The sequence below is a fragment of the Phacochoerus africanus genome, chromosome 1 (assembly GCF_016906955.1).
Source record: "Phacochoerus africanus isolate WHEZ1 chromosome 1, ROS_Pafr_v1, whole genome shotgun sequence".
Classification (NCBI taxonomy): domain Eukaryota; kingdom Metazoa; phylum Chordata; class Mammalia; order Artiodactyla; family Suidae; genus Phacochoerus; species Phacochoerus africanus.
The window spans coordinates 226,810,486-226,871,025 of NC_062544.1; the positions used below are offsets into that span (position 1 = coordinate 226,810,486).

Sequence of the window (60,540 nt, forward strand, 5' to 3'; positions counted from 1 at the left end):
TTTTTTTTTTTAATTTAAAATTTTTTTGGTCTTTTTAGGGCCGCACCTGTGGCATATGGAGGTTCCCAGGCTAGGGGTCGAATCAGCTGTAGCAGCCAGCCTATGCCACAGCCACAACAATGCGGGATCCAAGCCGCAGCTGTGATTTACACCACCGCTCACCAGCAATGCCACATCCTTAACCCACTGAACAAGGCCAGGGATCGAACTCACATCCTCATGGATACTAGTCAGATTTGTTTCTTCCGAGCCACAACAGGAACTCCACATTGCACATTTTAAATATGTTCAGTTTATTGAAGGTCATTTATACTTCAAGAAAGCAATTTTGGTCTTTTTTTCCCCTATGATACAGACTTGGTGAAAATATTTGCATAACATATATCTTAGAACTTTTATCCAAAAGATATAAAAAGCTTTTACAACTCAATATAAGACAAGCAACCTACTTTTAAAATGGGCTAGGAGTTCCCATTGTGGCTCAGCGGAAACTAATCTGACTAGTACCCATGAGGACACACGTTCGATCCCTGGCCTCTCTTGGTGGGTTAAGAATTCGGCGTTGCTGTGAGCTGTGATGTAGATCACAGATGCAGCTCAGATCTGGTTTGCTGTGGCTGTGGTGTAGGCCGGCAGCTAAAGCTCCTATTCAATCCCTAGCCTAGGAACTTCCATATGCCACTTGTGCGGCACCAAAAAGCAAAAAAAAAAAAATCGCAAGAGACCACTTCACATCCGCTATAAAGGCTAGAATTTAAAAGACTGACAATATTAAGGGTTGGCGATTATACAGAACACCTGGAATTCACATATTTATTGATATAAAATGCAAAATACTACAAACATTTGCCCATTCACTTATACCGCCATTCATTTCTGAAATCTGAAAAGAAAATGCAAGCATGGAGCCTCTCTCATCCCGCTCACATTTGGGAGTTAGGGCACTGCCTGAGCCCACCCACTGCCCCAATGGGCCTGGCTGGGCTTCCTGTTGAGAAGAGGGGTGCTTATACCTCCTGCCCTTGTACCCCATCAGACTCCAGATGCAGAGGTCCCCAGGAAGGAGGCACACTGCAGCCCTTGCCTGGGAGAGCAGGGAGGGGGGCACATTGCCTACACCCCAGAGGTGCCCCTGCAGCCCTGGGCCAGGCCCTCCACTCTTGGCCACTCCCATTCTGGCTGTCAGCGGCCCCCTCCTCTAGTCATTCATCCCCAGGAATAGGAAAAAAGAGCTGTCAGGAAATGGAACTGGGAATACAAGCAAAGGTTTGTAAGTCATGCAAACAGCCTTTTGGAACCACTGAAGGATCTTAAGTATATGGGTGAAAATTAGATTTACTTGAGCCTTGTGAAAAATGGACTTGGCCTAGAGGCAGGGAGACAAGTTTCACTTGGCCACCATATTTTATCATTAGTCAGCTAGTCCAAAATGGGCCTGGTGCGATTATTTGATAACATTCTCTAATATCTAGAGCAGTAAACCAATGTCGAATAGGCAAAGTCAATGAAAAGATCTATGTATGGTTGGAATTTGGGTTTCAGTAAGGAATGAAGATGAATTTTAAAAGCTAACATCCAGACCTTTCTGTTGTTGTTTTCTTTTTTCTTATTTTTTAACATTCCCCCTCCCCCCCCCCCACGCCACCACCACATATGGAGCTCCGGGGCCAGGGATCAGATCCCTGCAGTCTCAATCTTTGCTGCAGCTGGAGCAACGGTGGATCCTTAAACTCACCGTGCCAGGCTAGTGATCAAACCTGTATCCCACCACTACGGATGCCACAGATCCGTTTGGGCCACAGCAGGAACTCCATTGTTTTATTTTTTAATTTTAATTTTTATTGAAGTATAGTTAATTTATGTTTCAGATGTCAGCAAAATGATTCTCATATGTATATATAATTTCAGAATCTTTTCCATTATTATTATTACCAGATATTGAGTGCTATTTAGTAGACTCTTGTTGTTTATTTTATATATAGTAGTGTGTATCCGTTAATCCCCCGAATCTCTATTTATCCCTCCCCCTCATACTTTTTATCAAATAGAAATTTCTTTTATTTAATACCTCTAAATTGTGTGTGAAAGGTATTAACATACGTTTTCAATAGTGTTCCAAAGAAACTCAAAGTCTGTTTTCTGAACCATCAAAACTATATGTGTTATTTTACTTTAGCTCAAGGCATTGTAGTTGTTTAGAAAAATCATACATCCCCTAGATATGATATTTACTAACCAGAATAACTTTTAAGCCAGAATACCATATATATATATATATATATTTTTTTTTTTTTCTTTTCTGGGGCCTCACCCACGGCATATGGAGTTTCCCAGGCTAGGGGTCTAATCGGAGCTGTGGCTGCCCTCCTATGCCAGAGCCACAGCAACGCGGGATCCGAGCAGCGTCTGGGACTTACACCACAGCTCAGGGCAACGCTGGATCCTTAACCCACTGAGCAAGGCCAGGGATCCAGCCCATCATGGATACTAGACGGGTTCGTTAACCACTGAGCCATGACGGGAACTTCAGAATACCTTATACTCTGATCAAGGTGGAAATTATTTCCTACAGCTAGACATGCTAATACTATTCAATTTCTTGGAGATGCTATATTAGCATTACTATCAGGTTCCAAACCCTAGGGTCTTTCTCACTCTGCAGCTTTGAGTGTGCTAAATGCATTCAGAGGTTAATTAGAAGGTCATATGCTGAGATGCAAGATGTAAAGAAAATTTCCAGACTGTTTATAGTGCCATCACTTATAAGTAACACTAACGACCTTCTGTTTCATCATAGCTTTTCAAATGCTGTACAGACGTAATATGCAGTTACTATTTAACTTCACAGTTTCCCCCAGTACAAGGTCAGCTTCCTCTGTACACAGGCTCACTATGCCATATGCTCTGTATGCACCTTCTAGAAATTACCTGGTCTAGCCCCTGGACTAGTAAGGATCTGGGACATTTCCAAATCTGGTGGTGGTAACGCGTGGAAATCTTTCGCCACCACTAGGTGGAGGACACCTGTTTCGGGACAGAAGGGGTTATGAAGTATCAAATGACACCAGGAAAAGGGACTTGCGATCACGGTTCCGGGATCCCAAACCCATGAGGACCCTCAGGTCTCCATTCTAACACCTGCGGCTCTACCTCCGAGATCTAGGTCTCTAGGAACACAAGCTTGAACTTCCAAACCCCATCTCTTAACGCCACATACTCTTCCCCCAGCTAGAAGGCCCTCGGGACATTTCTGAACACGGTTCGCAGGAATCTGTCTTTGTGGCAAATGAAAAATGACAGATAACCACAGCCAACAAATCTGAGTAGTGTCAGGTCGACAACAATCTTCCAGTGAAAAGGCTGTCGGAGACGTCTGCATTCTCTTTTTTCTTCCCCACCTCCGGTTACGAGGCAACATTCCGCCTTCCTGTTCTCCAGGCTAAGAGAAGCTCTCTAATCGTCCTTGCAAGCCTTCCTTGCCCTCTTGCTTGTCAGTTTTTCCTCTTCCAAACTCCTACTAAAGATGTGGAAAGCAGACCAGAGAACAGGATATACAAAGAAGTTTCTTAAAACACCCTTTTCTAGGTTCTCAAGGCGTCCCCTTTAAGGAGCCAGGCCCACCTCTTTCCCATTCACCTACTGGCTTTCCGTCCTGCTCATCACTCTACCCTTAAGAATATTTCCTGTCCCTTCAACCCAACTTGTACACCTCCCGCCCCCCGCCCCTCAGCCCGGTCCTCCTCATTGGGCGGCCCGAAGCCCGTTCGCTCTTCAGTTTTCCCTCCACCTCCTCCCGCCCTCTAGCATAGCGCAACGGCGTTTCGGGTTCTGATTGGCTACCACTGCAGCCTCCCCGGGGTCCGGTTGGTGGGCTGAGTGGCAGGGGCGGGCCCGCGATGCATCCAGGGTAGGCTGTTCACATGTCGAGCGGCAGCCGCGGGAGGGGCGGGGAGGGACGGGGAGGGGCGGGGGGAGGGGGGCTGGGAAAGTTGAGGCCGCGCTGCCGCCGGGTCTCCGGCCTTGAGGGCTCGGGCTCGCTGCGGCGGCGGTGGCCGCAGGAAGAGGTGGCGGGGCGGGGGGAGAGGAGGGCTTGGGCCCGCGCTCCCCCAGCCCCAGAGGAGCAGGCGGCGGCCGCGGACGGAGAGATTCGCCCGGGCGGTCGGACACTCCTGCCGAACCCGCTTGGGATCATGACCCAGGCGGAGGTCGCAGCCGCCGCCGCCGCGGCCGAGACCACGCAGCCAGCGGGTGAGTGACTGCGGGAGGGGGCCGCTGACAGCCGGGGCGGGGGGCGGAGGCCGGGGCAGCGGGGGCGGCTCCGGGGGGCGGCTCCGGGCTCTGCTCCACCCACCCCCTCCCTGCTCCCGGAGGCGAGGGCTGCGCAAAGTGTGCCTTCTTCCTGGGGACCCCTGCGTGCAGAGCCTTGTGGGGCGCGAGCGCGGAAGGTGCGCGCGCCCCTCTTCTCCCCGACCTACCGGTTCCCCGTGCCCCCCGGTGCCGGGCCCGTGAGGGGCTTGCGCTGCGGCGCGACCCCCAGATGCGCGCGAGGCGAAGGAGGCTCCACGCTGCCCCGGGTGCATAAAGAGCTGAGCATCCAGGTTCACACCGGATGGCCTTTGCCCGCCTCCTTCACCTTTTCCTGTCTCCTCATTCCCTCTTTCCTTGCCTTCTGAATTTCCTTCGGACCCACTGGTCAGACTCATGTGACTTGCTTTTTAACTCTCACCCCTATGTCGAGAGTTGCGTCTTCTTTCTAGAAGCTTTTCTTTTCCTTTCTGAGTAGGAGCGGTCAAGCGAATGGCCAACTCTTGAGATTTAGTTCTAGATTTATGAGGAAATATTTGTGGACTCTTGTTCTTTTTAACATCGTGATTGTCGGGTTCTCGAATTCTCACTGCCTCCTTCGCCCCCACTATAGTTACCCTGGGATATGGTCCCTCGAATTTATTAACTTTATCTGGAAATAAGAGACTGCTCAAACCTCTATGTGGGATCCCAATAGAAGCTTCCAACTTATGTTCTCATGCCATTTTTACAATTAGGTAGATGTATTGACGTGACACCATACAAAACAAGACAGTTTGGATTAACTTAAGTTTGCATAAAAAAGAGAGTTGTTCACTTATAAACAATGTACAGATTTCTTGAATAAACCCTTCCTTGAGCAACAAGGATTCTGAAGCCGATTTGTACCATTGACTCTTCTTGAAAAACAAGCAAGCAAACGAACCTGCTTTTTGAAGGAAGTGTTACAGGCTGTAACATTCTAATCATCTTGATGACTTTTTCCTCCTACACAGGACAGTATGGTACAGAGTTGCCATGCTGGATACATTTGTTATTTCCCTTTATTTGTGAAGTACTTTAAAAGTATTTGTTACAAAATAAGCAAAATGCTTTGTAATCATGGCACTTCTGAAATCAGGAACAGTATCCTGTCTCAGGAGCAGTGTAAAAAATGAATACTTAATCTTACATTTTGCTCTAGTCTAAGCAATATAACTTTTGTATACATAGGTCTTACATTCCACATTAAAAGAGAAGTTTTATAAAATCCAGACATAGATGCAGCCTAGAACATTCCTTAATATTAAAGCACCACATTGCATGGACTTAAGGGCAGAATAGGATTGAAATAATTACTTGCTAAATGAGTTGTCTGTGGGACATCTTGGAAATAATATTCCAAAATCGTAGACCGTGCAGTCAATGAAACATGAAAGAGAAATTGATGGGCTGCTTTCCTGTTTTCAAAGCTTAGTATTGTCGACAAGGGAAAAGAAACACTAAGAAAACTGAGATTGTTTAACTCAGGTTAGAAGATAAGATTCAACAGGCAATCAACTCAAAATTGTTGCTTATAAACAGGATCTGAAATCCTGCATAGGTCTTAACCCTGTCTATCATGCCTTGCCTTTCTATCCTTTAACCCAAGCATTCTCAGTCTGGACTGTATAGTAGAATCATCTTATGCGCTTTTTACATTTTAATGCTCAGGCTGCTCCCTCCAGAGATTCTCTTACTTTTGATATGGGGTGAATTCAGCCACAGATTTTTTTTTTTTTTCATCCCCATACTTTTTTTTTTTTTTTTAATCTTTTTGCCATTTCTTGGGCTGCTCCTGCGGCATATGGAGGTTCCCAGGCTAGGGGTCAAATCGGAGCTGTAGCCACCAGCCTACGCCAGAGCCACAGCAACACAGGATCCGAGCCACGTCTGCAACCTACACCACAGCTCCTGGCAACGCCGGATCGTTAACCCACTGAGCAAGGGCAGGGATCGAACCTGCAACCTCATGGTTCCTAGTCAGATTCGTTAACCACCGCGCCACGACGGGAACTCCCACAGATATATTTTTAAAACTCCCCAGGTGTTTCTATTCAGCAGTCTGTGTTGAGAACTACTGTGTGTCTAGAAAAAGGTCCAATCTGCTAGTCTTGTGTTCCTGCCACTTCTAAATGGGACTTTCACTCATATATCCAGCTTTCCCCCGACTGCTTCCCAACATGAACTTCCTTGTGGTCCCACAGATACACAGTTCAGATCGCTGCTTTTGTTAACGACATTGGTCTGTCTCAGCATATGGGTGCTCCTATCTGTGCTCCCTCTCCCCAACAATATTTAATGAAGATTTTCCTGGAGAGCCCTAACTCCTAGTGATTGCCTCTCTTTGAACTTTTAATCCCCATATTGTTTAAAAGGCTCCCTTTATGCTTATACCATGTGATGGTTTAACTTCTTTAGCATATGTGTTTCATTAATCTCAAACTCTGTAGCAAGAAGTATTTCATTTTTTTGCTCTTCTACAACAGCTTGCTTTGAGTTTGCTTTGAAACCTTCCGGACTCTGCTTGCAACTATAGTTTCAGGTTTGATTCCATCCCAGACGTTTCTGTCTTGATAGCTTCTTCATTTCTTAACTCACATTGAATATATGTATGGATGTCACATTCTACTGTGTCTTTTCCTGATTTCTTTAGTAGGTTATTATTTTCTCTTCTCTGGTCCCATAACAGCTTGTTCTTATTTCTCTTAACACTTATCACATTGCCATTTAGTATGTGTTTATCCACCTTCTCCAGGAGACTGCTACCCCCAGAGTGCCCATGTTGAGCAACTCCAAAAAGTACAAGTCAACCTGTTTTCTTAAATACCATCACAACATTGTGGAGTTAGAACCCCATCAACACCGGAACTGTGTTCTTTTCATCTTTGTATTTATGGGAACTTACATAGCTTTTGTTACTAGTAGGCACTCAAAAATGTTAGTTGAACAAGTAAATGACTATTGTGTTATATATTATGCAAAGATAGCCATATGCATCTTTAGCATAGGTTGATTTGGCATTAATTGATTTTGTTATGAATTTTTTTTTTGTCTTTTTGCTATTTCTTGGGCCACTCCCACGGCATATGGAGGTTCCCAGGCTAGGGGTCTAATCGGAGCTGTAGCCCCTGGCCTACGCCAGAGCCACAGCAACGCCAGATCCCAGCCGTGTCTGCAACCTACACCACAGATCACGGCAACGCCGGATCGTTAACCCACCGAGCAAGGGCAGGGACCGAACCCGCAACCTCATGGTTCCTAGTCGGATTCATTAACCACTGCGCCACGACGGGAACTCCTGTTATTAAATATTTTTATGTCTTATACTGCTACCATGAATTTAAGAATTAATGGAATGTCAGTAATTATGGTTGTGATAGATACCTTCAATATCCGTGAAGATATATACACCTTGAATCTTTTACTTTGAGCTCTTGAAGTCAACTCTTGTTATCCATAAAACATTTGTGGAACTGTGTGAGAAAAGCTGTTGACTGTCCAATTAGATAATTTTTATTTTTCTCATTTAATTTTCCATATGGGTACGATTGTACTACTTCAGAAGCCCAGATCTTTTAATTAGATCAGTAGGGCATGATAAGTTGCTCCTATTAATGTGCTAATACTATTTTTTAAATTCAGTTCATCCAGTATTTATTGAGGGTTTACCATGTGTGCAATACTCTTAGGTGCTAAAAAGAGTATAGAAGTGGTAAATGGCATGGATTTGGTTCTTAAGTTTTTAGACTTATTGAAAGAATTGGAGAACATTTTATCAGGTAATAAAGGGATTGAGCATAATATTCATTAGGTAACTTAAACATAAGTACTCAAAGTTAATGTGTGGTGACTGATACTGTGGAAAGTTAAGAAAAAGCAGGTATTGTTTCAATGGACATTTATTACTCCCATGCCCAGTACTAATTGTTGAGGGTACCAATATGGAGGATGTGGTTTCTACTCTTTAGATGCTTACAATGTAGTAGGAATAAACATATAGAGTGTATTTCATGTTAAGACATTGTGGAGTATATGTTATGTCAGGATGTTTGTGACTAACTCTAGGGATCAGAGAAATTTTCGAAGAGGACAATTAAGAGTTCCTAGTTGGGAAGTTGATATAAGCATTCCAAACAAAGTAACCACTACAAAGGCATGGAAATGAGAGAATCTTTTTTCTTTCTTTCATTCTTTCTTTCTTTCTTGTCATGCTCATGGCATGTGGAAGTTCCAGAGCTAAGGGTTAAACTCACACCACAGCAGTGATGCAAGCCACAGCAGTGACAATACTGTATCCTAACCCACTGAGCCACTAGGGAACTCTGAAAGGGCCTTTCTCCCTTAAGGAGCTGCAGGTAGATTGTCATCAGTAGAAGGAGGCATGTTAAAGAGCATGGATTTTGGAGTCAGACACATGTGGTTTGCAAACTTCAATTCCTGTGAGGTCTGAGCAGGAGTCTGATAATACTGCCACTAGTATTAGCAAAAAGAGGTGCCTAGGGGTCTCCCAATTCCTACCTATGTAACTTCTCTTTTGTCTGTTGTCTGGCTGCATGAGGAGCCCCAGCCAGCCCTCCCTCCAAATGAATGAAGCCATATTGAGTCCCTTGGCAAAAACATTCTCACTTAGCTATTATAATTTTTTTGAAAAGTTAAAATTTCCTTAATTTTTTATTCCTGGTACCACTACCACAGGTTCAATCCCTGGCCTTGCTCAGTGGATTAAGGATCCAGCGTTGCTGTGAGCTGTGGTGTAGGTTGCAGACACGGCTTGGATCTGGTTTTAATGGCTCTGGTATAGACTGGTAGCGGCAGCTATGATTGGACCCCTAGCCTGAGAACTTCCATATGCTTTGGGTGGGGCCCTAAAAAGACAAAAAGACAAAAAGACAAAAAAGAAAAAAAGAAAAAGAAAAACCTTGTTAAAGGCAAGTAAAGTCTCTAATTAAAGAAAAAAAGAAAAAAGAAAAAGCCACAACAGATAAAATACCTCAGGATGTACATCTAATTGACACTACATTGCATTAATCAATAGCTGCACTTTTTGCAAACTGTGACCACGACAGGCCTGAACAAGAAGGGTTTCTTGTTTAAACTGCAGTAGCTTTTCTGACCATGGATCATCGTTCCTTCTGTGGCAGATTTTTATCCTCTAATGCATTTGGGATATCTGTCTCAAAGTAACCTGCAGCTTTCCTGACAACTCCTCACTCTCTCTCCTGCTAAGAACTGTAGCCCTTTTCTGCTAAGTTTTTAGAATCTTCTGCTACCATATCTACCACTTGTCCCACCAGATCCATAACCACCATCATAGGAACTGCCCAAATTTCTTCCACCAAAACTGCCATCCTTCATGGGTCCATAATTTGGTTGTTATTGTCCACTATAATTTCCAAAATCATTGTAGTTCTCACCACCACCACAGTTACCTCCAAAATTTCCTCCTTCATTGAAACCATCATATCCTCCACCACTGCCACCATATCCACCACCTAGATTTCCATATCCTGGTCCACCACCACCATATCCTGGTCCTACTATAACCAGGACCACCACCATAGTTGCCACCATCATCTCCTCCATAACTACCTCTGCTGCCACCACTTCCACCAACATAACATCCTCTTCCACCAAAGTTTGCACCATGGCCAAAGTTGCCTCCACCACCTCCAGAGTTTCATCCACAACCAATAAAGTTGCTAGATCCACCTCCATGACCTCTCTGTGATGTGGCAGACTGCATTTCTTGTTTAGAAAGGGCCTTTTTCACTTCACAATTGTGCCCATTTATAGTGTGGTATTTCTGAATAACAGTTTTATCAACTGTATCATGATCATCAAAAATTACAAAACAAACCCTCTCTTTTTCCCACTCTGCCTGTCTTCCATAACTTCTATGGTTTCAATCTTGCCATACTTTTCAAAGTAGTCTCTCAAATGGTATTCTTCTGTATCTTCTTTAATATCGCCAACCAAAATTTCCTTCACTCTTAGATGGGCAGCAGGCTTTACAGAGTTCTCTCTAGAAACAGCTCTTTTTGGTTTCACTACACGCCTGTCAATTTTTGTGGTTGAGCACACATTGCTGCATCTTCAACACAGGAGTCAGTCATAAAACCAAAGCCCCTGGAATGTTTTGTTTGGGGGTCTCTCATCACCATACAATCTGTAAGTGATTGCTCCATTTCTCAAAATGTTCTCTTAAACTATCTTCTGTAGTCTCAATGCTCAGACTACCAATAAACAGTTTTCTCAATTGCACTGGTTCCTTTGGATCATGACCCTCCATTTTGAGACCAGACTCACCTCTTCCAACTCAAGTTCAGTTGTTATGATAACATCTTAAACAGCAGAAGCTTTAGTGGAGAGGACAGGGAAAGAGATTTGTAGTGTAACTTCTGCCTCTGCTCCACTTGCAGGATCAATTTCTCATTGCCTATGAGCAACAGAAATTGCCTTTGGCTAACAGAATAGGGGGATTTATGGATAGATCCTGGGTAAGCTCACCAAAGTGAAGGAAGATGGAATAATGAAGCCTTGGGAAGACCAGAGAAAGCACCTTCTAGGATCACATTGATCTGTGGGGCTAACTCAGCCTTAGCCAGTTTACCTCCTTGTGCACAGTGTCTTGTTGGTCAGCCTGAGCCTACCCCAGAAGTGAGTCATTGTTTGATGTCCCTGTCAGACCTTGGGAATGAGGCAGAGAAACTCTCCAAAGGAAAAGTGAGGTGGTGTTGCCAGAAGACCAAGACCAAGATATTTCCTACAGAGTTCATAGGATCTGGCAGTGTGGCGATCTCTTGGTGAGCTTGATGTAAACAGTTTTAGGAATAAAAAGTAACAAGGACTTGAAGAGTGGATGGGAAGTGAGGAAGAAAGGACCATGAGTATAAACTGCTTGTTTAGGGAGCCTGATGGTTGGGAGGGAGAAAAGAATAGGGTTGCCTAAAAGCTGTGGCAAGGTCAGAAATTTTTTTTTTTTCTTAAATCTGGAGCTCCCATTGTGGCCCAGTGGAAACAAATCTGACTAGGAACCATGAGGTTGCGGGTTCAATCCCTGGTCTCACTCAGTGGGTTAAGGATTGAGCATTGCCATGAGCTGTGGTGTAGGTCACAGATGCAGCTTGGATCCTGTGTTGCTGTGGCTGTGACATATGCCGACATCTGTAGCTCCGACTGGACCCATAGCCTGGGAACCGCCACATGCTGCAGGTGCGGCCCTAAAAAGCAAAAACAAACAAACAAAACCCCCAAAAATTATAAAAAAATTTGAAAAATCTTTTAAATGGAAAAATATGAATAATGTTTTGATGTAGCACTAACAGAGAAGGAAAAATTAATAATATGTGAGAGAAAGGATATATTTCTATAACAAGATTGCTAAGATGTGAGAGTGATAGAGTCCAGACAAAGGTACAAGGTTTAGTGGAACTATTAGGGAAGGTTTTATAGAAGAGTATAAGTTTGCACCGGGCTCTAAAGAATTAATAGGATTTGGATAAGCAGAGCAAAGTGGAAAGGTTTTGTCAGTGGAAAAACAGCATAGATATAGGGAAAAACAAACAAACAAACTCTAGCTGATAAGGAGTCTGAGTTGGGGAGGAGGGAGAAGTAGCTGACGTGATTGGCTGTATAACCCTGCTCTTGTGTGGGTTGTACTATGTGCAAGTGGATGCATGAGCCCCACCAGTGAAGAAGGCAATGTGAGGTAGAGTCATGAAAGTTTGGACCCACAAGTTTGGATTTGATGCAGTAGATATTGGGAAATGTTACTGTAGGTTCTGGAGCAGGAGAGGCTCATGATGGAATACAATGGAAAGACTGTTGAAACATTCGAGTATAAAACCATTGAAGAATAGGGAAAAGACTGGGAGCAAAAGGCTATTAAGAACCACATATGTGTAAAATGAGGAATCTTTTAAGGTGGTAGAAACAAGCATGAAGAAGTGAACATTTTGGGGAAAAGTTGATAGGATTCAGTGAGAAGAGCTGAAGATTATTTTTAGATTGAGAGCCGGATTGAAGTTTTGGTGTCATTGATAAAATGAAGAAATTAGAAGTAGATCTCTTAAGAGGCAAAGCAATTTAACATGTTGCCAACAGACCTGTTCATTGTTTTGTTGTTGTTGTTGTTGTTGTTATTTTGCTTTTTAGGGCCACATCTGCAGCATATGGAAGTTGCCAGGCTAAGGGTCAAATCAGCTATAGCTGCTGGCCTACACCACAGCCACCGCAACACCAGATCTGAGCTGAGTCTGTGACCAACACCACAAAACATGGCAACACTGGATTCCCAACCCACTGACTGAGGCCAGGGATTGAACCCTTGTCCTAATGGATACTAGTTGGGTTTGTTACAGTGGAGCCTCGATTGGAACTCCTCTGATTTTGAAATGAGTGGTTCTGAAGAGAGCTTTGCCTATCCTAAGATTTGTAACAATATCAGTGTTGAACAGGTAGCTTTATTATAAAAACATAACAGCTTTTACACAGAAACAATTTGAAACATTGTACGGAAAAAGCAAATAGAAAAAAGTGTCTGCCTGGGAGGTCAAGGTGAGAGAAAGACAACAGTTTGTGTTAGAGAAAAATGATGCATCGCTGGAGAAGAGGAGGGCAACCTGGGAGAGAGAATTTCAAGAAAGGGGGGAGATCAGCCTCAAATCCTGCAGAGAGAGAAGACAGAGAAAAAAACCTTTTATATGGTGAAAGGTAATCCCTGACCTCTAAGAAAGCAGTTTCAGTTGGCAGGAGCAATTGGAAGGCACACTGCCATGGGTTTAGGAGGGATTGGCTAGTGAAGGAAAGGTGAGAAGATTCAGAGGAATAGGAGGAAAATATGGAATGTTAGGAAAGGCAATAGAGTCTTGTTTAATATTAGGAAACTTTGTATGTTGGAAGCAAGAGAGAAATGGGTACAGAGGAAATAAAGTGCTAAAGAGGGAAGAATCAAGTATAGAATCGCTCTCCACCAGTGGCAGGGTTAGCTTTAGGATGTTCTGGTAGGCTGAATGAATAGATGTATAGACAGAGGTCTGTTGTGATACATGTGGGATCCAGTTAAGGAACTTGATCCAATTTCATCTTTCCAGAGAATTAGGGAGGAAATGGAAGAAAGGCAGCTGAAGAGTACCAGCTCTTGCCAGTACCAGACACTTTGCTTGATCTATTAAATATATGATCATGTAAATTCGTAACAATTCTTTGAAGGGTTTGTGATAATCTCCCAGTTTTAAAAGTGAGGATGCTAAGACTTCAAGGAATAGTTATCTTAAAACCAAATAGCTAGTAAATGTCCACTTCAGGATTTGATTCTCAGTCTTATATCAAAGGTTAGTCCCACCCCACTCTAGCACTCGTTCATTCATATGAGGTAAAGAATATGGGGGGCTGGAGAGGAGCTGTGTTACTGATGACAGTGGCTATGCCTCAGAATCACTTTAGGGGCTTTAAAAAATTCCCCACAGTTGGAGTTCCCATTGTGGCTCAGTGGGTTAAGAACCAAACTAGTACCCATAAGGACGTGGGTTCAATCTCTGGCCTTGTTCTGTGGGTTAAGGATCCAGCGTTGCCGAGAGCCAAGTCATAGGTCATTGGTGGCTCAGATCCCGAGTTGCTGTGGCTATGGCATAGGCTGGAAGCTGTAGCTCTTATTCCACCCCTAGCCTGAGAATGTCCATATGCTGCAGGTGTGGCCCTAAGAAAGAAAAGAAAAAAAAAAAATTCTCACACCTTACCCCATCACTCATTCCTTCATCATCAACACGCTCATTGATTACCCACTATATTAGTCAAGACTCTCCGGAGAAACAGAACCAATAGGGTATATATCTCAGTGAGCTGAGAGCATCTTCAAGTACCAAGAAGTAAGGAAGTACTTAACAGTCAGGGTGGGGGAAGGTGAGGAGAATGTAAAAAGGACACTGGAGTGTCCAGTGGCCAAAGCTTGAACAACTTGAGGAGTAAAATAACTATAGCATTAAATTTTGACCCAAAGAATAAATACCCTGGGTCCTTAATGGTATAAATAAGTGATTGAATAAGTGGGCAAGAAGAAACAAGTCTCCTACACAGAAGATTTCTAAAATATGGGTATTTAGATACTCCCTCCTCCAGGAAATGGAGATTAATTCCCCTCTCCTTGAGCATGGGCTAGATTTAGTGCTTACTTCCAAAGAACAGAGTATGGAAAGGGGAAAAAAAAAATAGTAATATAGTCATAATTAACTTGAGTAGTATTAACAAGAAATTTGAGGACAATTGGGGAAGATTACTTCTTTGACAACTTAAATCCATCAGAATGATTTGAGAAGTTTAGTATAAGGATGTTTAATTTGGGAGTTCCCGTCGTGGCGCAGTGGTTAACGAATCTGACTAGGAACCATGAGGTTGCGGGTTCGGTCCCTGCCCTTGCTCGGTGGGTTAACGATCTGGCGTTGCCGTGATCTGTGGTGTAGGTTGCAGACACGGCTGGGATCTGGCGTTGCTGTGGCTCTGGCGTAGGCCAGGGGCTACAGCTCCAATTAGACCCCTAGCCTGGGAACCTCCATATGCCGCAGGAGCGGCCCAAGAAATAGCAAAAAGACAAAAAAAAAAAAAAAGAGGATGTTTAATTTGTGTAATAAAATCTAGTTGAATAACAGAAAGAATAAGAAGATGGGAGGATAAGGACACATCCTTAATTGTGTTGGAAAGCTGGGGAAGGTGTCATTTGAAGATCAAAAACATTGAGAACTTGATGAAAAATGAAAAGCATATGGGAAGATATGTTTTGATGGCAAAACTTTACATGATGAAGAAATCTGCAGCCCAATACAGGCTTAAAGGGGAAACACTAGAAAAGTAAGTTTTCCCAACACAATTCTGGAAAATCCCAAAGTTCAGAGACTTTGAAAAGTCGAAGTTGGTTGTCTTACTCCATTTTGGTTGCTATAGCAAAATGCCATAGACTGGATGGCTTATAAACAACAGAAATTTATTTTCAACACTTCTGGAGGCTGAAAGTCCAGATCCGGGTGCCAGCATGGTTGGATTCTGGTGAAGGCTTTCTTTTGAGTTGCAGACCTCCTGCTTCTTGCTGCATCCTCACACTGTGGAAGGGACAGGCAAGCAGTCAGGGCCTTCGGTTATTAGGGCACTCATCATCTCCCAAACGTCCCACCTCTTAATACCATCACTATAATGATTAGGATTTCAACATTTGAATTCGGAGGGTGGGGAGGCAAACATTCAGTCAAAAAAGTAATTAATTACTGAACTTTAGACTAGCTATACTGGGACTAATCAGAATAGGCCAATTATAGTATTTACTCACAGGCTAAGCTACTAGAACATATTTATATAAATTGATTGCATGTCTCTCCTGGACTTCAGGACCAGAGAGAGAATTAGGGTTATACTTTAGGGAATGTCTAGTTGCCACTGTGAAAGTGGAGCTTCTTTCTTCAAAAGGTGCCCACCCAGCTGCTTACCTCCATCCCTGTGTGATACTCTTGATGGCCAGAACTCTGTAATCAGCTTACACATTCATGGTGGGGAGAAGTGATTTTCTTCTATTCTAAAGCGGTAGTTCCTGGAGTTTCTGTCATGGCTCAGTGGTTAACTAACCCAACTAGTATCCATGAGGATGCAGGTTCAATCCCTGGTCTCGATCAGTGGGGTAAGGATCTGGCATTGCAGTGAGCTGTGGTATAGGCCAGTGGCTACAACTCCAATTCGACCTCTAGCCTTGGAAACTCCATGTGTCTCAGGTGCAACCCTAAGAAGACAAAAGATAAATCAATAAATAAATAAAATAAATAAAGCAGTGGTTCTAAATATTTAAGGAAAATCAAGAGGACGAAAGAGGGACAACAAGCTGAGCAAACAGAAGAATCAATCTTTGAGAAAACAGATTGAATATGCTGTTTGTTGGTTGGTTGGTTTTTGCTTTTTAGGGCCACCACCGCCGCATATGGAGATTCCCAGGCTAGGGGTCCAGTTGGAGCTACAGCTGCCAGCCTATGCCACAGCCACAGCCACAGCCACACAGCGTCTGCAACCTACACCACAGCTCACAGCAACGCCAGATCCTTAACCCACTGAGCAAGGCCAGGGATCAAACCTGAAACCTCATGATTCCTAGTGGGATTTGTTTCCACTGCGCCACGACAGGAACTCCCAAATTGAATATAGTAGAGAAAAGATAATGTTTGTTATTCAAAAATATCCCCAAAGATTTTAGGAAATAAAGTTTCCATCAAAATAGCAATGAGGTGCTATAAAAAATAAGAACAAAAAAGTTTTTGGAAATTGAAAACATTTTCTGAAATTAAAAACTTTAATAGGCTGAATAGTAACATGGTTGTAATAGATGACTAAATGAATGAACTAGAAGATTAGACCGAGGAGTTCTTCCAAAATATGGTACAAAAGAACAAAGAAGAAAATTATGAGCAGTTGGACATGAAACATATCTAGGAGGAGAATTATCACTCTGAGCTAAAATTCTGCACAATTTCAGTAAGTCCTTGGCAGAGGGTTAAGAATTAGATACGTTAAAACTTTTGTAGAGGTAGAAGAGGAGACCACATGTACTGTTTTTAAAAGGAAGAAAATATATTTAAATTTTGTATTAGTATATTTAAGTTATTGATATGTGATTCTTTTTCTCTCAGCTGTATCCTCCCAGCTTTGCTTTTCTTTGGTTGTCAATTTCATCCTCAGACAACTTTCCCTCTTTTGAAGGATGTCTGCAAGTTCAATATTTGGAATTACATACTTTCTCTTTAAACCGGGAAGAGAAAGAGCATAGCTACCCACATCATCAAGGAAAAGTCCTGAACTTTGCTTTAATTGGACCGGTCTGAGACCAACTACTGTGGTCAGAAAAAAATCATTTGCCAAGACCTGCTGGGGCCTACTGCTGAAGCACAAGGACTGGGTTGGGTGTGCAGGGGTTACGTACCTAAGTGAAAACTAAGACATTTCATGATGTGGAGAAATATATAACAAATGTGCATTAAAGTATGTTTCTTAAAATTGTTAAGGATGTTTACGAGTAGAATAGGTATAAGAAGAAAAAAAATATATTGAGGAAAATAAAGAGAAACAAAAAATCAGCCTAGGAAAAGTGAAAACAGTGGAAAGGGAAGAAAGAGAAATCAAAATATAACTAAATCTAGCCGTAGTTACAATAAACGTGACTGTAATATATTCTCTTTTTTTAAGTCACTTAAATTGTGTAGAAACACGTCTCCAGATGTGTGTTATTTTGGACAAATATAAACAAAATAATGCAGAAAGGTTAAAAATAAAATACACAATACCACACTTTAGGCAAATGTTGAATGGAAAAAAAATGTACAGTAATTCATTATCAAAGTTTAATTCCAGCTTACAAACATTTAATTTAAAAATAGTTGATAAAACTTTATACCTAAGGAGCTAAAAACACACACTCTTCTCAAATACTCATATAACACTTAAAAGTATATCATGTAATGGGACTACAAAGAAAATCTCAAATTCTGAAAACTGAAAATTATTACTTGCCAGTCGTAATGCAGGGAGACAGTTCACACACACACACGCACACACACACACACACACACACGCACGCACACACACACACACACATTCACACAGTTAACAAAAAGGGAACTAAAAAAGAAGAAATATAACTACTTGGAAACTTTCTACTTTAACTCAGTTTGAAGAGGATATAAAAGTTGAAATTGCAAGGAGGAAAAGCCAAGATAATAAAAACATGCAAATTATAGAAAAATAAATATAAATGATTCATAACATGTAGAAGGGTGCTCAGCCTCACTAGTCATCAAGGAGATGAAAATTAAGCAATTATTTATATATATATATAATATATAAAAATATAAATATATTTGCTAGGGCTGCCATAACAAAACACACAGATTGGGTGGCTTGCACAAGAAAAATTAATTTTCTTAAAGTTCTTGAAAATGTAAGATCAAGGTATCAGTAGGTTGAGTTTCTACTGAAGCTTATTCTTGGCTTGGAGATGGTTGCTTTCTTGCTGTATCCTCACGTGGTCATCCTTCTGTTTGTGTGGTCTGTGTTCTAATCTCTTTTTCTTATAAGGACAACAATCTTGGATTAGGGCCTACCCCAGTGACCCCATTTTAACTTAATTATCTCTCTAAATGTCCCATCCTTAAATACAGTCACATTCTGAAGTATTGAGGGTTAGGAGTTCAATATGTGAATTCGGGAGAGACAATACAGCCCATAACAAATAAATATATATTTGACTACCAGTACATATAAGTACATTGTATGGGTAGAGCTTTTAGATTGAACCATCTGAAACTGCAGTTTCTAGAAGCAGAGAATATCAAATATGGGCACTTTCAGATAGTTCAGCATAATACTGTGATAAATCTAATCAATCTCCTTTTGATGAGTCTTTCCTTATCTTTTGCTACTTGAATATCCTTCAGTACATGCCTTTGGCACACACATGAATATATTGCAGGTAAATTTCTAGGAGTTTCTGCATTAAAGAAGTATGTGTTTCGTGGACCAGATATGGGTCCACATTATATCAGGAGGGAGCTGGTCTGGACAGTGTGCCATAGGCCTCATGATGGGCAAGGACACCTCAGCAGAAAGAGACTGGAGCTGTAAGGACAGAGGCAGAAGTTGGGAGGTAAGGAGAGAGTGCAAGAGATTGTGTGGGGGAAGGCATTGCCCACATTAAAGAAACTGTGTTGATATATTCCCCATGGATTGTTTTGTGACTAGAAATGACTACAGGATTTTTATTATGGAACTGTGACCAGTAAGTCATGGGATCTGCCCTAAATTTTATCCAAGGAGCGGGATCACCCCACAGAGGAGATTTGAATTGGGATGGGAAGGTATTTTTTACTATTTTCATTTTGTGTGTCCTGCCCTTTCAATATAACAGTTACTAATATGTGCATAAGTAATTGCTTGGACATACATAGGAAAAATATTTGGAGTTGATACTATCACACTGTTAAAAGCAGAGGGACAGTCATACTTCATATACATCTATGCTGTTTAAAACTTCTACAAAGAGCAGGGGTTATTTTTGCAACTGAATTTTAAAAAAAAAGCCTAAAGCATGGAATTTTCTTTGAATTTAATTATGATATAATTTTTGGGCCAGAAGTATTTGTAGTTTGAATGGGCAAGAGCAAGGAAAAGACCTAAAAAATGCCAAACTGCTTACAGTGGCTATTCCTGAAGAGTGTGATTATAGAGATAAGTAACTTTTCCATATAACTTTATATATTTCTGTACTCTTCAAAAATGATTTTTAAAATAATATTGTACTTAAAAATACTGTTGAATATTTGAAGTTGCTAAGAGAGTAGATATTAAAAGTTCTCATCAAAGAAAAAAATCTTGTATCTCTCAGTGGTGATGCATATTAATTAACTAGATGTATTGTGGTGAGCAATTTGCAATATATACAAATATCAAATCATTGTTATATACCTAAAACTAATATAATGTTATATATCAATTATATCTCAATAAAAACTAATTTTTATATAAACAGGTTACTTGTGTAGCTTAAAAATAAAAATTTAAAACTGCATTCAGCAAATTACTATGCCCTTGGTTTATTTTTATTTCTCAAGATATAGTTTGACTCAGCTATAGGCCTGCAGCAGCAGCTCTGATTTGACCCCTAGCCTGGGATCAGCAACTTCAGTATGCTGAGAGTGCAGCCCTAAAAAGCCAAAAGAAAAAAAAAAAAGAAAGAAAGAAAAAAGGTAGGACTTAGCTTTTTTTTTTTCCTTTTTTCTTTTTAGGGCTGCACCTGAGGCATGTAGAAGTCCCAGGCTAGGGGTTGGATAGGAGATGCTGCAATGCCAAATTTAAGCTGCATCTGCGACCTACACCACAGCTCATGGCAATGCCAGATCCTTAACCCACTGAGCAAGGTCAGGAATCGAACCCGCATCCTCATGGATACTAGCTGGTTTGTTACTACTGAGGCACCATAGGAACTCCTGAGGACTTTGCTATTTCATATTCTTATACATGCAAATCATCTCAAGGCTGGCATTTATGAAACCTCTGTAAGTGATTTCACCCAACATGATGGTGATGTTCTCGACAGGAAGGAGCTATCAGACGTTGTTAAAGGATGTAATATTTCCTTAATGGCAAAGGAAATTATAACTTCTGATAGCAGTTACACAAAACAGAAGACAACACAGCACACTCATAAACAGCTCCTCAAGCAGCTACTGAAACCAAATGTTTAGAGGAAGGGTTCTTTTGGGTGTGAAAAGCACAGCACCCCTGTGCTATTCTTGCACAATAAAACAGATATGCCAGATTTCAAGATTTAATTAATTGAACCAGGTGGTCCAGGTAATAGGACATCCCAAGAAGAGGGTTATTTACCTAAAATGTTGGAGAAGATAATGCAAATCTTGCAATCTAGCAAAACACAGTGAGCCAAGATACCTCAAAGCACTAAATAAAATCATAGAGTACATATGTCCAAAATATTAAACACAAGTGCTGAAATCACAATTTTGAATATCTAATGACATGGAGAAATGATCACCTTAAGTGAAAAACAAAACATAACTTTGCTTATGGCCTAACATTTTAATGGCTATGACCCAGGCCAGGAATTTATGCTTAGTTGTATTATGATTTCCATAAATCATATTCTAGTTCAGTAGGGTAAGTCATTTTGACTGGAGAGGACTAAGGATTTACTAGATATCTCATATAAGGGAATAGAACATGGAGTTCCTGTTGTGGCTCAGTGGTTAACAAATCAGACTGGGAGCCATGAGGTTGCAGGTTCGATCCCTGGCCTTGCTCAGTGGGTTAAGGATCTGGCATTGCTGTGAGCTGTGGTGTAGGTTGCAGATGCGGCTTGGATCCCGCATTGCTGTGGCTCTGGTGTAGGCCAGTGGCTACAGCTCTGATTAGACCCCTAGCCTGGGAACCTCCATATGCCGCAGGAGCGCCCCTAGAAGAGGCAAAAAGACAAAAAAAAAAAAAAAAAAGAAAAAAGAAAAAAAGAAAAGAAATAGATCACATTTTAAAACTGTATTTATGTGTAGCCAGGCTGATCCATATCGCCACAAATGTGAGGATTTCCTTTTTTTTTTTTTTTTGTTGCAACATTTTTTTTTAAGGTTGACCTTTATCTATCTACCTACCTACCTCACATACAGTATACAAAATGACACATAGTAGAATATTTTCTTTACCCATTTATTTGTCAATGGACACTTAGGTTGTTGCCATATCTTGGCTACTGTGAATGATACTGCAATGAATGGGAGTTCAGATACATCCTCAAGATAGTGATTTCTTTCTTTTGGGTATATACCCAGAAGTGTGATTGCTGGAACATATGGTAGTTCTGTTTTTAATTTTATAATGGCTGTAGCCAGTTTACATTCCCACCAATGGTGTATAAGGATGCCCTTTTCTCCACATCCTTGCCAACACTTACCTTTTGACTTTTTGATGATAGCCATTCTAACAGGTGTGAAGTCAGATCCCATTGTGGTTTTGATTTGCATTTCCCTGATGATTGATAATGTTGAGCATCTTTTCATGTGCCTGCTGGTCATTTGAATGTTTTCTTTAGAAATATATGTTCTTTTTTGAATATATATTTTTAAAAGAAACTTCAAGGCACTTAGTGGCAGGGACCTCAAGAGAGCCTTTTGAGATACTGGTAATGTTCTATATCTTGATCTGAGTGGTGGTTACACAGGTGTGTTCATGTATAAACATGCACAGAGCTGTGAACTTAAGTTAGTGACTTATGTATATAAGTCAATAAAAAAGGAAAAAATCCTAACTACATTGTCCTTTTTTCCATTTTACTGTTAGACCAGGAGGATTTTATTTTACTTCAGACCAGTTCTAGTTTCTGAGGATTACTACTTGAGAATCACTGGTCTTAAGATAAAATCTGAACACATTCATTAGGCATAGAAAGTTCCTGTACAGTCTGTCCAAGTTCTCTTTCTACTTCTCCCACCCCCTTGCAGTCTTCAGACTGCTCTTGTTTCACCGCTTTTGCAATTGCTCTTTTCTCTGCTTCTTTTTCCTAACTCCACCTGGCAAAATCTTATATATTCTCCAAGACCTAGCTTTCTTTGGGTACCACAAGAAACATGCTTGATGCTTTTTTCTCATATGCCGTTTTATTAATAAATCATTGAGGTCACAGAGCCATACATGCGGCATATGGAAGTTCCCATGTTAGGGGTCGAATCAGAGCTGAAGCTGCTGGCCTACACCACAGCCACAGCAAGATGGGATCCTTAATCCAATGAGTGAGGCCAGGGATCAAACCTGCATCCTCACGGATATTAGTCCGGTTTGATACCACTGAGCCACAACAGGAACTCCCAACACTTACCCATTTTTAAATTGACTTTAAAATTTTTCTTTTATTTTTTGGCCACCCCACAGCATATACAGTTCCCGGGCCAGGGATCAGATCTGAGTTGCAACCTATACCACAGCTGTGGCAATGCTGGATCCTTAACCCGGGCTGGGGATCGAACCTGCATCCCAGCGCTCCCAAGACACCACCGAACCTGTTGTGCCACAGTGGGAACTCCTAAAAAAAAACTTTTTATTTTAAAAATAATTATAGACTTAAAGGAAGATACAAACATAGTACAAAGAGTCCATATGCTCTTCACCCTGCTTCCCCTGAAGGTGACATCTTTTATAACTGTAGGAAATACCAAAACCAGGAAATTGACATTAATTAATTGATGTTTTTACTTATTTTTTCTATTCCCTGTCCAGTATAGTAGCCACTAGCTACAAGTAACTATTTAAATTACTTAAAATTACATAAAATTAAAATTTAATTCCATAGTCTCACTAGCCCCATTTCAAGTACTTCATAGCCACATATAACTGGTGATGACCATATGGACAGTGCAGCTCCTACTGCCTGAAGTTTTTTTTTGAAAGCTCTAATGTAGATTGTATTCATCATTATTTCTGTAATTCCTAGGCAGTGTAGGTGCTCAATCCTACTTAAATGGTTGAGTCTAGACCTACCCTTTTCTTTTATGTATGCAGAAACTTAGGCCCTAGCTTTTGGTAAATAAAGTAAAATCTAGCTATTGAGTAGCAAATCTAGAGGTAGAGCTCAGGTTTCTTAATTCCAAGTTCACTGGTCTTTGAGGTGGGCCCTAATCTGTGAGCTCATCAATTGTGTCAGTTTTAGAGGAAGGAACTGTATATTCCTGGACCTCTTCCTCTCATGATTCTGATTCATTAGGCCTGGAATGGGGTGTCAGAATATATATTGCTTTTTTAGGACCACACCTGTGGCACACAGAAATTCCCAGGCTAGAGGTCAAATTGGAGCTGTAGCTGCCAGCCTACACCACAGCCATAGCAATGTGGGATCTGAGCTGCATCTACACCTATACCACAGCTCACAGCAATGCCAGATCCTTCTGAGCGAGGCCAGGGATGGAACCCACATTCTTGTGGATACTAGTCAGGTTCTTTATCACTGAGCCACAACTGGAACTCTGAAATCTATATTTTAAATGTATGCTTGAGCAAGACTGTATGGTAATAGCATAGGATAGATCATAATATTGAGCAGCAGAATATGGAGCCTAGAAATAGAATTGCACTTACGTGGATATTTGATATTTAACAGAGATGCTATTGAAAGAAGGAAATCTTTTCAACAAATGGTATTGGAACAATTAAATATCCATATGAAAGGAACTCCTACCTCGTGCCATAATAATATGGATCATTGACCTAAATATTATGTAAACTATTATATTTATATTAAATTAATGTTATGTTAATTATATTATATATTGTTATATATAATATGATTATATAGCATTAATATATACTATAATATACATGATAATGAAATATTAAAATATTTTAAATAAATATATACAATAAAATATTAAAATAATGATACAGGGGAGTTCCCGTTGTGGCGCAGTGGTTAATGAATCCGACTAGGAACCATGAGGTTGCGGGTTCGATCCCTCCCCTTGCTTAGTGGGTTGACAATCCGGCGTTGCCGTGAGCTGTGGTGTAGGTTGCAGACGCGGCTCGGATCCTGCGTTGCTGTGGCTCTGGCGTAGGTCTGTGGCTACAGCTCCGATTGGACCCCTAGCCTGGGAACCTCCATATGCCGCGGGAGCGGCCCAAGAAATAGCAAAAAAAAAAAGACAAAAAAAAATGATACATATAACATATAATAATTATATAACACACGACATCTAATATTAATATCATTAATTATTAAATATTAATTTTAATTATTAAGTATGCCAGTTATAGTATAACATATTATATATTAATATATAATAACCTTCTAGAAGTAACCATAGGAGAAGTAACCATAGCTCTGTTCCTGAGCTAGGGCAGAATCACATCCACCATGAAAAAAGAGAGTGGTTCACATTTGATACAACGATGCACATCTGTTCTCTACATGGCCACTGAATGTCTGTGTAGAGCAACAAGTCCCAACCAGACATCGTTTTTCAGCAGTTCAGGAGCCAGATGCAAAGGTCTAGAACCATATCTTCTGGGTAGGTAAAGGTTTTTTGGACAGAACATAAAAAGAAATAATTATAAAAGAAAAAATTGGTAAGAAAAATTAATGCTATATTTCATCAAGAACTTTTGCTCACTGAAGACACAATTAAGAAGATGCATAGGCAAGACCTTTAATGGGAGAAGTATTTGCAAAATGTATTTCAAAGGACATATATCCAGAAGACATCAATAACTCAGGATATATAGACTTCCTATAAATCAATAATAAAAGACAATCCAATTTAATAACTAGTAAAAGATATGAAGAGATAGAAGAAGATCTACAAATGGCTTAATATACACATAAAAAGCATTCAGTTGTGATTAGTCATCACGAAGTGAAAAATAAACTATAGTGAGATACCTGGGTACTGCTATATACGCAACAGCATGGCTAAAATTAGTTGGCTGAAAAAACCCAATGTTGGTGAGGCTATGGAGCGACCAGCACTCTTCTACTTTGTGAGGGGTGCAAAAATGGTAATGTTACTCTGAGGAAAGTATGATAAATGTTCATATATGAGTCTTTTTGTGGATATAGTCTTTCATTTCTCTTGGGTAAGTACCTAGGAGTGGAACTTTAGGGTAGATGATAAGCAATTCTACTTATAGGTATTTACCCAAGATAAATGAAAGATTATATCCACAAAGGGACTTACACAACAGTGTTCTTGGGTAGAAGCTTTATTTGTAGTAGCCCAAACGTGGAAACAGTCCAGGCGTCTATCAACAGAAAATGAAAAAACAAACTGAGTTATAAATTCACATGCACTTATATTTATACTTAGAAGTCAAAAGGGAAAAACTGCAAGCGTTCCCATTGTGGCTCATTGGTAATGAACCGAGTAGTATCCATGAGGATGCAGGTTTGATCCCTGGCCTTGCTCAGTAGGTTAAGGATCCAGTGTTGTTGCAAGCTGTGGCATAGGTTGCAGATGTGGCTCAGATCTGGCGTAGCTGTGGCTGTGGAGTAGGCCAGCAACTGCAGCTCTGATTCGACTCCTAGCATGAGAACTTACGTATCCTTCAGGTGAAGCCCTAAAAAATGTGTGTGTTTGGGGAGTACAAATGAATTTCAAAAACATGTTGAGTGAAAGCTTGATGCAGTAGAATTCTCAATTAGTACATTATAAAGTTCTGTGGTGAAAAAAATAAAAACATTGGTTGCCTCTATGGGAGGAGGGGAAGGGATTTATTAGGAAGGGTCATGAGAGAACTTCCTCTGATGATTAATAATGTTCTGTACTTGGATAGGGGTTGTGTCCCATAGATGTATGCCAAATGAGATTTGTCAAAACTCATTGAATGTTACACTAAAATTTCTGCATTTTACTAATATGTAAGTTTTATATGAAGGGGAAAAAAGTTTTAAAATATGTGGTTTTGATGCAAGTAATCTGAAGGCCACACTTTGAGAACCACTGGGTTTGATTAATTTCAGAAATGATTTTTTCCTACCATGAGAAATAATAATTCATAGATTACTAATGTAACATTTTGACAATTTTCTTTAAAAATTCAGGGCACTTTAAATATTTTAAAGGTTATATTTGTATTTAGTTATAGAAATATTGTATTAAAAATGTCATTTCCTTATTAGTAGGTTAATTAATAAGTGGACAAGGATTTATGATAGTATTATATAGTTCTTTATTCCAGTGTTTGTTCTTTTTAAGCATTAGGAATGAAATTTTAAAATCAGGAGGAATTGGACATGGAAATAATCTTGCATTGAATTATATTAATTGAATTGGTTAAAATGTTCTTTAAGATGGATATTTATAGTGACATTTGGTGAATGGAATGATTCTGATTTGTAGTTGTATTCCTCTTTCAGTAAACTGCTGGCTTTCATCCCAGTGCAATTTATGGAATATGTTTACTTATGTGATAGGCCTCTAGTGTCATTTACTTTAAGATTATAGATGTTTAAAAAATTAAAACTCTTACTTCATATGTCTTAATTATAATGTGAATCTGTACACTTTCAAAAGTGCTATATGGAAACAGTTGGAACTGTGATACCGATGACCAAATGCTGACTCATCTGGGTACAAGGCAAAGCTGACCTTACTGGTTTAGGTAACTTTATCTGGTCAACGCTTGCTACATCCCAAACAGTCTCTGTTACTGTCAAATATTGGTCAGGTGCCTGAAATTTTAGTAGTTAAAGATACCTGCCTGAGGAGTTCCCGTCGTGGCGCAGTAGTTAACAAATCCGACTAGGAACCATGAGGTTGCGGGTTGGGTCCCTGCCCTTGCTCAGTGGGTTAAGGATCCGGCGTTGCCGTGAGCTGTGGTGTAGGTCGAAGACGCGGCTGGGGTGCCGCGTTGCTGTGGCGTAGGCCGGTGGCTGTAGCTCTGATTCGACCCCTGGCCTGGGAACCTCCATATGCCGTGGGAGTGGCCCAAGAAATAGCAAAAAGACCAAAAAAAAAGATACCTGCCTGAGCTTCCAAATTGTCCTGATAAGAACCACCTGGGGGCACTTAATTCAATTTCAGACCCCTTCCTTAGAGACTGACTCAGTGGGGTCTGGCTGGGATGGGCAGAGAATAGGCTTTTTTTTTTTTTGCTTTTTTAGCACTGCCCCCTTGGCATATGGAGGTTACCAAGGCTAGGGACTGAATCAGAGCTGTGGCCACTGGCCTACACCACAGCCACAGCAACGCCACATCTAAGCCACGTCTGTGACCTGCACCACAGCTCACGGCAACACGGGATCCTTAACCCACTGAGCGAGGCCAGGGATTGAACACCGATCCTCATGGATACTAGTTGGATTCGTTTCCACTGCATCACAAAGGGAACTCCAAGAATATGTATTTTTTAAAATAGTACTTTCAGATAGTTCTTATTATCAGGAATGTTTGGAAACATTGCCGTAAAGCAGAGCTCAGTTTCTCAAACCTTTTTTTTTTTGGGGGGGGGGGGACAAAAAAAAGAGGAAGAAGAAAAAGAGAAAAAGAAAAGAATCACCCAGAGACTTTGTTGAAAATACAAATTCCTGGGGCCTACCTAGCACTTCTCATTTGTCTGGAAAGAAACCCCCAAATCTTCACTTTTTTAGGGCACATACAATGCACAGATCTGAAGGCTGTCTTCCTAGTGCCTTAGTGGAGGTCCTAGAGTAAGTTTTAGCCCCTCTCACCAGAGGGAATGGAGAAGTGGGAGATTGAAGGAAAGATAATTTTAGAATCGAGGACAATTAGCTTAAGAGCTAGGCCGAGGACCAGGAAAACCTAAGGGACAGTGAATGTTCATAAGAAAGGAGAGAATAGCCTCCTGGAGACCATCCTGTGGCTGCAACACAACCGTCTTTGTGGGGGTGGAGCAAGCGTAGCCCACTGGGAAGTAACTTTTTTTTTAATTATTATAGTTGATTTACAATGTTTTGTCAACTTCTGCTGAACAGCAAAGTGACCCAATCACACACATTTCCCTGTGCTGTACAGTAGGATCGGAGGTGACTTTTGAAAGCAGCTAGGTTCATTAGCTTTCAAGAAGCGGGGAGAATTCAGGATCATCCTATATGCTTGCCTGCCTTAAGTTGCTAGTCCTTGTTTTACTTGCTGCTAATGGAAACCTATAAACATTCACTGATTTTTTTTCTCTTGTGTAGTAAGAAGAAAACATAACTTATAGACCATCTTCTGATAGAAGATGATAGATTTGGATCAGAAACAGGAGGCACTGGAAGCCAGGAATCAGAAGTGAAGAAATTCTGCAAACCCTTGGGTGAGAAAGGTGACAGAGACGGATGTGTTTACTCACATGGCCCACATTGTCCTAATGTGGTTATCTAATGTGACCTCCTTGCTTTTACGCTGATACAGACTTTCGTACATGTAAGGAAAAAGATGGAATAAGCTGCTGGAAATAGGTCTAGAGCACATATTTCTCCTCGGGCTGCTCTCAGTCAGTACTTGTCTGACAACAGCTAGTTTATATCTGCTATGTCTTTTTCAGGACCTTCCTTCCTTTCTGGAGCCAAAACCTTTACCTGAAATACCTCGTTAATATTTATAACTAATGTCGACTGAATTCCTGTTACTGCTAGGTGCCATGCTATTGTGCTTTCCCTGCATTATTTCGTCATTCCTTTTTCGAAACAACCCAATAATCTAGATACTGTGATTATGGTCCATTTTATAGATGAAACATCTGAGGTTCTAAGAGGTTACATAACTGGCCCAGGACCTCTAGGAAATGGCAGAGCCAGATTTTAATAAACGCAGGCTGACTTAGATTCCCTACTTGCTGCCTTCTTTTTCTCTTAGAGAAAAAATGGGAAACTGCACTTGCAGCTTCCTCCAGTGTATCAGAACAGATATCCCAACTTCACAGACCTCTTTTGAAAGACTGTCGTCAGCCCCTGGGATTTAAAAGCATCAAAGTTGCCATTAGAAAATTTTTGAAAATCAGAAAAGAAATTGCTTATATTTTATAATGCCACACCTGTGGCATATGGGATTTCCCAGGCTAGGGGTTGAATCAGAGCTGCCGCTGCTGGCCTACACCACAGCCACATCAACACCAGATCAGAGCCTCGTCTGTGACCTATACCACAGCTCACAGCAATGCCAGATCCTTAACCCACTGAGCGGGGCCAGGGATTGAACCCACGTCCTCATGGGTACTAGTTAGAGTTGTTACTGATGAGCCACGACAGGAACTCCTGTAATATTCTTGGCTTTATATAACTATGATTAATATTTTAATGTATTTTTTCAGGGTTGTTTTTTTTTTTTTTTGGCATAGGTGTATATTTGCCTATAGTCCCTGTATTCTTTAGTGTCATGATTTTTTTTTGTCTTTTTGCTATTTCCTGGGCCGCTCCCATGGCATATAGGGGTTCCCAGGCTAGGGGTTGAATCTGAGCTGTAGCCGCCGGCCTATACCAGAGCCACAGCAACGCGGAATCTGAGCCACGTCTGCAATCTACACCACAGCTCACGGCAACGCCAGATCCTTAACCCACTGAGCAAGGCCAGGGATCGAACCTGAAACTTCATGGTTCCTAGTGGGATTTGTTGACCACTGAGCCACGACGGGAACTCCATGATATTTTAAATACAAATAGAATTTTCATACTTGAACTCAGATTTTAATTATTCTCAAATCATTAAATAATGTTTAAGACTTCTAGCAGGTTGAAATGAAAGAAGCCTAGCAAAAGAGTGAATGAATGAATGAATAATATGGAATATTATGCTTGTTTGTGTACTTGTCACTTTTGCTTTTTCTTTGTTCAGAGAGGAGGGCTATTGTTTTAAATTTTGTTATCATGAACAAAGACATACTGTCCCAACTCAAGTATGTTTTACCTGTCTTTCCAGGACTTGGTCACCTCTATATCCCCTTTGGGTTTTTCTTGATTTCCAAGTCTATAATGATCTTTCTCCCTTCTAATCTTTTCAGTCACTTTCTGGTTATAATTCACATTTGACATTCACCATGCTCTTCATCTGCTAGTTATAACATTTTTTTGCCCTGTATTTGTACATTTTTTTCTATCCATAACACCCAGTCCAGTACTTTATCATGATGTCACTTTCATTTTTTAATGTCTTGGTATTCAAACAAAGTTGCTATTAATTGGGAGTTCCTGCCATGGCGCAGCAGAAACGAATCTGACTAGTATCCGTGAGGACGTGGGTTTGATCTCTGGCCTCCCTCAGTGGGTTAAGGATCCGGCATTGCTGTGAGCTGTGGTGTAGATCACAGATGCAGCTTGGATCTGGTGTTGTTGTGGCTGTGGTGTAGGCCAGCACCTGTAGCTACGATTTGACCCCTAACCTGGGAACCTCCATATGCCACGGGAGCAGTCCTAAAAAGCAACAACAAAAAAAATTGCCATTAATCAATTTCTTCAAGGTACTGGAATGACTTTGGACCTTCTGATATGTCTTCCTTCTATGCCTTGTAGGTTCCTATCACTGTAACCATGCCAGAAATGACAGAGAATGAGACTCCTACAAAAAAGCAGCACAGGTATGAAGATACAATCCAAAATTAATATACTTTTCGTAGATAAAAAGCAGAATAATTTCCCACTTTGCTAAACAGGTGGTCCTTAGGGCACTTTCATTTGGATGCCTAGAGAGCCATGACTCTTCAAAAATATTGATTGTATTGATAAATATGCATAGATTTACTGAAAAGGGTACATAATTAAATTCACTTGTCCTTTTAATTCTACTAGCAGTGTAACAAGTAAAATGACTATGAGTAATTAAAGTAGTATAATACCTAGTCTATGCTAAATGTTTAGTTTCTCCTAAAATTTGTACTTTCGACCAATATTAGTCTTTGAGGTAGATGCTAAATTCATTTAAGCTGAAGTCAGTTTGAATAGACATTTTGTACAGTTACAAAGCACCAATGCCAATACACACATCCATACAATATTCTGGTTCTTTTGTATAATAACTTCCTTCAGAATTTCTAGCAATTTGGTCAGTGTTTCTGCTTAGAGTTGCATGGACAGTGCTTCCATGATTAAATATTAAAAAATCACTATTCTCTTTCTTCACCAAATAGATATTAGAGAATGCTTATATACTGAGTAATTGTTCATAAAAGGGAAAGTTGGTATTTTTAGTAGATTAGTCTTTATGAAAATGTAAGAATGTGGATCATCATAAATGCAAAAGATGGCCTGGATGCCAGTTGTCAGTGCATGGGTGTTGGTGGCTGCCACACTTTCCTCCCTGGGGGTTACAAGATTCCTCTGTATTGTTGCTTGTCTTCTTTACACACTCACCCTTACCCCTGGCCAGTTGCCAAAGCAAACATTGAAATCACCTACAGTTGACCCTTGAACAACGTGGTAGTTAGGGGTACCTCCCTCTACACAATGGAAAATCGTGTATAATTTATAGCTAGACCTCCTATTCACAGTTCCTCCATAGTCACAGTTCCATATCCATGGATTCAACCAACTGTGGATCCTGTGGTACTGTAGTATTTACTGCTGAAGAAAATCCACGTATAAGTGGACCTGTGTTCAAACCCATGTTGTTTAAGGTTCAGCTGTACTTGGCATATTACTTTGAGAGTTGACTAGCTCCTTAATTACATTTTTCAAATAGGTAAGGTTTCCAATGATTGATTTATTACTTATCAACCAATGACTTCTGGATATGGAAAGTAGAGAATTGTAATTGCTTTCAGAAATTGTGAATTCTAAACTTATATTGAGGAAGTTCCCATTGTGGCTCAGTGGTAAGAATCCGACTTGTATCCATGAGGATGCGGGTTTGATCCCTGGCCTCGCTCAGTGGGTTAAGGATCTGGCATTGCTGTGAGCTGTGGTGTAGTTTGCAGACTCGGTTTGGATCTGGTGTTGCTGTGGCTGTGGCGTAGGCCGGCAGCTGCAGTTCTGATTCTACTCTTAGCTTGGGAATGTCCATATGCCACAGGTGCGGCCCTAAAAAGCAAAAAAAACCCAAAAAACAAAACATCCCAAAACTTATATTGATGTATCTACAGTTAGGTTTTCATACCATAATATACCATTAAGAAAACTTCCCTTCAAATGTTTTCTTATTGATGCAACAAATACAAATTCATAAATTAATTTTTATGGTTCTCAAAATATAATGTAGTAAAATGTTTTCCTATTATTTTCACGTTCCTTTTATCTATATTTTTGTTTCAGAAAGAAGGACCGGGAGACACACAATGCAGGTAAAAACAACAATTTAAATTTTATTTGTTAGCATTTTGGCATTCAAAATGAAATAATACTGCAGTTGATTGTGTTTTTGTGTTCAAACACAGAATTATTATTCCCTATATTTTAGGAAGGTGTTCTTTTATTGCTTGGGGACTTTTTAAAAATGTTTGAAATTAAAGTATAGTTGATATATAATAGTCTATAAATTGCCAGTGTATAGTGACTTCATTTTTAAACGTGTGAACATAATGATTTACAATGTTTAAAGGTTATAATCCATTTATAGTTATTATAAAATATTGGCTGTATTCCCTGTGTTTTACAGTATATCCTTGTAGCTTATTTATTTTATGCATAATAATCTGTACTTTAGTGTCTTTTATTGACAAAATACTCCCTAAGTCTCATGAAGATGGCTTGCTTATTAGCATCTGATTCATAGTCTATTTAGCTAATTTAAGGATCAACATACCCCTGAAACTAGTGTTTTAAGTGTTTCACACAGAGGAATTCCACATAGGCTCTTCCCGAATTGAGTGAAGAGTACTTGTCACTGCAGGACTTCTAGAGAGGGCTTAGCTGCCTCCAGGAGCAGGGAAGAAAGGGGCAGCAGGCGATAGGTTGTAAGGATACTTGAATGTGAACAGTCTTCAATTAAGCTGTGGAATCCTTACTTATAGGAAGAGATGAAGAAATGTAGAAAAAAATTGGATTTTATCTCAAACATCAAGATTATAGGCCAAAGCCAGGTAAACATTTATAGACATAATTGTGCATACATTTACAACTGGGTACTTTTTTTTTTTTTTCTTTTTGCCTTTTCTAGGGCTGCACCCGCAGCATAGGGAGGTTCCCAGGCTAGGGGGTCTAATCTGAGCTGTTGTTGCCGGCCTACGCCAGAGCCACAGCAACGCCAGATCTGAGCCGCATCTGCGACCTACACCACAGCTCACAGCAATGCCGGATCCTTAACCCACTGAACAAGGCCAGGGATTGAACCTGCAACCTCATGGTTCCTAGTTGGATTTGTTAACCACTGAGCCAGGAAGGGAACTCTGGGTACATTTTTTAACATTTTATTTTCCATCAGTGCTATAGTAAGATCTGAAACAATGCACATTTTAGAGTTAATTTCTAGTAGTCTATGAATAGTATCTTTCCCAGTAGGACCCTGGGAAAAAACTATCTGTGGAAAGATGTGGGGAACATTGGTCGGAAATTGCCCTCCCCAAAATGGGAGTTTACGCCTTTTAATTCCCCATTATCACTATGGATAGTCTTTTTTTTTTTTTTTTGCTACACCAGTGGCATATGGAAGTTCCCTGGCAGGGATTAAACCTATGGCTCAGCAGCAACCTCAGCAGCTGCAAAGACAAGGCTGGATCCTTAACCTGCTGCACCACAGCTGGAACTCCACTATGGATAGAGTCTTAATGTTGTTGTTTTTATCTATATGTGTTAAAAAAAAATCTGTTCTTAGATAACAGTAAGTACTACTGTTAGATAATTCAGAAAAAAGGTGAGCTGTACTTTATTGCTTTGTGGCAGTTTTTTTTGGCCATATTAATAAATCTGATTCTTTTTTTTTTTTTTACCAAATGAACTAAATCTTTTTATTCGACTCAAATGTCACATGGGACCATAAATATATTCTGATAGTAACTTATCGAGAGAGAGTAGTCGATGTCATTGAAAAGGATGTCCTTATTGCCGGATTGTGAAGCAAAAAGTATATATTTTGCAAAACACATACTACAATCTGAAAGATCATCTTCTTAGAAGCCCTAAAATCCTTTGGTAAAACTAACAGAAAATAGCTAAGACTAATTTTTCTATTAACAGTGTTTTATAGGGACTATTCAGAGCATCACTTCCATTTTCTTGCTCATTTCTTACAATTTTTAAAGTTGTAGATTAATTAACATTTCTCAGTTAATTTGAGAGGCCGTCATTTGTCCAGCTCCTTAGATGGGAAAAACCTATCTGTGGCCGACATGAATAGCACAGAGCCCATAGGAAAAACTAAACCAGTGCCTTTTCTCACCTATTTTAAGTCCCAACTAATAGCTCTTTCTATTCCAAAAATGCCTTCTAGTCAGCCTAAAAGGTGTTTTAAGGTTCTTGCATCTATCTACAAAGGTCTAATTTGCCCGTTTGCTATTAAGAAGCAGCTTTCTAATGACATAGCTTGTCAATAGTTTCTTGAAATGTAGTTATCATTAAAATCTCTAGTAATTATCTGAAATATAATATAATAATGGCCTAACAGTAATATAATATTGGCAATTTGTGTTTATAATTTGAATTTAATTATTATACATCCCATTATTTAAAATCCTAATAAAAGTTATGACATATCTATTTCCGTAACACTAGTCTTAGAATATCTTAGAAATCTTAGTATAGTTATTTGTATTCAGTAGATACTGTTTGATAAGACTTTCTTAGGGATTTCTTTACCTAAAATTTCTTTACCCAGGGAGAATGAGGCACTTTGGCAGTAGTGCTGCAAGGTCTGATAAATGGATTTTTCCCTCTATCTAGTGGAGAGGCATAGAAAGAAGAAAATCAATGCTGGGATAAACAGAATAGGAGAGCTGATCCCATGCTCCCCTGCGCTGAAACAGGTAAGAAATCCACTCATACTTTCCTTCATTATTTGTTAACAGATAACTCCCTAAAGTGTTTTCTGTGCTCAGAATGATTATTTTTGTTCCCTGCCATTAGTAGCTTTTTTGAAGTTAATAATTACCACATTGTTTTTCCTTTGCTCAATTTTCTATGTACCTATTTTAATTCCTCCCACACCTTCAACAGTATTCTAGTACAGATTTCTATCCACGCAAATAAATGGACCATATAATTTCTAGATCATTAAGATCTCGAAGTCCTGTGATTGCATTTATGTATTTTGCCACTGATTTACCAGGCATTTCTTTTACTTTCTGCCAGTCACGTTTTTTACTAACTTTAAATTCTTACCTAGTCTCTTCTAAGGATCTTTTCCTTATTTTATTCTCCATATCCTGTCAACCTCCATAGTACTTATATCTCAGCTTATTAAAGCTAACAGTTTTCCCTAATGAAATAGCTTTTTGTTTCTTCTGATAATAAAGATAAAGCATGTTCACTAAAAATAAAACAAAACTAAACAAAATTAAATTAATATGGAAGGCATAAAAAAGTTTAAAAAGTAAGCTGACATCCCACTGCCCAGTTATAGCTACTATTAAAATGTCTGTTAACTATTAACCATTAACACTCTTAACATGTCTCCCCAGACATTACTTTAAGAATATATCTGTGTGTATGCATATATATATGTGTGTGTATATATATATATGTATGTGTATATGTGTGTGTGTGTATTTTATAACCTACTTTGTAATCTACTTTGTCATTTTCACTAAATATATCTGTGTGTATGTATATATATACATTTTCACTGTCATTTTCATGAATATATCTGTGTGTATGTATATATATGTGTGTGTGTGTGTGTGTGTACACAGTGCTATTTTATAACCTACTTTGTCATTTTCACTCAGTGGTACATGGTAGACTGCTTGTACATACTTTTCCTCATATGATCTACTTCCTTTTTTAATGCTTATATGGTATTCCATTTAATATAGGACATCATAATTTGTGTTAGCTTTTTTGGTTAATTGTTAATTAAAGTAATATATGCAAAATTAATATATACACATAACAGATATCACTAAAAAGCTAAAAATTACAAACATTAGTCTCCTACCTGCCTGCTTCCCAACTCTAATGTAGCTCCTTAGAGGCAATCATTCTCAACTGTCCCTTCTGGTATTTACCTTTATATTTCAAAATAATGTGCATATATCTTTTTTCCATTTTAGATATTATCTTTTGACTTCTTATTATGCTTTTCCCTTGACTTCCCCTTGTCTAATCCTTCTAATATAATTCTATAGCTTTTGATTGAATCAGCATTATAAACAAGCAGTTACTGTTTATAACTGGGCTAAGGAATATACTATTATTATGTTTCATTTCATATGTGACTTTTGTTTTTTGGAGTTAATAATTGCCTCATTGTTTTTCCTTTGCTCAGTTTTCTTTCTTTCTTTTTTGTTAGGGCCATACCTGTGGCATATGGAAGCTCCCAGGCTAGGGGTTTAATTGGAACTGCAGCTGCCAGTATACACTACAGCAATATCTGCAACCTACACCACAGCTCATGGCAACAACAGATCCTTAACCCACTGAGTGAGGCCAGAGATGGAACCTGTGTCCTCATGGATACTAGTTGTGTTCATTACCACTGAGCCACAGTGGGAACTTCAGCTCAGTTTTCCATATACATATTTTACTTCTTTCCACACTTCCAACAGTCTCTTAGTATCGTTTCTACATGGTCGAATTGCCACTAATTTCTGTTTTCCCTGTTTTTCCTTTGAGACTTTACTTCCGGAATCATTTACCCTTCTTTTTTCCGATCTCAATTAATTGGTCTCTTCCAACTTTTCTGTTTTTAATTCCAGCTCTCATATTTTTAATTGCTAAGACTCTTTTTTTTAAAAAAATTCTCATTGTTCCCTTTAATATCACATCTTGTTTTATGGATATAATATCATCTCACCTTTGATATTATTATATAGAGTTTTGTTTTTTAAATTTTTTTCTTCTATTTTCTATATTGTCTTTATTTCTTCTGATTTCCTTTTCCCCCTTCTGTTTTAATGTTTTGTCTTTCTTTTTGGAGATATTCCTCCAATGTTTATCTGTTTCTTCGTATTTGAGAACAAGGCAAGGCTGATTGAACAGGCTTGTTTTTTGGTGGCTCTAACTATTTAGTGATTAGCTGGTAAGCTGTTGTTGTTGTTGTTGTTGTTGAATAAAAAAATATCAGTATTTATAGGTTTTCTTCTTTGGGGATTAGCTATTAATTTTTATTTTTGGAGAAAGATCCTTCAACCCCTGACCTAGAAGAGGAAATGGTAGGAAGAGGAATATAGGCTCATTGCCATTATTCTGGGAACCAGGATGGGGAAGGGGTGCTGTAGAGTCTCATGCTTTAGGGGGCTGAGCTTTGCTTTAGCCCTCTGTTTTCACTTAGGAGCCTTGTCTTGTCCACTTCTGTGCCAAGTAAGTATCCCTGAGGCTGAAATCCTCTGGTTCAAATTTCATGGAAAATAAACTCCTCTTCTGTGGTTGGGGGGGAAGGGGAAGTCATCCAGCTGCATAGGATGTGTGTGTGTGTGTGTGTGTGTGTGTGTGTGTGTGTGTGTTTGGGTGTGTGTGTGTGTATTGGTTCTTATTACTGCAAAAGAAGAGTTTTTCTACCAGTCCCCTCAGTTTTAACCCCATGCTTCACTCCACCTTCTATGGTAGCCAGTCCCACACCATCCCAGGCTTTTGGAGGGAAGGGCAGATCAAATTTTCACTTCTCAACACTGTCTCCCTCAGCAAGATCTTACACATCAGTTTCTTTCCATCCTCCCCTACACAATGGTACCTAGTCCTGCATAAATGTGTTTTCCAATCTTCTTAAAAATGTACTTTCTGTTTCCTTAAAACAAAAGCAAACTTAAGGGCAGGCACTGTGTCTTCTAATTGTTTTTATTTCTCTATATTTCAGTATATAGTAGCTGCTCAATAAATATTGGTGTTTGTCCAGTAAAATATTCCTCCTCTTAGCTTTTATTCTTATAAGTTCTCTGAAAGGAAATGATTTTTTCTTTCTTGGTGTCCTAGAATGTACAATGGATGTCAGTATTTGGCTCCCAGAAGCTGAGTAGATTTAGATTTTCTTCACTATTGCTATAGGTCCCCACTTTCTTCTGCAGTAGAGAAGCAGTAGGTAGGCCTGATCAGGTTCTGCCTTTGTCTCAACTTTTATTCTTTTATTTTTTGTTTTTGGCCATACCTGCAGCATGAGGAAGTTCTGGGCCAGGGATCAAACCTGTGTCACAGCAGTGACAGTGCTGGATCCTTTAACCATTAGGCCATGAGGAACTCCTGTCTTTGTCTCAACTTCTGGTTTAAAAAAGGATACTATCTTATTTTTAGTTTGATGTGGACCCTTTTGTTTATTTTTGTTATCATTTCCCTTGATTGAAGAGATAGATCAAAAAGAAATATTGGTACAGTTTATGTCAAAGAGTACTATGCCTATGTTTGTTTGCTTTTTGTTTTTTGGCTATAGTATGGAGCAGCTTGATATAGGAGCTCAGTTCCCAAACCAAGGATTAAACCCAGGTCAGAGGGATGAAAGCTGTGAATCTTAACCACCAGACCATCAGGGAACTTCTGCTTATGTTTTCTTCTAGGAGTTCTATGGTTCCCAGTCTTATATTTAGTTCTTTAATCCATTTTGACTTTATTTTTTATATACGGTGTGAGAAAATGTTCTAATTTCTTTCTTTTATGTATAGCTGTCCAGTTTTCCCAGCACCACTTATTGAAGAGATTGTCTTTTCCTCATTGTATGTTCTTGCCTCCTTTGTCATAGATTGACTGTAAATGCATGGGTTTATTTCTGGGCTCTCTGTTTCATTGCTTTAATGCCAGAACCATACTGTTTTGATGACTGTAGCTTTGTAGTAAAGTCTGAAGTTGGGGAGCATGATTCCTCCAGTTTCATTTTTCTTTCTCAAGATTGCTTTGGCTATTTGGGGTCTTTTGTGTTTTCATACAAATATTTGAATAGTTTGTTGTAGTTCTGTGAAAAATGCCATTGGTATTTTGATAGGGATTGCACTGAATCTATAGATTGCCTTGGGTAGCATGTTCATTTTAACAACATTTATTCCTCCACTCCATAACACAAAAATTATAGGCCATTATCACTGATGAACACATGCAGAAATCCTCTACAAAGTGTTAGCAAATCAAATTCAACAGTGGTACACTAAAAAGATTATAAATAGTGATCAAGAGGAATTTATCTTGGTTCAGTATCTACCAAGCAACCAATGTATTACACCATATTAATAATTTGAAGAATAAAAATCATATGATCATTTCAATTGATGCAGAAAAAGCTTTTGACAGAATTCACCATCCATTTATGATTAAAAAAAAAACCTCTCAATAAAGTGGGTATAGAGAAAACATACCTCAAAATAATAAAGGCCTATATTATATATGAGAAGCCTATATTATATATGAGAAGCCTATAGTTAACATCATACTCAATAGCAAAAAACTGAAAGCATCTCTTCTAACAAGACAAGGCCAACTCTCACCACTTTTATGCAACATAGTATTAGAAGTTTTAGCCACAGAAATCAGATAGGAATAACAAATATAAGGAGTCCAAATTGGAAAGGAAGACGTAAAACTGTCACTGTTTGCAGGTGACATGATACTCTTCATAGAAAATCCTAATGATACCACCAGAAAACTACTAGAACTTATTAATGAATTTAGTAAGGTTTCAGGATACAAAATTAATATACAGAAATATGTTACATTTCTATATACTGACAACAAACTACCTGAAAAAGAAATTAAGACAACAACTCCATTTATAGGTGCATTAAAAAGAATAAAATAGGAGTTCCCGTCGTGGCGCAGTGGTTAACGAATCCGACTAGGAACCATGAGGTTGCGGGTTCGGTCCCTGCCCTTGCTCAGTGGGTTAAGGATCCGGCGTTGCCGTGAGCTGTGGTATAGGTTGCAGACGCGGCTCGGATCCCGCGTTGCTGTGGCTCTGGCGTAGGCCGGTGGCTACAGCTCCGATTGGACCCCTAGCCTGGGAACCTCCATATGCTGCGGGAGTGGCCCAAGAAATAGCAACAACAATAACAACAACAACAACAAAAAAAAAGACAAAAAAAGAATAAAATACCTTGAATAAATTTAACTAAGGAGGTAAAAGGTACTCCTTACCTAGAAAACTATAAGACACTGATGAAAGAAGTCAAAGATGTAGCACATCTTCTTGATCCACTCCTCTGTTGATGGACATTTAGGTTGGTTCCATGTCTTGGCTATTGTAAATAGTGCTGCAGTGAACATTGGAGTACATGTGTCTTTGCGAGTCGTGGTTTTCTATGGATAGATGCCCAGGAGTGGGATGGCTGGATCAAATGGTAGTTCTATGTTTAGTTTTCTGAGGAATCTCCATACTGCTTTCCACAGTGGTTGCACCAATTTACAATCCCACCAACAGTGTACTAGTGTTCCTTTTTCTCCACACCTTCTCCAGCACTTATTGTTTGTAGACTTTTTGATGCTGGCCATTCTGGCTGGTGTAAGGTGGTACCTCAGAGTGGTTTTGATTTGCATTTCTCTAATAATGAGTGATGTTGAACATCTTTTCATGTGTTTCTCAGCTATCTGTATGTCTTCTTTGGAGAACTGTCTGTTTAGATCTTCTGCCCATTTTTTGATGGGGTTGTTTGTTTTATTGGTATGGAGCTGTAGAAGTTGTTTGTAAATTTTGGAGATCAACCCCTTGTCAGTTGATTAACTTAAAAAGAACAAAATACCGGCATTCTTAGCAACATGGATGGACCTAGGAACTATCATGCTAAGTGAAGTCAGCCATACAATGAGACACCAACATCAAATGCTTTCACTGACATATAGAATCTGAAAAAAGGACAGACTGAACTTCTTTGCAGAACAGATGCTGACTCATAGACAGTGAAAAACTTATGGTCTCTGGAGGAGACAGTTTGGGGGGGTGAGGGGGTGTGCTTAGGTTATGGGATGGAAATCCTGTGAAATCAGATTATTATGATCCTTATACAACTATAGATGTGATAAATTCATTTGAGTAATAAAAAAATAAAGTAAAAAAAAAAGTCAAAGATGACACAGATGGAAGTATATACCATGATCAAGGTTTTGAAGAATTCATATTATTAAAATGACTATACCATCCAAGGTATATTTTTAAAAATTAAAACAAAATAATGTAACTTACTATTTATAGTATCCTATCTGGATTTTTAAAAAAAGATTTAAAAAAATATATACATATGCATGTATTGGCATAGTGTATTTCTAGAAGGAAACACTGGTAACTTTATGGTGGTTGACTCTGGAAAGGGGTCTCTAGAGCTAAAGTCAAAAGGAATGTACTTTCCATTATCCCTTTGTATAATTTATATTTTTACATATGCATATATTATGTTTTCTATTTTAAAAATTTTAAAAATACAGGAACTTCAATGTAAAATACAATTTTTTGGAAAAAGTTTAGGAATGGAATATACTGGGAGCATGACACCAAAACTCAATCAAGTGACACTGTTAATCTCAACCTACTATTTAGAATAGTTTGTAGTTGTGGTTGACAGAGTAAACAATAAAATTAAAATCTAAAATCTTTACTTGGTCTTGAAGGCCCTCTCTCGCCTCTCTCCCACAACTCTTTCCCCATATTCTTTTCTTTCTTTTTTTTTTTGTTTTTTTAGAGCCCCACCCACAGCATATAGAGTTTCCCAGGCTAGGGGTCCAGTCAGAGCTGCAGCTGCCAGCCTACCCCACAGCCACAGCAACACAGGATCCGAGTCATGTCTGCAACCTACAACCATAGCTCATGGCAATGCTGGATCCTTAACCCACTGAGCAAGTCCAGGGATAAATCCGAAACCTCATGGTTACTAGTCAGATTCATTTCCACTGCACAAAAACAGGAACTCCTGTAGATCTTTTTTTTTTTTCTTTTTCTTTTTTTTAGGGCCACACTTGGGGCACATGGAGGTTCCCAGGCTAGAAGTTGCATTGGAGCTACAGCTGCCAGCCAACACCACAGCCACAACCTTTCCCCATATTCTTTACTCTCGCCTCCTTACTGTTCTTGCAACACACCAAATTCAGCCCTGCCTGAGGGCCTTTGTCCTAGCTTATCCTGCTACCTGAACCCCCTTCCTCAAGATATCCATAAGGGCATACTTTCTTGTACTCCCTTGAGATTTTTGCTTAAATATCACCTTACAGAGAGGCCTTTCCCAACCTCCCTATACAAAATAGATGATGGCAGAGTGTCTTAGTTTGGGTTGCTATAAGATAATTATCATAGATCTACTGACCTCAACAACAGAATTGTATTTCTCACAGTTCTGGAGGCTGGGGAGTCCAAGATCAAGGTGCCAATTGATTTGGTTCTTGATGTGGGCTTTCTTCCTGGTTGTGTCCTCACATGACAGAGGGAGTGATCACCTCTCTTATGCCTTTTCTTTTAAGGGCAGGGATCTCATTCATGAGGGATCTACCCTCATGACCTAATTATCTCCGAAAGGCCCCACGTTCAAATACTTTAACATCAGGGATTAGGATTTCAGCATGAATTGAAGGGGGACACAAACATTCGGTCCATAGCACAGACTAACCTCTGCTATCTCTCTGGACCCCTCTTTATCCTACTTTATTTTTCTTTGTATAACACTTACCACCATCTGATTGTCTATATAAATAAATAAATAATAAATAAATAAATAAATGTGTGTGTTATACATATATATAAAATAGAATAATTTATATATATATATAATAGAATAATTTCTCATAAATAGATAATATTACTCAAGGTCAGGAACTTTGTCCCTTTTATTTATGACATCCCCAGTACCGAGTATAGAGCCTCAATAAATACTTCGTAAATGAAGATGAACAGTAGAAGCTCTTGAATATGGCACTGGTTTAAATTTCGAAAAGATACATAGCACACATGTTCTTACTCTTCAGTGAAACTTTTAAATGGTTTATTTTCTTTGACAGAGCAAGAATATGATCCTGGACCAAGCCTTAAAATACATAACAGAATTGAAAAGGCAAAATGATGAACTCCTGCTTAACGGAGGAAACAATGAACAAGGTAAAGATTTTTAGGATTCTTACTTTTTGTTGTTTTTTTTCACCGTTCAGGCATCTGTGTCACAGTGCAACTTTATATAAAGATACAGAAGGCTTTTTTGCCCCCAAATATTATTAAGATCTTGCATCCTGTGGGCCTGTGAGAATAGTGTTGCAAATAAATTCAAATCCTAGGTTATCTCCTTTACCCCTTCTTTGAGCAGTTCTAATCTTGTAGGCATATGTAATTTTGATTTTATACTCTTTTTGTACTTCATGTTTGCTTAACTCATGATACAAATAATACTGGATCTCCTTTATTCCAACGACTCTTCGAGCTAGGGGAATCCCATAAGAGGATGTAAGGGAGAGTCCTGCTCAGTGTAACTTAAAAAGAGATACAGATATGCCTATGCCAAGACTTAACTGAGAATTAACTTAAAAGGCTGAAACATTCAGTTCATAATTGTTTTTTTTAGTTGTTATTTCCCCAATACAATTTTTTTTTTTACTGTATAGCATGGTGACCCAGTTACACATACATGTACACATTCTATTTTCACACATTATCATGCTCCATCATAAGTAACTAGACAGTTCCCAGTGGCCAGTGGTACACAGCAGGATCTCATTGCTAAGCCATTCCAAAGGCAATAGTTTGCATCTATTAACCCCAAGCTCCCCATCCACCCCACTCCCTCCCCCTCCCCCTTGGCAACCACAGGTCTATTCTGCAAGCCCATGATTTTCTTTTCTGAGGAAAGGTTCATTTGTGCCGTATTTTAGATTTCAGATATGTGACATCATATGGTATTTGTCTTTCTCTTTCTGACTTAATTCACTCAGTATGAGAGTCTCTAGTTCCATCCATGTTACTGCAAATGGCGTTATTTCATTCTTTTTTAGGCTGACTAGTATTCAGTTCATAATTGTTTACATTGCATGTAATGCTTGCATCAGACTGTCTGATCATTTAATGATACTTAATTTTAGTGGTGACTTTTTTATGCCATCAGATGAGCTCCATTTTCCCACTTGTACTGGAGAGGTTTCCTTATATCAGCTGAAGAGAAAAATATTCCAGGCAAGTAGAAAGCTCCAAGTGGTAGGCCAATTTGAACTGGTTTATTTATGTCTCTGACAAAAGCAGAGACAGAATCTCCTGTGACAACTCCATAGGTCACCTTAAAAAGGAGAGAAACAAAAACAGGATTTGTGGAAGTGGGGGCATGGGCAGGCTTTGTTTATTGGCGGATGCAAAAAGGATGTTGGAAGGCATTCCAATTCTTGTTTCCTTTTAGCTGGTTGACAACTCACCTCCTCCCCTCAGTTAGCTGTCTTTTATGATCCAGGTCCTGTTTTATGATGCTGCCAGGCAGTTAGATACATAGTCAATGTTTGGTAAACATTTTGAGGCACCCCCAAAAAGGATGTTGAGGCTAGAGTTTTGTATATAGACTTTTCTAATGAGAGCTCCTCTGGTTTCACAGCCCAGAGTCTGAGGCAATCAAGTTATTAGGGAAAAGGGAAACCTGAAAAAATACAAGTTGCATGGGGTTCAGGAAGAGCTGAATAACTAGGCCAGGGGTTGGGGCAACACCTGAGGCCCCTTGAGTCCCTGTGTCATCATCTCTGTCATCATCCTTTTTTTCATTCTTTGTTGTGCATCTGTTTTCTCTTCTCCCAACAGTTTCCTCCATGTACTCACTGTCCACAGGACAGTCTTGCGCAGTAGCCAGGGCATTGGCCTTGGGAATCAGGCCTATTCGAGTCTTGGCTTCCTTTACTCAGTGACTGCCCAGTTATTTAAGCTCGCTATTTATTCATTCATTCATTCATTCATTCATTCATTCTTAAGGCCACATCCATGGCACATGGAGGCTCCCAAGCCAGGGGTGGAATGGGAACCACAGCCACTGACCTATGCCACAGCTCACAGCAACTCGGATCCCCAACTCACTGAGGAAGGCCAGGGGTGGAACCAGCATCCCTATGGATACTAGACGGGTTCATCAACTGCTAAGCCACGATGGGATCTCCAACTTAAGCTCTTTAAATCTCAGTTTCTCTATCTTAAAATGAGGATAATCATAGCATCTTTCTGGTTAACTTTAGGCCAATCATATAACTACTCTGAACCTGTTTCTTACATCTAAAAGTGGTGATGAAAATGGGTAGTTCCTGTCTCAAGGTTGTCATGAGGATTGAGAGACAGCACTTAGAGTTATCTAAGGTAAAGCACTTAGAGTAAAGCCTGGGAAATAGTAAATGTTTGATAAGGGTTATCTGTGGTTGTTGTTATTATTATCATCAAATGAGGCAGTGAATGAAAAGCGCCAGGCATATCGTAAGGGTGCAGTAAGTGAGGACAGTCATCTTTATTATTTGGTCTATGATAATTGTCCTTTAATTTCTAGTCTGTGGCACATTGGCATCTTTCTTAGTTTAAATATGTCAGAAAAACAATCTGATAATCTGTCTCAGCTCCTTCTGTTGGGACAGAACTTTTTATTTTTTTATTAAAGTATAATTAATTTACAATGTTGTGTCACTTTATGCTGTACAGCAAAGTGACCCAGTCATACATACACATACATTCTCTTTCTTATATTATCTTCCATCATTGTCTCTCTAAAGAGACTAGATATAGTTCCTGTGTTATACAGCAGGACCTCATTGCTTATCCATTCGAAATGTAATCTTTTGCATTTACTAACCCAAAACTCCCAATCTGTCCCACTCCCTCCCCCCTCCCCTTTGGCAACCACAGGTCTGTTCTTTATGTCTATGAGTCTGTTTCTGTTTTGTACATCGGTTCATTTGTGACATATGTTATTTTATTTAAATTTTTAATTTTTTTTTTCTTTTTAGGGCCATACCCACGGCATATGGAAGTTCTCAGGATAGGAGTAGAATCGGAGTTGCAGCCACTGGCCTACACCACAGCCACAGCAACACCAGATCTGAGCTGCATCTCTGACCTACACCGCAGCTCATGGCAATGCTGGGTCTGTAACCCACTGAGTGAGGTCAGGGATTGAACCTGCATCCTCATGGATCCTAGTCAGATTCATTTCTGCTGAGCCATGATGGGAACTCCCTATGCCATATTTTAGATTCTACATATAAGTGACACATTACATATGGTATTTGTCTTTCTCTTTCTGACTTACCTCACTGAGTATGATAATCTTCAGTTGAATCCATGTTGTTTCAAATGACATTATTTCATTCTTTTTTATGGCTGAGTAGTATTCCATTGTATATGTGTACCATATCCTCTGTATCCATTCATCTGTTGATGGACATTTAAATTGTTTCCACATCTTGGCTATTGTGAATAGTGCTGCAATGAACACAGGGGTACATGTATCTTTTTAAGTTATAGTTTTGTCTGGATACATGCCCAGGAGTGGGATTGCTGGATCATATAGTGGCTCTATATTTTAGTTTTCTGAGGAACCTCCATGCTGTTTTCCATAATGGTTGTGTCAGTGTACATTTCTACCAACAGTGTAGGCGGGTTCCCTTCTCTCCACACCCTCTCCAGGATTCGTTATTTTTAGGCTTATTAATGATAGCCATTCTGACTAGTGTGAGATGGTACCTCATTGTAGTTTTGATTTGGATTTTTCTAATGTTAGTAATAATTTTTTCATGTGCTTACTGGCTATCCATATGTCTTCTTTAAGAAATGTCTGTTTAAGTCTTCTGCCCATTTTTTGATTGGATTGTTTGTTTTGTTGTTGAGTTGTATGAAGTGTTTTTATATTTTGGAGATTAAGCCCTTCACTGATTTAATCATTTGCAACTGTTTTCTCCCATTCCGTAGGTTGTCTTTTCTTTTCTTTCTTTTTTTTTTTAAGGGCTGCACCTGTGGCATATAGAAGTTCTCAGGCTAGGGATCAAATCAGAGCTATAGCTGCCAGCCTACACCACAACCACAGCAACACCATATCTAAGCTGCGTCTGGGACGTATACTACAGCTCATGGCAATGCCAGATTGTTTAACCCACTGAGTAAGGCCAGGGATTGAACCCATGTCCTCATGGATACTAACTGGGTTTGTTACTGGTGAGCTACACTGGGAATTCCTATCTCTCTCTCTCTTTTTCTTTTTAGGGCTGCATCCGTGGCATATGAAAGTTCCCAGGCTAGGGATTGAATTGGAGCTATGGCTGCCAGCCTATACCACAGCACAGCAACACAGGATCCAAGCTGTGTCTGTGACCTACACCACAGCTCATGGCAACACCGGATCCTTAACCTACTGAGCAAGGCCAGGGATCAATCCCGTACCTTCATGGATACTAGTCAGTTTCATTTCTGCTGAGCCACAACGGGCACTCCTGTTGCAACATTTAAATGCTATTGTATTGCTGTTCAGTATTATTTTCTTAGCATGTAAATGTTATATCAGTATGTATTTCCTTGCCTTACCTGTGTAGCTCCCTATTGGGAATTTTTGAATTTGGGAATTTTGAGTCATTTTTGACCTTTGAGTTAACCTTTAAAGACACATACTTTTCAAAGGATTGGATTAGAGGTTTGAGATGCCATTCGAAAAAGAAGAAAGAACTTGCCTTAGAAAAGAGCTGGAGATTCTCAGTTGAAGTATTTAGAATGCTAATATTAGAATCCAGTAGTTTAAATATAGCACTTTCTTAAATTATTCTAAATATTGACATTTAGAGGTAATATTTTCCTTTTTGTTTTTGATATTATAGCTGAAGAAATAAAAAAGCTACGGAAACAACTGGAAGAAATTCAAAAAGAAAATGGCCGATATATTGAATTACTAAAAGCCAATGACATATGTTTATATGACGACCCTACAATCCACTGGAAAGGAAATCTTAAAAACTCAAAGGTCTCTGTTGTTATTCCCAGTGACCAGGTTCAAAAAAATATCATTGTTTATTCCAATGGGAGTCAGCCTGGTGGGAACAGCCAGGGAACAGCTGTTCAGGGGATAACTTTTAATGTTGGTCATAATTTACAAAAGCAAACTGCCAATGTGGTGCCGGTGCAGAGGACTTGCAATCTTGTGACTCCTGTGTCTATTTCTGGAGTTTACCCTTCTGAAAACAAGCCATGGCATCAGACCACAGTTTCTGCATTGGCTGCCAACCAGCCTGTTCCTCTTTGTCTTCCTGCTACCATTTCTGCTCAAAACATTCTCGAGCTTTCCACCTCCGAAAGCGAACCAAGCGTGCTTGTTGCCTCCAGTGGTTCACTGATCGCTGTTCCCGTTGGGCCTGAACCACCCCAGCATCGTTCACTGCTCACATGTCTAAATGATCAAAATTGTTCTGAAAATAAGAGCGGGCAAGAGAGCCCCAAAGTACTGAAGAAAATGGTCCCTTGTGCCACAAGCATCTCCTCTACCTGCTCAGCAGCTGCCACTAAAGGACACCATGGAAGCAAGTCCTGCCTGAGCATACAGGACTGCAGAAGTGAGTTTCAAACAATCTTTGTTGTTTCCGTGACCACCACCGTCTGCTCCCAGCCTCCCAGATCTGCAGGTGATTCTCGTCCAGCAAACACTGGCAAGGGTGCAGACGTGACAAGTGTTACTGCAGTGGTGGTCCCATCTGCCCCTGGGGGAGGGAAGACCACCACTGCTGTAAGCACCCTTTCTGCAAACCCTATGGACAATGGTTGGACTCTTTCTTGTTCTTTGCCTTCCTCAGCTGTTAGTGCTTCAGATTTGAAAAACATTAATAGCCTTACCCGAATTTCCTCAGCTGGAAACACACAGACGACATGGACTACTTTGCAACTGGCAGGAAACACTATTCAGCCCTTAAGCCAGACACCATCTTCTGCTGTGACTCCGGTATTAAATGAGTCTGGTACTAGCCCCACGACAACCAACCACAGTAGACATATGGCTACAGGCATCAACTTGAATAATTCCTGTCCTGCAGATGGGCAACCAGTTGAGCAAGTAGTTGTAACCTTGCCTTCTTGTCCATCTTTACCTATGCAGTCACTGATTGCTCAGCCACAAGTTAAATCTCAGCCTCCAAAAAATATCCTTCCATTGAATTCAGCAATGCAGGTGATTCAGATGGCACAGCCAGTTGGGTCGACTGTTAACGCAGCTCCAGCTAATCAAAATGTTATCATTCTTCAGCCACCCAGCACCACCCCATGCCCAGCAGTGATGAGGGCAGAGGTTCCCAACCAAACAGTAGGTCAGCAGATAGTAATCATACAGGCAGCTAACCAGAATCCTTTGCCACTCCTTTCAGCTCCACCTCCTGGGTCTGTTCGACTCCCTGTCAATGGAGCCACTGCTATAATAGGGTCTAATAGCTCTGTGCAAAATGTTTCAACCCCACAGACTTTTGGAGGAAAGCATCTTGTCCACATACTACCAAGATCTTCATCTTTATCAACGTCTAATTCAACACCAACTTTTTCTGTTACCATGTCGAACCAACAGCAGCCTCAAACCATTTCCCTAAATGGACAGCTCTTTGCTTTGCAGCCCGTGATGTCTTCATCAGGAACTACAAGTCAAGCCCCTATGCAAATTATTCAACCCACCACCAGCGAAGATCCAAACACCAATGTTGCCCTGAATACATTTGGTGCTTTGGCCAGCCTCAATCAAAGCATATCACAGATGGCTGGGCAAAGCTGTGTACAACTGCCTGTTAGCCAACCTGGCAATCCTCAAACTGCTGCAAACAGTCAAACCACCCCAGCTAGCTGTGTTTCGTTAACAACGACTGTAGCACCTCCTCTGACAACAGATAGTTTAGTCACACAACCCAGTACTTATAATCTCGTGACCACTCCCTCAATGAACACTGTAGCTTGTTTGCCTAACGGGAGGTCAAAAAGGTTAAACAAGAAGCCGGGTGTCAAGAAACACTCAGCTGCTAACAAGTCAGCCTGCCCCCTGAATGCAGTTGGAGATACAGGCAAGTTAGACTGCCCCAGCACTGAAGGCCCTGCAGAGCCGTCATGTCATGATGGCCTTCTGGACGGCCTCCCTGTTGTGTTACCATCTGTCACAGTGTCGCAGGTCGACAGTGTAAGTGTTTCTGGTTCACATTCTTTGGACATTCTGAATTCCGAATCAGTGATGCCTGAATCTGTACCCAAATCTAGGTCAGCAGAAGAGTCTGGCCTTCCCTCCCAAGACTCTGTCACAAGTGAACATTTTACAATGGCCCCAGCAAAATCCAAAGATTCTCTCCCTGTTTTGCAACGAGAGACATCTCAGGATAAGCCACCAACTAGTTTGGCATTGCCAGATGCTACCAAATCCTGTACGTCAGCCAATGTGTTGATTTCGTCTGCAAAGGATCCCCACATTTTGGTTTCTCAGGTTTCTGATTTGTCATCTACCACGAGCACTGCAAGCACTGGCTGTGTTTCTGAGGTAGAAATCATTGCCGAACCTTGCAGAGTTGAGCAGGATTCATCAGATACAGTTCCAGCCACAGGTCTCTTAAAGGGGCAGGGTTTAACTGCATTGCTGTCTGGTCTTGCTAAAGAAAAAGACCCTCAGAAATCCTCTCTTTCAGTCCAGGTGGACCATCCTGACTTTGCTTCAGAAAATTCTAAAATCGTGGATTCAAGTGTTGATTTACATCCCAAGCAGGAGCTGTTACTGATGAGCAGTGATGATAGAGACCCGGGCCCGCATCCTCCCTGCATCCCCGATCAGGAGGTTGTCAACGGGTCTTTGCTCACCAGCAGGCAGGCTGACTCTCCCATGTCAACTAGCTCTGGTAGTAGTCGTAGTTTCTCAGTTGCATCCATGCTTCCTGAAACAACCAGAGAGGATGTTGCTAGCAGTGCAACGACTAATACGTGTGATGGCTGTACTTTTGTAGAGCAAACTGACATAGTCGCTCTTGCAGCCAGAGCTATTTTTGAGCAGGAGAACCTTGAGAAGGGAAGGGCTGGCACCCAGGCTGACATAAGGGAAGTTACTTCAAAGCCTTCCGAAGCATCCTCAATAGAGGGAGACCAGACTTTCAAAACACAGATATCTAAAGAGAATGGCCCAGGACGGACAGAAGCAACAGCCAATGAATTTAATTCTCAGGATTCGATTGAAGCCACTGTGGATAGGCCCCTTGAAAAACCAAGTTGTTCCGTAGGAATCAAAACATCAAATACTTCTTTACAGGTTTCAGCTTCTCAGCCACCAAGCATCACCAGTTTAAGTGTGAATAATCTTATTCATCAGAGCAGCATCAGCCATCCTCTGGTCAGCTGCACGGGTTTATCTCAGACTTCAGAGCAAACAGCTGTTCCTGTAACAGTTAATCTGACAGTTTCTTCTAGCTCCTATGGCAGCCAGCCTCCCGGACCATCTCTGATGACCGAATACTCTCAAGAACAGCTAAATACGTTGGCTGGTACCATATCAAATCCACAGATTCCAGAGCCACTCTTGAAGCCAAGTCATGAAAGCCGTAAAGACTCTGCTAAGCGTGCTGTCCAAGATGACCTTTTACTGTCTTCAGCTAAACGTCAGAAGCACTGTCAGCCAGCCCCCCTCCGGCTTGAAGGTCTGTCCCTGATGAGCCGGACTCCAGATAGCATTTCCGATCAAACTCAAATGATGGTCGGTCAGATCCCCCCCAACTCTTCAAACCCAGTCGTGTCTGTGTCTCTGAGCAACCCAGCACATGGAGATGGCCTTACACGATTATTTCCACCAAGTAACAACTTTGTGGCCCCTGCATTGAGGCAAACTGAGGTTCAGTGCAGTTCTCAGCCTTCTGTTGCTGAACAGCAGCAAACTCAGGCCAACCAACATCTCCAGGCCTTGCAGCAGCATGTTCCAGCTCAAGGGGTGCCTCACCTGCATAGCAACCATCTCTACTTAAAGCAGCAGCAGCAGCAACAACAGCAGCAGCAGCAGCAGCAGCAGGCAGGGCAGCTCCGAGAGAGGCATCACTTATATCAACTGCAGCATCATGTGCCACATGCAGAGAGCTCTGTCCACTCTCAGCCCCATAACGTCCACCAACAGAGAACTCTGCAACAGGAAGTTCAGATGCAGAAAAAGAGGAATCTTGTTCAGGGCACCCAGGCCTCTCAGCTTTCTTTACAACCCAAGCACCATGGAACTGACCAGGCCCGACCCAAGAGCAGTCAGCCACACCCCCACCATCAGCAGATACAGCAGCAGATGCAGCAACACTTTGGAAGCTCCCAGCCAGAGAAGAGTTGTGAAAACCCCTCAACTAGCCGGAACCATCATAACCATCCCCAGAACCATCTCAATCAAGATATTATGCACCCACAGCAGGATGTGGGAAGCCGACAGCAAGGTTCAGGGGTTTCTTCTGAACATGTATCTGGGCATAATCCAATGCAGAGGCTTTTGACCTCAAGGGGCATAGAGCAGCAAATGGTGTCCCAACCGAGTATTGTGACGAGACCTTCAGACATGACCTGTACGCCACACAGGCCAGAGAGAAACAGAGTTTCAAGTTACTCCGCAGAGGCACTTATTGGAAAGACATCTTCTAATTCAGAGCAGAGAATGGGTATATCAATTCAGGGTTCCAGAGTTTCAGATCAGCTTGAGATGAGAAGCTACCTTGATGTTCCTAGAAATAAAAGTTTGGCCATTCATAATATGCAGGGTCGTGTGGACCACAGTGTTGCCTCAGATATCCGCCTCTCTGACTGTCAGACATTTAAACCAAGTGGAGCCAGTCAGCAGCCCCAGAGTAATTTTGAAGTACAGTCTTCAAGAAATAATGAAATTGGTAACCCTGTATCATCCTTGAGGGGTATGCAGTCCCAGGCTTTTCGAATAGGTCAAAACCCTGGTCCGCCACCAATTGACCGCCAAAAGAGATTACCCTATCCACCAGTTCAGAGCATCCCAACAGGAAATGCTCTCCCACCAAGGGACAGTGAAAATACATGTCACCAAAGTTTCATGCAGAGTTTACTTGCCCCTCATGTTGGTGATCAGGTCATTGGGAGTCAGAGATCACTCTCGGAACATCAGAGGAATACACAGTGTGGCCCTTCCTCTGCAATCGAATATAATTGTCCCCCAGCTCATGAAAGTGTCCACATTAGAAGAGAGAGTGAGAGTCAGAACAGGGAGAGTTGTGACATGTCCCTAGGTGCAATTAACACCAGGAACGGCACCTTGACTATTCCTTTTTCAAGTTCTTCTTCCTCAGGAGATATTCAAGGTCGAAACACAAGCCCCAATGTTTCGGTACAGAAATCCAATTCCATGAGGATTACTGACAGTCATGGCACCAAGGGCCACATGAATCCTCCCGTCACAACCAACATGCATGGGGTTGCAAGGCCAGCTTTGCCTCATCCGTCTGTGTCTCATGGAAATGCTGACCAAGGGCCTCCGGTACGGCAGACTAATTCTTCAGTCCCCCAGCGATCAAGGCATCCCTTACAAGACAGCAGTGGTTCCAAAATTCGTCAACCTGAAAGGACCCGCTCTGGAAACCAAAGACATAGTAATGTCTTTGATCCAAGTCTACCCCATCTTCCTCTGGCCACCAGTGGCAGTATGATTCTTGGACGCCAGCAACCCCCTGCGGAAAAGAGAGGGAGCATTGTTCGCTTCATGCCCGAGAGCCCACAAGTACCTAATGATAATGCTGCGCCTGACCAGCATACACTCTCACAGAATTTTGGTTTTCCTTTTATTCCCGAGGGTGGCATGAATCCACCAATAAATGCTAATACTTCTTTCATTCCACAGGTTACTCAGCCTAGTGCCACTCGAACTCCAGCCCTCATCCCTGTAGATCCTCAAAATACCCTCCCCTCCTTCTATCCTCCTTACTCTCCTGCTCATCCCACCCTGTCCAATGATATTTCGATCCCCTATTTTTCTAATCAGATGTTCTCAAATCCTAGCACAGAGAAGGTAAACAGTGGAAGTTTAAATAACCGATTTGGATCAATTTTGTCTCCTCCCAGACCTGTTGGTTTTGCTCAACCAAGTTTTCCTCTTCTGCCTGATATGCCCCCAATGCACATGACCAACTCTCACTTATCCAACTTCAATATGACATCATTGTTTCCAGAAATAGCTACAGCTCTTCCTGATGGCTCAGCAATGTCACCTTTGCTTACAATAGCAAACTCCTCTGCTTCTGACTCTTCCAAGCAGTCCTCAAACAGACCTGCCCACAACATAAGCCATATTTTAGGTCACGATTGCAGTTCAGCTGTTTAAATCCTGATTGATTGAAGATAAATGTAACGGGTGAGATTACAAATGTGTTTGTGTGTGCATTCACATATACATGCACAAGAAGAAAGATTGTGTGAGTGTATCCCCATGTGTTTGTATAATCAATATTAGTTATTTTCTGAATGTAGGGAAGCCATGTCAGAAATGATGTGAATACTGGGTGGTCAAAAGCAAATTATCTATCTTTCAATTTTAACTGGAAAAAATTTTTTAAATTTCCAAGCAGATTTACATTTTAAAGTTTGATTTCTGATCTGATTATTCCCTAGATATTAATCGGCTGGAAGTCAGGGGAGATCATCTAAGCATATACTGGGTAGTAGGGAGGAACCTAGATTTTAAACTTGATTGTTGATGATTTTGTAAACTAGATAGTTGAGTTGAACTCCAAAAAATACAGACGGTTTGATACAACACTGTGGCTCATAACCAAATGCTGGCCTGTGTCAGCATTTAGATCAGTTTCTTACCCACAGCAGGTGTTGAGTTGACGTAGAATGAATGCCCATAATTAAAATCAAGCCATTAGCAAATCAATGAGTTATTTAATCAACCTTTATTCCCAAGGTTTGGTTTAGGTAGAGGCTTCTTTCTTACTTATAACAATTCCTAAATTGTCTGAATTTCATGTCTTGTTCTCTGAATTGGGGAGTCATGTTATCCTTTAATGTGCCAAGATTCTGTAAAGCAAAGGTCTTCCTTAAACAAGTAGCCTTAAAGTGGAAAGCTGAAAAGCAAAGTACACAGATGTTCTCTGTTTTGTACTTGCATTTTTCATCAGGCCATAAGGATAAAAGCAGTTGTATTGTCAAATTTTGTATGTGTTCAGTTAAAGATTGTCATTTCATTCATCGAGTTTTGTTTTAGTATTCTTTGTTCTATTTGCTCTTGAAATAAGTTCTTTTACATTTGTTTAATCATTAGGGACTGATCAGTAAATAGTGTGTTTGAATCCACACAGTTATTTGAGCCTTACTTTTTAAATATTTCTGAACAGAGTCTTGAGCTCTGTCAGTATTTTCATTTACTGATATTTATATTTAAAATATGGCATTGTATATTGCATTATTATCCTTCATAATAGAATTATAATGAGATGAATTTATTAATTATTTCTCCTGATGGTAGATGTGAAATGGTGCTTCAAAGAATTCTTTATATGTGTGTGAGTATGTGTGTACTCAGACATAGATTTTAAAGTATAAACTGGCTCTTTGAAAACAGGCCTGTCATCTGAAAATGGGAAATTGGGACCTGCGACCTGCTGAAGTGTAGAAGAACTTGATGTCGGGGTTTTTTTAAACCCCACTGAAGTTAATAATAAATTTAAAACAATTATATTCAAAATTCACCTATTGAATTTTGAAAACCTTACTAAGAACTAAGAAAATGATTATATGTACTCATATTCTCAAACCCATTACATTCTGTTGTTGTTATATTCTGCCAAAAATGGGATGGAGTGGGAGATATAAACTGTTCTATCTGCTCTGCTAACAAAGTGAACCCAGAGACCAGCATTTTAGTTTTTTTCTCCTTAAAAAAGAACCTCCTAATTCTTGGTTAGAGCAGTTAACTTCAGTGAATACCTCTATTAAAGACTCAGCAAAAGGGTCATCTGTGCCTCTTCAACTGTTCTCACCAAACTTTCCTATATCTCTCTCGGCAGCCGGCTGAAGCAGCCTCCCGGGGCAAAAAAAAAATATTGAAAACAGGAAAAATGTCTCTATTTTCTCCATTCAAAATGGTAATGGGGAGTAATAGGAGAGCTTTATGAATAATTTGCTTAAACACAACAACAGTTAAACACAGTATTTAATTGAGGACTTTCTGGTGGCTCAGTGGGTTATGGATCTGGCATTGGCACTGCTGTGGCTCAGGTCACTGCTGTGGCTCGGATTCAATCCTTGGCCTGGGAACTTCTGCATACTGTGGGTGCAGCCAAATTAAAAAACAAAAAAAAAATTTAATTGAGGAAAAAAATGAGGTTTATAACACACACAAAATTATCTTAACTGAGTTTTAAGCTTTAACATTTAAGTTTTTCTTTGTACTTGAAAGGTCCAGGCAGCCCTTTTCAAGGACAGTTTTCAATGTATTGGGCTATTCGTTCTTCCTCCACATCCCTCTTGGTTTCTCACCTCTCAGCTTCTCCTCTTTGTGTCTGCTCTCCCCTTTGAACGCTGCACACAGATATATTCCCACAGTGGGTGAGTTCTGAAGAACTAGGGACTGTTAGAACTAGAGACTGTTAGAATTGGAACGAAGGTAACGGGCTAAGGAAAAGCTTGATTTGAAAATTGCAGGGGAAAGGACTCCAGTGTGGTACTTGCAGATATTTCTCTGTTGCATCAGTTGCATTTTTTTCCTGCTCAGTTCTGTTCAGAGATACTATTTACATTCCTCACAGATTTCATTGCAAGAATATAACGCTCTGATCCCAAATGAGTCTCTTTCCCTCAGTAAGGCTTGTTTGACCATCTGAGGAAAGAAGGACCATATGCAGATAATTTGGCCCCTACTTACATCTAGCTTTAATTATCTCACACACATGTCGTAAGAGATTATTTTATATATGAACTCAATTCTGAAAGTGTTCAGATCACAGTAATCTTATTGGATTTATAAGACTGAGTGTATTAGATTTACCAGCAGTATTAAATATTGGTCATTAGAGCTACATTATTTGAGGGAGAAAATTTATTATTTAATATCTATTGATCTCTGGGTATGAGTTTTGCCAAAGGAGTGCATAGTCAATTTTGGTTATAGTAAATTTACCATTATTCATGGTTTGCTAATATATGATTATAGAAGGTAAAACCATTTCTACAAATAAATTTGTTGTTTCTAGAGGAAATACACAAACTTATGCATGAGTCATAAGTGAGAGTCATTGATCAAGTAATTTCTCTCTCTTATAGTGTTATTGATCACATAGAATCAGTTTCAGAAAGTGGTTGATTCCTCTAAACATTTAACATAGTTAACTTAAAAAGGGGGGGGCGGGTGGCCATGCTCAAGGCATGTGGAAATTCCCAGGGTAGGGATTGAACTCACACCACTGCAGTTGACTCGAGCCGCTGAAGTGATAACTGCCAGATCATTAACCTGCTGCCCCACAAGGGAACTCCTCAACATAGTAACTTCTGTTGAGGTGAAAAGTGTCAGATTTCTCATCATGCAAAAACTTTTAATGTGTCAATCATGGATAAAAAGTCAACTTTGATGTCATTCCTTTTTTTGATACATACCAGTTGTCTGGGGATGTTTTATACTGCTCCAGGAAATTTATTTTTGGGGTATACCAGAGATGGCACCCTTTGTTTAAGCAAGGAGTGTGAATTCCAGAATGTTCATGCTTTATAAAATTTAATGTATCAGAACTGTGGAAAGAGAAGAACGAGGAGGACATTTTTTTGCAGCAATTTTCAGTCCCATATCAGGGTGAAATGTGATGAGGATCCGTTTTTTAAAATCAGCCTTCTTTTTTTTGTCTTGTTTTTGTTTTTTTTAGTTTACATGTATTAAAGTTTATTTTGTAGCAAGATCACAAAATGATCAAAACACTTCCAAGCATTCATTTTCCAAATGTTTTTTCCTTATGTAAGTTTTTAAAATAGTGGTGATATTCTCACTCCTTGTTAAAGCAACACAGTGACTTGGAAAAATTAAGTGGTCATTTTTCAAAATTATATTCTTTTTAAAAAATTTATTGGAGTATAGTTGGCTTGCAATGTTGTATTAGTTTCAGGTGTACAGTAAAGTGAATCAGTTATATATATAAATATACCCATTTTTTCCCATGTATAGGTTATTACAAACTATTGAGTAAATTTTCCTGTGCTATATGGTAGGTTCTTATTAATCATCTATTTTGTACAGAAGTGTGTATATATTATTCCATCCTCCCAATTCCTCCTTCCGCACAATGGTTTCACCTATGGTAACCATAAGATTGGTTTTGAAATCTGTGAGTTTGTTTCTGCTTTATAAATAAGTTCTTTGTATCATTTTGATTAGATTACAAAGTCAGCCTTCTTAATATGCAAAACTGCTTAAACATTTTAAAGATAATTCATTTACCTTGCTCTTGCCTTCTAACCGTAGCCATTTCATGGAGCGGCTAAGATACGCCAATAAACTGTGGAAATAGGTTTTTTTTTTTTTTTTTTAATACATTTTAATGGGAGTAAAGTCCTAAAAATTTAAGGAAGTGTAACGACTCACTAACATCCATCTTCTTAGCTTTATCCTTCCTTTGATATGTAAGTACCTAGGCTCTTAGTTTCTTCTGCCTGTTCCATGTCAAATAGGTGGCAGGGAACCTGGTCATTTCCTTAGCGGGAGGATTATTCCTCTACCCTGAGACATTGATTGGGCAGGGCATCTCCTGGATTGGTGTGTGCTAGAGATTCACAGTTCCGATGCCTGGCCTTGGGAACCCCTGTATTTCCTATTCTATTAAGGGGAAACGAGAGTTTCTCAAAACGAAAGTAGTTCAAGATTGACTGAAAATATTTAATGTGCCATATAGTTCTTTTCCTTGTATTGGTGAGTTTTGTTTTTTGTTTTTCCCCCATGGAGGAGTAAAGAAAGGGCAAAGGTGGTACCGAAATCAGATGGCTTTGGGTTGATATCCTTAGGAAACTGGAAGTCATTGTTCTACTTCTGTTGTCTCTATATATCCTGCCTTTACCCAGAGATAATCACTTATGGCTGTGTATTTCCAGAGGGCAATGATAATGTGATGATTTTATGATATCTATATGCAAATTAAAGGCCAGAAATTAGTAAATTAGTTTCTTCTCAGATACCTTTTTGGATGATACCATTTCTTCTTTCCCAGAGTTTAACAGAAAAGGGTCCTTTTTTTTTTTTTTTTTAACTTAACCCTATTCTCCTTGCATCCTCTACTTCCTGTGTGAGCCTAAGAGTGTTTCTACTAGAGTCTGTGGGGGACATCAAGTTCAGATTGGGGCAATACAGGTGTTCTGGGAAGAAGTGTTGAGGACCTTCTTGGACATGAGCTTCTAGTAGTGCCCGCATGCCTCTACCCTGAGACTGCACTTTACCTGCAACTGTGCCTCTGGTCCTCGGACCAGCCATTGGAACAGACTGCTCGCCCACTCCTCTGTTACAGCAAAGGACCGGTCGGGGTGGTGCATGCTGTGTAACCAAACACCTAGACGACAAGTACAGCTGATGTTTCTCACTGTTGCCTTATCATTCTCTGAGCCATCTTTGATGCCAATCTTGTACAAAACTTAGTAGTTAGACTCAAAACTCCTTTTAAACTCAGAGCTTGTGTGTGGTGGTCATTTAACATCCTTATTTCTAGATTTGCACAAACTTCATCACCTGTAGTCTTTTTCTGGCCCAGGTGTGTGTTCAGATCTTCATAAACATGAGCCAGCCTGGGTTGAAATTATTGGGGATAATATCCAAATTGGTGTTATTTTGGGCAACTGCTTAATTTTGTCACTAGAGATTTCATGAGACATAGGAAGATAATCTTTAGCTGTAATTTAACACTTAAAAAATGATCATTAAATCTTTTTTTTTTTTTTTTTTGGTGCAGCTGTGTGTACAGCTACATACCATACTATGTCATAGGAACTTAAAGTTTACTCCGTATAAATCCCCTCTTCACTTTTCTGGACCTCTGTTCCCTTATCCCCGAAGTCTTAGAACTATTTTTCATCTGTGAGGTCATTGAGGCACTGGACTTGACTATATTGGGAAGTTTTGGGGAAGTTGAACTGTTGATCTTCCAAGAAGAAAGGGACCAGACAGTGTTGCTTAAAATGCTGCAGTTGTGTTACTGTGAAGAAAAGATTTGCTTCCACTTTCAACAGGAGATATATATATGTGTGTATATATATATACACACACACATACACATACACACACATATATACACATATATATTCA

The 60,540-nt window shown here is 40.1% G+C and overlaps 1 protein-coding gene and 1 pseudogene across 2 annotated transcripts; one reads left to right on the forward strand and one right to left on the reverse strand.

Moving 5' to 3' along the window:
- Positions 1–3,970: 3,970 nt before the first annotated feature.
- USF3 (upstream transcription factor family member 3) lies at positions 3,971–55,946 on the forward strand. 2 transcript variants are annotated; one of them, XM_047792204.1, is made up of 7 exons: positions 3,971–4,248; positions 28,535–28,659; positions 30,842–30,906; positions 32,576–32,604; positions 35,138–35,220; positions 43,304–43,400; positions 48,107–55,946. In XM_047792204.1, exons 3-7 carry the CDS (start codon positions 30,860–30,862, stop codon positions 54,586–54,588), a joined length of 6,738 nt encoding a protein of 2,245 aa, XP_047648160.1. In that variant the 5' UTR covers positions 3,971–4,248; positions 28,535–28,659; positions 30,842–30,859; the 3' UTR covers positions 54,589–55,946. The 2 variants fall into 2 exon arrangements, with proteins under 2 accessions (XP_047648160.1, XP_047648168.1); XM_047792212.1 differs by having other exon boundaries at positions 28,535–28,650.
- On the reverse strand, positions 9,503–10,615 carry LOC125133740 (heterogeneous nuclear ribonucleoprotein A3-like; annotated as a pseudogene).
- Positions 55,947–60,540: the final 4,594 nt, after the last annotated feature.

Excerpts from the sequence above, each read along its gene's own strand:
- USF3 (XM_047792204.1), top strand. The coding sequence starts at position 30,860 with ATGCCAGAAATGACAGAGAATGAGACTCCTACAAAAAAGCAGCACAG. Across the intron at positions 30,907-32,575 it reads CCTACAAAAAAGCAGCACAG|AAAGAAGGACCGGGAGACAC; the intron begins GTATGAAGATAC and ends TTTTTGTTTCAG. Across the intron at positions 43,401-48,106 it reads CGGAGGAAACAATGAACAAG|CTGAAGAAATAAAAAAGCTA; the intron begins GTAAAGATTTTT and ends TTGATATTATAG.